The sequence below is a fragment of the Lepus europaeus genome, chromosome 2 (assembly GCF_033115175.1).
Source record: "Lepus europaeus isolate LE1 chromosome 2, mLepTim1.pri, whole genome shotgun sequence".
NCBI lineage: Eukaryota > Metazoa > Chordata > Mammalia > Lagomorpha > Leporidae > Lepus > Lepus europaeus.
This window is the reverse complement of record NC_084828.1, coordinates 176196994-176269082: the sequence shown is the minus strand read 5'-3', so window position 1 is coordinate 176269082 and position 72089 is coordinate 176196994. Positions and strand designations below refer to the sequence as shown.

General features: G+C 43.0%; 1 long non-coding RNA gene across 1 annotated transcript; it reads left to right on the top strand.

Annotated features, from left to right (window-relative positions):
* The first annotated feature begins 41869 nt into the window (after positions 1-41869).
* LOC133750323 (uncharacterized) lies at positions 41870-56255 on the top strand. Its single transcript, XR_009864699.1, has 4 exons — positions 41870-41948; positions 51422-51459; positions 53856-53893; positions 56013-56255. It is a non-coding gene; the product is annotated as an uncharacterized LOC133750323 (long non-coding RNA).
* Positions 56256-72089: the final 15834 nt, after the last annotated feature.

The window sequence follows — 72089 nt, the reverse complement described above, 5'->3', positions numbered from 1 at the left end:
GCATCTGTAGTTGGAGGTCCTTGTCTTAGGAATTGAGATGACAGTTTTATCATGTGTCACTCCTAATGATTGACATCAAACTAGTCTGTGCCCATTGACTAGCTACTCTTTGGTGTTTGCTGTTGAGCAGGGATGCTGATTCTCAGGAGCCTGGCACCTCAAAGGATGCAAGTGCTTCAAATGGACCTGTTCGAAGACTACTGGTGCACGGTCCGATAAAGTTAAGAACGGGTGATAAGAAAACAAAGCGTCAGGCTTTTTTGTACAAGGATGAGCTGAAGATATCTAACGTTCGGTAGGTACATATGATGCATCTATCCTGATCATTGTGAAATATATTGTCTCTAACAAAATTCATTTTCATGCACTCTTTCTCAGCAAGTAGCATGTTTTTACTTTGTTTTTGCCAGTGGTTTCATTCTTCACTTATTAAACAAGCAGTCATGGAAGTTTTATTCTGTATTGTGCCCCTGTAGACAGTGCAATCAAGAATGGGAGAGACGGGGTTCCTCTCTCTCTTTTGTTTTGAACATTTCTTTATTTATTTTAAAGGACGAGTTAGAGATGGGGCAGTGAGAGAAAGAGAAGGGCGGGGGAGAGAGAGAGACAGAGACAGAGACAGAGAAAGAGAAAGTCTTCCATCCACTGGTTCACTCTCCAGATGGCAGCAAATGCCAAAGCTGTGCCAGTTGGAAGCCAGGATCCAGGATCCAGGATCCAGGAGCTTCTTCCAGATCTTCCACATGGGTACAGGTGCCCAAGGACGTGGGCCATCTTCTAATGCTTTCCCAGGCCATACCAGAGAGCTGTATTGGATGTTGAGCAGCCGGGACTTGAACTGGCACCCACATGGCATGCTGGCACTGCAGGCAGTGGCTCTACCTGCTACGCCACAGTGCTGGTCCCAGGATTCTTCTTTCTTGAGACTTGCCTAGAGATGATAAAACTAAGAAAGAGACAGTTGAAGATTGTAATAATATGCATCTGATAGTAGCAAATAAACAGTGCCATGTGGAGAGTGTCAGAGAAGAGTCCCACTAGGGTGCCTATGTGAGATGCAACATTGAAACCATTCCTCTGGTGTGAGAAGCAGCCACCTGTTCTAGACTGGGTGTCCCAATTTGCCTGGCCGAGGGGACTGCAGGCCATCGTGTATGCAGCTTGACCCTTTGGGAGCAGGGCTTTAGCAAGGCTGATGTTTCTGGAGCTCATTGTAATTGATCAGGTCAGAGGTGAGACTGAGTAAGTGCTCAGGGTTCTGGTCACAGAGGATCTTGACAGATCCCAGTAAGGGGTTGAGGAATTCCTTTGAAGGGGTTTCCTTATGGAAATGACCATATCAGGTAAATATTGTAGCGTATCATTGTGGCTGCTGGGAGATAATGGATTGGAGAGCTGGCAACAATATAGGAGGGAGACTATGTCCTGGAGATGATATCCCAGATCACCGATACCAAGGACCCCAACTTGGGAGGGACAGTGAAAGCAAAAGGTACAGGAGGCAGATTTGGTGTGCTGGTTGGAGATAGACACAAGTGGTCACTCCTACTGTCAGCCTTGAACACAAATGCAACCAGTACATAGCCTGGAATAAGGCAACTGCTTAACGCATGTGTGCAGGGAAGGGGTAGGAAGGAATAGACTGATCTGGACATCTGCTTATCTGCTCCATCTGTGTTTTCATAATTTACAAAATATTATATAAGGCAAAGACGAGTTCCACAAACAATCTCACCAGGAAGCTTTGCAGTGAGTAAAGAAAAATAAAAGTTGCCAGTGCTGCCCTCCCCTTGGCTTCCAGTTCTGCCCTGTCCTAGAGCAGAGAAACAAGGATTGGCAGTGCACCGGCCATAGCGGGCATTTCGGGGGTGAACCAACGGAAGGAAGACCTTTCTCTCTGTCTCTCTCCCAGTTTTATAAAATGCAGTCTCATCTTAGTGACAATCATATGAGGTATGTTGGATCAGGGGTGTGTTAAGCGCAGTATGGTGTGTTCCGGATATCTTGTACCTCCTCTTGCCTAATCCTTGCCTTCATTATCTGAGATGGGTCTGCATTCTTGTTTTCCAACAGGCTCTGATGCTGAGAGAGCCCCAGTGGCTGCCTCAAGGTCACCACAGTAGTCGTGGGCCCATGATTTTTTTCCTTAAGATTTATTTTATTTATTTGAAAGTCAGAGTTAGAGATGTGGAGACAGAGAGGTCTTCCCTCCATTGGTTCACTCCCTAGGTGGCCACAACAGCCAGAGCTGTGCCGATCTGAAGCCAGGAGCCAGGAGCTTCTTCTGGGTCTACCGCCTGGGTGCAGGGGCCCAACGACTTGGGCCATCTTCTACTGCTATCCCAGGCCATAGCAGAGAGCTGGATTGGAAGAGTAGCAGCCAGGACTAGAACTGGCGCCCATATGGGATTCCGGTGCTTCAGCAGGCCAGGGCTTTACCCACTGTGCCACAGTGCTGGCCCCGTGAGCCCATGTTTGAAACTAGATCTCTTTATTATAGTACCGGCTCTCACCCAGCTGCCTCAACACTTTGTATTCTTTTGGATCCCATGGCAGATTTGATGACAATTTCATTTCAATAGCTTTAAATCATAGGGAGCCCTGTGGCCAAATCCCTGAACATCCTCCTTAAGGCTTAGAGCTCTTCACATCTACCACTCACCTGAGAGTTAGATTTGTAAAGGAACAAGGCAGCATGCCAGAGGGCGAAAGTGGGTTGGACCAAACCAGTACTGAGCAATATCACTGCTGAAGCCGCGATATCGTCACCTTGTGCTCTCTGCAGAAAAAAATGAGAGGTGATTTCTTCCCTTATGGATAAGACGTTGAGCACTTGGACTAAGGTGCACTTCGTTTTGTGCTTTTATTGTGGCTGCAGTCTGTAGGCCACAGTATTTTTTTAAGCCAGAATCTGTGGGGCAGATGATCTGAACCAAATCTTAAGAAGGGAAATTTGAGCTGGTGTCGTGGCTCACTTGGCTAATCCTCCACCTCTAGTGCCGGCACCCCGGGTTCTAGTCCTGGTTGGGGCACCAGATTCTGTCCCGGTTGCTCCTCTTCCAGGCCAGCTCTCTGCTGTGGCCCGGGAAGGCAGTGGAGGATGGCCCAGGTGCTTGGGCCCTGCACCCGCATGGGAGACCAGGAAGAAGCACCTGGCTCCTGGCTTCAGTTTGGCAGTGCACCAGCCATAGCGGGCATTTCGGGGATGAACCAACGGAAGGAAGACCTTTCTCTCTGTCTCTCTCTCTCACTGTCTAACTCTGCCTGTCAAAAAAAAAGGGGGGGGGGAATTTGAAATAAGCTGTCTTTAGAGAAGGAGTGGAGAGGGTCCCCTCCCCCCGACCCGGCCAGGATCAATTTGAATATTTATAGCATCTTTCACAGGCTGGAGAAAATCATCAACTTAAAAATTTAGCCTGCTAGGGATTTATTGAATTTTGAATCCAGCTTGCAGTTAGTTGCCTTGGCAGTGCCAGCCTCAATGACTTCACAGGCTTTGTACAGCCCAAGGACCAGACATTCACCATCCCAGCTTTCAAGGTGCAAAATTTGTAGAAGAATTAAGATTCAAATGTGTTTGTGATATCTGAAACTAAGGTTATTCCGAGATTATGTATGTATAGTCTGTCTCTGTGAAGAAGAAAATTTTATAAATAATTCATCCATGATTTAATCTTTGTTCAACCCCTCAGACACTCTGTTGAAGTCAATCAGATGTGCATGACCAGAGAATGAGTGATTCTCTTAAAATGTAACACCTTTAAAATATAGAGTATGGCCTCGAGTCCATAGTCAGCATTCAGAAAGAGACCAATCCATCTGTTGCCACTGGCTGCCATTAATCTTGTGTGTGGGGGCCCCTTGTGGTGCCAGCCTTCATTGAGCACATGCTTTTGTCAAGGTCCACCTGACTCTTGCCTGTGCTGTGCACTGAGAGGGAATAGATGGATGTGAGGTGTTCTTGGTTATGGAACATGGAGAATTGGGGTTTGCTCAGGAGAAGATGTGCTCTCATTTAAGACAAAAAAAAAACCATCTTGCTTGATGATCTTTTTAGGTACGGCAAAAATATTTACTACAAACATGTAATCCCTGTCAATGAAATATGGATTTCCAAATGCATTGTTGAGGAAGGTGATACCAGTGCCTCCAGGTGCCTGAATATTGGCTGGCCAATGGTAAACTACAGGGCCAAATTCTTGTAAGTATCACTGCTGAGTCTTGTAATTTTACTTTGATATGGAAGGATATAACCCTTATTGCCTTTTCTAACAAAGATAGAGAAATGCACCTAAATTTTCTTCCAAACTTGTTTTTTTTTGGGGGGGTTTGGGGAGGGAATGATAAGCATTTTAATTTGACCCTGTAATAATCTGCTGCCTCATGCTTTGACTTCCAGCCATGGCACTTGTATGACACATATTTTCCCCAAGAAGTTTTTATGTGCCAATATGTGTGGAGAGAATGAAATGGGAACTGTGGAATGATTTGCTTTGGTCTGGAGCAATGGTTTTCCAAGGGCTCCATGAGCTACTTGGGGAGTGGGTATTTTGGATTAGTAAAAATAGATTTGAGAGAGCAAGGCTCTGGGACCCCTCTCCAATATCCTCCATCCTCTAGGTCTAGGCTTTTGTGTGTTTCAACTAGTAGAGTAGATCAATTCAGCTTGGAAAAATCCTTTTATTCTCCCAAAGTAATGCCCTAAAGAAATAATACTTGATTATACAAGTTAAATTATATCCTGGGTTGCTAGAATTGCTATTTGGTGTCTTCAGTGATACAGCCACCTGAAACAAAGATTTGATTCATGGGATGTGGGTGAGTTTTCCAAGGCCCATTTTGAGGCTGGTATGAGGAAAGGAAACGGGGCTCCATTCCCTAGACATCTTGTGTCTATGTTTTTGTGTACACAGGTACCTTGCAACCCCTGCCTGCTGCTCTGAACATGCACAAACCGTATGTCCTGTGTGTTTTTCACATAGACAGTGCTCTTTTTTGCTCTCCTCTCCTCACTCCCTCCAGGTCTGTCAGGTCGTATTGAAGTTGATACAAAGGAGATATATCCAAACTGTTAATTAACTCAGTTCTGTGATGGAACTGCTTGCAAATATTACTGAGAAGAAAGACATGCTTGTACCACTGTCTGCATGTCTTCTTGGCCGTGACAACTTTGCTCCCTAGGTTCTCAGATCCTATTGCTTAATGTCTTCTTAATTTTGCAGGTGAAAGGAAGCTGCCTATTTGGGCATATGTGGTGCCTTTGATGAGGAGTTCCACTAGACAGTTTTTTGAATGAGGGAGAAGCGTGGGCACGAGGTGGACATAGGCTGTATTGGCTATGAAGCTATGTAAACACATACAACACATTTACAACACCGCCCAGCTCCGAGTACATTTCCTGTTGGCTGTTATCACTCTTATGCAAATTGGCATAAGTAACCAGTGGTGTTCAAGTCCATATGAAGGTGGAAAGCCAAGGAAATGTCCACTTTGCTGTGGAAGCATGTCCTGAGAAGGCATAGAAATGCAGCGTGGAGGAGCTCTTGCTGGTAGAAATAGGAAATGTGGCAGCCCCTGCAGAAAAACGTGTTGCTTCCATGAGTTCAATGTAGGATGACCACAGGACTGAGCAGTTCCACTCTGGAATGTAGGTCCAAGGAAAGTGTAAACATACATACATTCTATGTTTGTTCCTGACTCTGACTTTTGGGCACAAATGTTCCTAGCAGTGGTGTTCATTAGAGCCAGACATTAGCAACAAATCACATGTTCATGACCTGATGAATGGATAGTTATGATGTGTAGGATCTGGGGGTGGTGGAGAATAGGGCGTGGCTGTTTACTAGCGAGCAGGGTTTGCTCTCGGGATAATGCAGATATTCATGAGCAAGGTATTACAGATGCTGCCGGCACAGGACCCAGTCATATAAATGGTCAGTTTTATTTTCCATGTAGTTAATCACTCCCCAGCTGTTTTGGATGCTAGTAAATTATAAGCCTATGTATGTTTGAAACTGCAGATCTTTCTCACTTTGGATTTCAAATACATTAATGATGTAGCAGAAAGGATATAAAACATGAGTCACCAAACACTAGGTGCTTTGACATTCTTCAGCACATCATAGCACTGAAATGATTTTTGAGGTATTTATTTGACATCTGACAATTCTGCAGCCTCTGTGAAGTACAGTGGTATGGATTTCCCCGCTAAAGGGAGCTCAGAGCATTCCATTCACATGCCCAATCTCTTCAGTATGACCTAATCTGATCATAATGCTTTTTCCATTGGAATAGCACTTCAAGCTACAAGAGCACTCTGAGGTTTAATGACCTCCACTTTCCATGGTGGATACTGAGACTCATGTCAGTTCAGTGACTCCTGTGATCACTGAGCTAGCATCCCATCGTTGCAATCCAGGGTTTCGTTTCAAGTCAGCTTCTCCTTCCCTTTAAGAACTCTTTCCCATCACTGTCATGTGGCTGTACAAGAGCGGACTCCACCCAGAGCCCTTGTATGCAAGGGCACTACTTACGCCTGAGTCCCTGTCACCCACAATTGCCTGCTGGTGTGTTTATCTGCAATGGTAGTCTTAATCAGTTGGAATTAGTCTTTTATGTAGCTTACTATTTTCTCTGACTTCTCTGCTTGCAGCTCCAGGACATTCATGGAAAAATGGGAACGCTTGCTGGACAGGTATTTCTCTAGCATACACATTTTGAATCTTCAGTTTGTGATAGGAGGCATAAATCTCTGCGAGCAGTGCCCCTACATGATTCCCACTTAAAAATGCTCTTCCCACTTAAAAATACTCTCAGATGATCTTGCAATCCTTGGTTCCTCTACATGTGCTGTAAGTCATGTTTCCTCATTCACATGAATGTTGTATTCATTGTTGAGGAAGTTCAAGATGTATCTTTCATCTTTCCCTCCGTACAGCCTATGGATCAGAGCTAACAATATTCCCAATATGTATTAAATGTCTATAAATGTAGCTAGTACTGAGCTACTCAGTAGCTGAGTGGATCTACTCAGTGCTCTACTGAGTGAGTCTGAAAGCGCCTGTTGCTTCCTACACTTGAAGCCATGAAGGTGGTCCAGATAGGTAAACTTTGAGGGGTGGATCTGCTGCCCAAACCACACATCAAGACACTCCCTATTATTTTCCAGGCCATGCCGTCTTTCCCAGAATTATTTTCCTACTCATCTGGTTTTGTTGTTCTTGGTTTGGCTTTTTAAAGATTTATTTATTTATCTGTTTGGGAGGTAGAGTTACAGAAAGAAGGAAAGGTGGAGGGTAAGATCTTCCATCCACTGGTTCACTCTCCAAGTGGCCGCAGTGGCTGGAGCTGGGCTGATCTGAAGCTAGGAGCCAGGAGCTTTTTCCTGGTCTACCGCGGAGCTACAGGGGCCCAGGCCTTGGGCCATCTTCTACTGCTTTCCCAGGCCATAGCCAGGAGCTGGATTGGAAGAGGAGCAGCTGGGCCTCGAACCGGTGCCCATATGGGATGCCGGTGCCACAGGCGGTGGGTGATGTTACCTCGTATGCCACAGCGATGCCACTCCTCATCTTTTGACCTTGCTGAGTTCTCAAATCTAAATATAAATAATATAAGTTATTTATAGATAAATATATTTATATCCTGTAAGTATGCTATAGATATCTGTGCACAGAAATACATATGTATGTCTCTGTATCAGTACATGTATTAGCTAGCTCAAACAAGAGTTTCGTGTGTGTATATATATATATATATGTACATATAAATGATGAGAAATATATAGAAAATTTTTGCCACATGAATTGATTTGATGAGAAACATTAGCTAATTCATTAATTTTTGTTTCTTAATGATTTTTATCAGGTGTATAACTGAGTCGAAAGAGAAAGATCAAAAGCAGACCACACTTCTGCAGATAGAATCACTCACCGATAGCAACATTCCTTATGTAAGTGTGTTTCGGACTCCACATTTTAAATTCCAATTTCCTGACTTTGAAAGAGAGGTAGAGACAATGGGGATAGAGGTTTTAGGTAGAGAAACAGGTAGAGATCAAGCAGTATGGGAAGAGGAACAATATAATGGAACAGAGGAGGGGATGAGAAGAAGAGGGAGGAGAGAGTGAGATTGGAGTGACAGAGAGAGATGGGAGAGTGAGAGTATTCAGAAGGGAACATGGAGAAATATATCTTCACCTACACACACAGTTTTTTTGTGTACATAAAAAGTAAATGTTAGGTTATATGAAGCATTGGGAATCCACGATAACGCAATGCTTATGCTTAGAAAGAATATTTCCTGTTAAATATCCACGAAGTTTCATGTTTTCATAAAGTGTTTTTCCCAAGCCAGTATTCTGGGAATTTATAGCATCTTGTCCTATTTTTGTTCCATAATTTATTTTCTCTGTCTCTCTCTTGATATGTGTCTGGATATGCTTCTTTCTGAAGGCAGTTACATATGCTGCATGCCTTTATCTTCGAATACCGGTGTATTCCCAAGATCAAGATATAGTCTTAGATAAACACCATACAGTCCTCACCTGGAAATTGAACATTGGTATAAATAATATTGTCACCTGTTGTTCATGTCATGTTCCAATTGATTGTTCTAGTAATGCTCCCTTTGTGGAACAGAATCCACTCTCGGGGTTAGGTATTGCATTGAGCTGGTTACGTCCCATACCAAAGTCTGTCAGGATTGAATTAAACTTGAAGGGGTGAACCTTTGGAGAGATCGGTGTGTGTCTTCCTCATTTTTGTATGTTGTAGGGAAGAATAGCTTCAGTTGGATCACATTTGATTTCTAAAATTATGACACACTAGCCCAGATCTTCATAACGGTGACCATGATAACACTGATACGCTATTTGACTTTTTCTTTACAGCAGCTTCAGATCACAAAATGTGGTATTTGCAGTAGAAAAAGCCTAGTCCAACACAGCCATTTACCAGCAGTTAACCAGAGCCAGGCATCTTTTATGAGCTGTTTTCCATAACCAGAGGAATTGCTTGAAGAAGTTGAGAATGGAGTTCTCCTGTAGGGAGGAGCACCCTTGTCTCAACCTGCTTTGGTTTTAGTTGTGGCAAATGGTTGCTCATCCTGGAATTTTTCAAAATCAGTTTCATTTATGTATGGTTTTCATAAAATAACCATACCTAATGCTATTCATTCACACTTGAAAATCTGAGTTTTCTCTAATTTTATCTTGATTTTATCTTACAGAAACTTGCCATTTCCTGTAGTAAAGTTCTGGTGCCAACCAATTTTCTAATTTGCTTTCATCCAAAAATGTGTAGATTTCAGCTTCACCTTTTTTTAAAAAAATTTTTTTTTATTTATTTGAAAATCAGACTTACACAGAGAGAGGAGATGCAGAGAGAGAGAGAGAGAGAGAGGTCTTCCATCCGATGGTTCACTCCCCAATTGGCTGCAATGGCCAGAGCTGCATGGATCCGAAGCCAGGAGCCAGGAGCTTTTTCCAGGTCTCCCACACAGGTGCAGAGGCCTAGGGATTTGGGCCATCCCAATGCTTTCCCAGGCCACAGCAGAGAGCTGGACTGGAAGTGGAGCAGCCAGGTCTTGAACCGGCACCCATATGGGATGCCAGCACTTCAGGCCAGGGCGCTCACCCACTGCACCACAGCGCCGGCCCCTCAGCTTCACTCTTGAAAGGTACTTTTGCTGAACCTGGAAAGAATATCATATTTCTCTCTCTACACCTTGCAGATATCCCACTGTGTTCTGATCACGATGCTTTCTGATAGCTTGAGTGATCCATGGTGACTGTCTTATTTGCCTATTTTTGTATCCCTGCTTTCAGGATCTGTGCTCCTTCTCTGACTTACAGTAATATGACCACAATGTGCCAAAACATGGTTTTCTTTGAATCTATTTTGTTTGATATTTTCTGAGTTCCTTTAATTTGTAACTTTTTTAAAAAGATTTATTTATTTACTTGAAAGTCAGAGTTACACAGAGGGAGAAGGAGAGGCACACACAGAGAGAGGTCTTCCATCCACTGGTTCACTCCCCAGATGGCTGCAACTGCTGGAGGCACTCCGATCCGAAGCCAGGAGCTAGGAACTTCCTCCGGGTCTCCCACGTGGGTGCAGGGGCCCAAGGACTTGGGCCATCTTCTACTGCTTTCCCAGGGCACAGCAGAGAGCTGGATGGGAAGTGGAGCAGCAGGGACTTGAACTGGCACCCATATGGGATGCCAGCATACAGGCAGCGACCTTACCCGCCATGCCACAGCACCAGCCGCTAATTTGTAACTTTTTATTTTTGTCAAATTTGGGGAAATTTCACAGTGAGTGCAAACATTTTTTCCTTCTTGTAGGCAGCAAATAGATGGGTTTTGTTTGTTAATCCATTCAGCCAGTCTGTGTCTTTTAACGGGGGATTTGAAGGCATTTACATTCAAGATGACTATTAATAAGTAACTACTTTGCCCTGCCATTTTCCCAAAAATATTCCTGTTTTTTACGTTGAATTTCCTTTGAACTTTTACTGAGGGATTTTCTTCCTTTACCTTCTTTTGTAGTGATGACCATGTTTCTGTGTGCAACACATCCTTAAGCATCTTTTGTAGGGCTGGACGGGTGGTGATAAATTCTTTGAATTTCTGTTTGTTATGGAAGATCTTTATTTCACCTTTGCTCAAAAATGAGATCTTTGCAGGCATAATATTGTTGGATGACTTTTTTTTTCTTTTAAGCCTTGGAGTATATCTGGCCATTCTCTCCTTGCTTGTAGGGTTTCTGATGAGAAGTCTGCTGTGAGTCTAACTGGAGATCCTCTAAAAGTACTGTGGCATTTCTCACATGCACATTTTAGAATCTTCTCTTTCTGTTTTACTGTGGTGAGTTTGATTACAATGTGGCATGATGAGGATATTTTCTGGTTATGTCTATTAGGAGTTTCTTGTGCTTCCTGTACTTGGATGTCCCTTTCTTTCTCCAAATTAGGGAAGTTTTCCGTTATTATTTCATTAAAAAGGCATTCTAATCTTTTCTCTCTTTCCATGCCTTCAGGAACTTCTGGAACCTGTATGTTGGGTCACTTTATAGTAACTTGTAGATTTCCAACAGTGTTTTTTAGGTTTCTAATTTCCTCTTGTCTTTGGTTTCATTGTATACTTTCCTGTGCTTTGTCTTCCAAGTCTTATATTCTTTCTTCTTTTTTTTTTCTATATGCAGAGTGGGCAGTGAGAGACAGAGAGAAAGGTCTTCCTTTGCTGTTGGTTCACCCTCCAATGGCCGCCACGGCCGGTGCGCTGCAGCCGGCGCACCATGCTGATCCGAAAGCTGGAGCCAGGTGCTTCTCCTGGTCTCCCATGCGGGTGCAGGGCCCAAGCACTTGGGCCATCCTCCACTGCCTTCCTGGGCCACAGCAGAGAGCTGGCCTGGAAGAGGGGCAACCGGGACAGAATCTGGTGCCCAGACTGGGACTCAAACCTGGTGTGCCGGCGCCGCAGGCGGAGGATTAGCCTATTGAGCCGCGGCGCTGGCCCATATTCTTTCTTCTTCACCGATTCTGTTGTTAAGGCTCCCCACTTCATTTTTCATTCATTTTATTGAATTCTTCATTTCATTTTGATTTCTCTTTAAGGTCTCAATTTCATGGAGGAAATTTTCTTTCATGTCCTGGTCAGATTTCAGTAGTTTGTGCATTTGCATCTGATAACTTCTGTGTAATCATGATCAACTTTTAAACTTCATTTCTTCTGCCTCAATGTATTCACAATCTAGTATTGAAGGGTTTTACTCTTTTCAGGGTGTCATGTTGTGTTCCTTATTCTTGTTTCTTGAACTGGTGGGTTTGTTGTTTGGCATGTGTGGAGATACTCGTTGGTTTCTTCCTTTTCTTCTTCTTCTTCTTCTTTTTTTTTTTTTTTTTGGTCTAATGGATTTTATCTTTGTACTGTGGCTCTGTAGATAAGTGGAATGTCTACTTTCAGTGACTATCTAGCTTGTAGTGGGTGTGGTCAGGGAGCTCTGTTCAGTTCTCCGGGGTTAAGGGCATGTCTGAGGTGATACACCCAGGTTTGGCACAGTAAATCATCTCTCTCTTTTTTATCAGAAGGGAAATTTTTTCTGCTCAGCTGAGCTCCTCTCCTTAATGGAGACCAGTGCCTTAGCGCTAGCCCCAGTGGCTATAATATTCATCCACTCTGTCCCAAGGAGCACACAAAGGATCTGTACAGTCCTCAGTGTAAGTTCAGATTCCCCAGCGATGTCTCTGTCCAGGTAACCAGGAAGCCCTGAGCATGTGGAGTCTCCCAGTGTGAGTGTCCAGAGTCCCAGCCTCACCGTGGATCCTGCCTCACACCCTCAGTTTTTTTCACAGTCCCAGTAGAGAAGCCTCACACAGTCACAGGCTCCTATCCCCTTGTTAGTTCTCCCACCAGTCAGGGGTCTCCACTTGACTAGTTGCTGGGCATGGACACGAGGTGGCACAGCTGTTACATATGTCCAAAATGGCACCTGCTCTATTGGCTTGTTACAGAATGGCATTGTAAAGTGATTGGGGAGAGAAATTGTGTCCATACTTTTTTTTTTTTTTCTCTTGTAGCTTGGAAGGTACACTTTCCCCATTGGGGCTCAAAGCCAAGTTTTCTCTAGGCTCTCTTTGCAGCTTAATCACCAGTGCCTTGGGCTACTACTACTACTGTATGGTCTCACCTCACTTTCCAATGCCAGTGCGTAGGCTCTGGGCTGCTGAGCTGGCTCTCGGCTATTGGAGTCCCAAGTTGTGGGCATCCATGCCACCCACGGGAGGTCCACCATGTCCCTCTAATTTTGGTAGAGTTTCCTCTGGCATTTTCTCCCCAACTCTTCCCTGAGACTACACTCTCTCCACTTTTTAAAAACTATCTTCCCCTGGACTAGAGCAGTAAGCTCTAATTTTTTCAGTCATACCTTTCTTCCTTCTTCAGACTGGCTGTTTCCAGTTTATGTATTTTCAAATTTGTTGTCTTCCTATTTGCCATCTCACTTGTGCTTTTTAGTCCACCCACTGCATTGTTCTTTCAGATATTTTTCACAGCTAAAGTTCCCATTTTGAAATATCTTCTGTTTTTGTGCTGGGACAGCCTCTACTTTTTTTTTTTTTTCTTTTCATTTTCAGCACATTTGTTTCAATGTCTTGGAGCACATAGCTGCTTTTGTTTCATAATATTCATATGAAACTCTTAGAGATCTGGTCACATTTCCCTAGGCTATTATATATCAAATAACATCTCATATAGAAAAGAAATGAAACTCATTTCCATATTTTCTAATTATTGAATAGTTATTTAAATTACATGCTTATAAGCATCTCCATCTATTGTGTTCATAGAGAGAACAGGATCAGAAAAGAAGGCCCATATCCTTGTACTGCTTATTTTGCATTTAATGATTTCCATATACCATGAAAATTCATTATGTTACAAACCAGATAAATTGGAAAAAGATGAGTAAGCCTTTAAAAGAGTTTTTTTTTTCCTTAAAAAACTCTGTAAAAGTGTTCATATACAGTTTTAAAATTCTGTGGGTATCTCAAAAAAGAACTCAAATGTCTAGAATTTTCAGCCTTGAATTCTGGGTTCATGGTCTCAATACATTTTGACAATGAAAATCTAAAAAGGATGATCTGACTAGGAGAAGGTATTCCCTACATAGTGGTTTACAGAGCAAGAATGCCTGTGAGAGCCAGTTCTTACTCTCATTTGATGAGGACTGAACATATGATATGCAAAGAAATCAATCTAAACATAAAAACACAACTCATCAAGAGAAGGAGAGAGACTAACTCCTTGTTGAACTATTCCCTGCATGATGGAGACTCTTTGGGTGTTGGGCTCTTTCTGAATTGAGGTTCTTTCTCTTTGGGCCTTAGCAGTTATATTTTTAGTACCATAACTCCTCTATTAGAAATATGTTAATTGATTGAAATTCTTTCTTCTGGCTTTGTGTTATGTAAAGTAATAAAAATCAGTTATCATTAAGGTTTGGTGCTTCATATGTATTTTGCTTTGTCATTACTCAAACTTTACTCTGAATCCAAGAGTTTCATAATTATGTAATCATATACTTTAACATTCTCCTGTATCAGCAGTTTTTTCTTCTTTTCCCTTTTACAGTCTGGAATTATAACAGTTACCAATTTAGACACCGTGAATGACGTTATCCATATGGCACTACCAGTGCTAGGATTAAGTGTAAGTAATCTGAAAGATACTTTTAGTTAAATAACAACTTTGGTATTTGAGATGAATATGTGTTCCCCTTGATCCAGATACATGCACACATGCTTACAGTGCATATTTGTAAAATACAGTTCTGGGCAAAGATACCAATCGTAGGCAGCAACATATTTTGTCCCAAAACCATGTGCACATGTGGGAATGGAAAACATCGGAGATATATTTGTCTATGTATGGGTATTGCTCTTCTGTTCTGATTTTAAATTTCATGTGAACTGAAAGCTACAATTTAATGAAATTGGAGTATAATTTCAGATTGCTATTGTCATGTATTTTATTTTTGTGTGTATATATATATATATATTTATACACACACACATACACACACACAAATATCTTACATGCTTCCTAATACGAAGGTTATAAGCTTGTCTGTTGGGTTGCTGTTTCTGTATATTCTGGTTTCTCCAATCCCACACCTATCATCTCAGTGTACACAAACCTAATAGACATGTCTAGTTGAATATTTTTTTTAATTTTTGAGGGTCAGAGAGGACAGAGATAGCAAGAGAGACAGACAAAGACAGACACACAGAGAGGAAGACACAGAAATACATAGAGAGGGTGCTCCCCTCTGTTGGTTCAATCTCTAGATGCCCACAGCACCTAAGGGTGGTCTGAAGCTAAGGTCTGGATCCAGGAGTACAATTCAGGTATCCCACGTGGGTGGCAGGAACCCAGTTACTTGAGAATTCATAGCTGCTTCCCAGAATGCACATTAGCAGGGAGCTGGAATGAGGACCTAGAACTTGGATTGGAACCCAGCTGTTGTGGCGTGAGTCTCAGGCATCTTAAAACCACCATGCTAAAATCTCACTCCTTGTAAATTTTGACATGAAGAACACCTGCATAAAAGCCGTATGCCTTAGATGCTGATTCAGGGAATGATATATCTGGTGCCTCTAATAAATTATTAAAGAGCAAGATAAGAGTTGAATGAAAGCTTGCTATTTGGGGAATGTGTGTGCACACCACATACATGTCTTTTTTAAAAACTTCTTTTATTTGAGAGACATAGACACACAGAAGAGTTTATGTCTATGGTTTCCCTCGACAAGTGCCTACAGCAGCAGTAGAGCTGATGCCTGGAGCTGAGAACTTAATCCAGGTCTCATGTGTAGATGATGGAAAGCCAGCTAAATCCACTAAAACACAGCATTCTTCAAAGAGACTGGAGATAGCTGAGAGTGGAATGATCAGGATTAGACTTCCCTTTACTAGTGAAGTGGCATAAATATGATTCCTTATTCCTTAGGTCACTTGGGGTAATAGCATTGTGATCCTTGTCAAAAGTCATATGGCATGAATCTGGGGTGTAGTCTTGGAGGCTCAGAGAGGGACCGAAGTTATTTCGGTCAGTCCTGTTAACTCGAAGAGCATTGGCACTGGTCCCAATTATTTTCTTCTTTGGAAATGTAGAAATGCTAAAGAAATACATCCTTGATCTGGCTAAAAAGCCCATGAGAGTTTCTCAGGCATGGAAAGCCAAGACACTGTGGCAAAAAAAAAATGACCTAAATGGAAGATCTCTGTGAGTGAGATCCCAGTGGAAAGAACAGGCCATCAAAGAAGGAGGCACCTTTCTCTGAAGGGAGGAGAGAACTTCTACTTTGACTATGGCCTTGTCTAATAAGGCCGGAGTTGGTGAACTCAAGAGGCTTCCATAGCCTTGGCAGCTCATGACAAGAGCCTCTGGTGATTACTGACGTCATCACTAAGAGTGTCATTTGTTAAATCAATAATAGGAGTCACTGTGCACTTGCTTCCCATGTAGGATCTCTGTCCCTAATGTGGTGTACTATGTGAATTATAAGACTTATCTTCAAACAGTACTTTATGCTTTGTGTGTCTGTGTGGGTACAAAGTGTTGAAATCTTTCTTAGCATATACTAAGTTGATCTTCTGTATATATTAAGAGCTATGGGTTATTTAAAGAGAATTAAAAATGAATCTTAATGAAGAGTTGGTTGGGAGAGGGAGTAGGAGATGTGATGGTTTGCAAGTGGGAGGGTGGTTATGGGGGGAAATGCTTTCAAAATTTATATTTATTAAAGTTTTCTAAAAAAAAAAAAAGAAATACATACTTGAAGTATGCCCTGACAAAAACTTGTGATGCTTAGTTCTTTTTGTCTCTTAGGGCTCAGAAACGGACTACCAAATGTGGGTCTATTCAAACCAGAGAAAGAAGTCTTACCCACTCATTGGTAAGTGTCCAGCAAAATAAAAAATGAAATGTATTGCTTCAGAACGGTAACTATTAATTTCCAGACTATGCATTGTTTGTTCTTAAGCTTAAATATCTTTACAAGGGAGAAAACAACCTCATGTAGTCAGTACTCATTTATAAAATTAATTGCCAAGTATGTACTCTACCCCGGGTGCCTGACAACATATCTTCATACAGCAATTTAAGTTGTAGTTGGAGAAGAAACTGAAGTTTTATTCTCTGCTTTTCCATGTGGATAACACAACTGTCTTGGAATAGTCCTTTTTTTTCTTTTTTATAATGAAATGAAAATGGAGTTGAATTTCATTTCTCCAAACATTCGATTGATGCCCATATACTGGTTTGTATTCCCCTTTTCTATTTCTTATCTCATAGGTAACCTCTATTTTTAAGTCTTGCAAAATCTGTCACGTCTGTGTCCAAGTATACCACTCTCCCTCCTCCTTCCTTTCTTATTCTTTCTTTTAAGTTTTATAATAACATACTTTCAGTTTACTTTAAAATTATATGCTTAACCCTCCACTAAGTAAAAATTTTACCAATATTAGTAAGAAAGAACAACAACACTGTTCTGAATAGTAGAGGATCAGATTGTTATTTACAGACAAGGGCTTTAAACAATAATCACATCTCAAAATGTGAATTTTACTCATATACATTAAATTTTTGTACTCTGTTTGGTACCAGAGATCAAGGAAAGCATATGATATTTGTCTTTTGGGGAACTGGCTTATTTAACTAAATATAATGGTTTTCCAATGCATCCATTTTATCGCAAAAGACAGAATGTCGTTCTTTTTTGTGGTTGAATAGTATTCCATAGTATGTATATAGCACATTTTCTTTACCCAGTCATTGGTTGATGGACAGTTGGGCTGATTTTATATCCTAGCTATTGTGCAATTCAGCCACAATAAACATGGGGGTACAGATAACTCTTTCATGCACTGATTTCATTTCCCTTGGTAAATTCCCAGGTGTGGGATGGCTGGGTCACATGATAGGTCTATTTTCCTGTTTTTGAGGAATCTTCGTACTGTGTTCCATAATGGCTGTATTAACCTACATTTCCACAGATGTGTATTAGGGTATCTTTTTCCTACGTCCTCACAAACATTTATTGTTTGTTGATATTTGCATGAATTCCAATTTAATTAAGGTAAGGTAAAACCTCATGGTGGTTTTGTTTGCATGTCTCAGGTAGCTAGTGATCCTTAGGATTTTTCATGTGTCTCTTGGCTACGTGAATGTCCTCTTTTGAAAAATGCCTGTTCAAGTCCTTTGAGCATTTTGTAGCTGGGTTGCTTGTTTTGTTGTTGTTGAGTTTCTTGAGCTCTTTATAGATTCTGGATCTTAATCCTTTATCTGCTGTATAGTTTGCCAGTGTTTTATTCCATTCTGTCATTTGCTGCTTCACTTTTTTGAGTGTTTGCTTTGTAGAAGTTTCTTACTTTGGTGTAATCCCATTTGTGTATTTTTGCTGTGATCTCCTTGCTTCCAGGGTCTTTTTCAAGAGGTGTTTGCCTATGCCAGTGTCTTGCAGAGGTTCTCCAATGTTCTCTAGCAATTTGATGGTATCATGTCATAGCTTTAGATTCTTGATCCATTTCGAGTTGACTTTTGTATAGGGTATATAGCTATATAGGTAGGGTTCTTATCTCATACTTCTGCACATGTATATCCAACTTTCCAGCACCATTTGTTGAAGATACTGACCATTCTCTAGGTATTGATTTTAGTTCATTTGTCCAAAGATCAGTCGGTTGTACATGTTGAATTGGTTTATGAAGATTCTATTCTGTTTCATTGATCTATGTATTTATTCTAGTGTCAGATCCAAGCTGTGTTGATTATCAATGCCTTGTAGTATGATTTTTTAAAAAAAAAAAGATTTATTTATTTATTTATTTGAAAGTCAGAGAGAGGAGAGGCAGAGAAAGAGAGAGATCTTCCATCTGATGGTTCACTCCCCAGTTGGCCGCAATGGCCGGCGCTGTGCCGATCCAAAGCCAGGAGCCAGTAGCTTCTTCCAGGTCTCCTATGTGGATGCAGGGGCCCAAGGACTTGGGCCATCTTCTGCTACTTTTCCAGGCCATAGCAGAGAGCTGGATTGGAAGTGCAGCAGCCGGGTCTTGAACCAGCATCCATATAGGATTCCGGCACACCAGGCCAGGGCGTTAACCCACTGTACCACAGTGCTGGCCCCTGTAGTATGCTTTGAAATCTAGTATTGTGATGCTCCCAGTTTTGTTTATGTTGTTTAGTATTGTTTGAGCTTGTTGGGCTCTCTGCTGTTTCTATATGAATTTTAACATCATATTCTCTAGATCTGAGGAGAATGCCTTTGGTATTTTCATTGGATCACATTGAATCTGTAAATTTCTTTCTGTCATATGGACATTATGATGATAAGTCTTCTGATCCATGAACATGGAAGATTTTTCCATTTTTCTCTGTTTTCTATTTCTTTCTTTAATGTTCAATAATTTTCATTGTAGAGATCTTTCACCTTCTTGGTTCAATTTATTTCAAGGTGTTGACATTTTTGTAGCTATTGTGAATGGGACTGATCTTACAAGTTCTTTGTCAGGCTTGGCATTGTCTGGGTACACAAAGTCTATTACTTTTTTTGCATTGATTTTATATCCTGCAACTTTACCAAGCTCTCTTATGAGTTCCAGTAGTCTGTTAGTGGAGTTTCTGGTTCCCCTGTGTTTGTGAATGTGTGTGTGTGTGTGTGCATGTCATCTGTAAACACATATATATTTATTGTGAAGTTATGCCAAGAAGTTATTTGAGCATGATTAACAATTAAGATAATCACATTCAAACTCCTAAAAGGTTTTTTGATTAACAAACATGTACAGTTCAGCCATTCTTTTTGTTGAATTTTCTAGCACTTGATCTTGAGGTTGTTGATAAAAACATTATACCTCTCCTAAAAGAGTTGTTGAATTAACCTATATAAAGAAGAAACCATTCATGAATCATCATGTGTTTCAGTGTCTCTCATAGAAACAAGCCCCGGAAAGGAAAGGAGGCGAACCATTTGTCATAGACTTTGTAATATAATGCTGGTGATTTCTATGAAAATCATACAATATTACTTACCGGGGCAATCTCCCTATTCTTCTTTCAACAGTCATGTAAAGAAACTAATGTGTAATTTATAATGTTTTCAAGTCACTTACAAAATTTGAAAAACAAAGTTTCTGTTCTTTCCGAATGTACTTTGTCAGTCTCAGAATCCAGGAAATGCTAAATACATCTGAGGACAAAAGCCAACCACCTATTTTATGATGTTTTTCCTTTTTTTTTTTTTAAGGGAAAGGGTTTATTGGAGAATACCCTACAGACCAGAGTGAAGGGGCGGCGAAGGAAAAAGAGGAGACTGTAAGAGAGAGAGACAGAGAGGAGAGAGGAGGGAGGAGAGAGGCGAGAGGAAGAGAAGCCAACAGAGCAGGGAGCAGAGCCAAGAGAGCACGTATTCAGGAACAGGCCCTTTTAAAACTTTGCCTGAGGGCGGGCAGGGAATCCCATTAGGATGGGGGTGGAGCCTGGCTCAGGTAGCTGGGCTGTGCAGCCACCTGGCTAAAACTGCACCAGTTTCCTAACATTCCCCCCTTTTGTTTTTTATAAAGCAGGATTTCTATGGGGTTACATTAGTCCCAAAAGCCCAGGGAGGGTAGAGGGATGATGATCTGTCTTTAGAGCTACTTCCTGCTGGCATGGGGCGATGCCTCAGGCTGCTGTCTCCTGGGTGGGGAGCCGAGTATATTCCTGTAGCAGCATTTGGTTGACTGCCTGGTTGTTGAAGGCCTTTCCTTTGTTCCATTATAACTTGCTGTAAACACTTAGACACTGTAGTATAAAAGACAGGGTTGAGAATAGTAACCAATGATCCTAAGAGTAGCATTAACCATTTCATAGAGGAGAGGAAATTGGGGGGGGGGGTGTCTCTGGATCATTGTGGGGACAGTTTAATGGATGTGGCTTAAAGCTGGTCCCAGCCAAGACTGGGAGAAAAGGCCACTTAGCTTTTGCAGGTAGCTGGGCTTGTCTGTAGAGAAATTCTGAACAATCATACATTAAGTGGGAAGAGGACCATCAGTACACACAGGTTGGGAGTAGAGCCATTGGTGGTAGAGTAGACGCTATAGTTGCAAAAGAATGAGACCCAAGTGGGCCTCTGACGTTTTTCCTTAATTTTGACATCTTTGTAACAAGATAGCAATAGAGATAGTGTGAAAATCAAATACTGTAAATGAATTTATTGAGTAGATGGCATTTGTTTATGTAAAAAGTTTTTTTCTGGAGGATGATTTGGACCTGAACGATAGCATGCATGGTGACTGGCTCTAAGAAATCCTAAGAGTGTATCTGTCATTGGTGACCCCTAGCAGTCATTACGGATGTGTGTTTAATATACTCTCAGTTCCTGATCATCTTTTTCTGTCCTGGTTATGCTGATGGTTTGGTTTTATTAATATTGCAGTGATAGAAGCTTCTTTTACCATGAAAGAGACAAGGTGCTATAATTCTTGCTCTGAACAGAGTATTAATGTCCCATGAAATGGAAAATTTAACTAATATGTCAGAAATTGAAGAAAGGGAGCTTTCACTTTGTTGTTGAAAAGAAAATCCCTTTGACAGCACAGAATCATGAAAACATGTTCAAAGTTTAGTTTTTGAGAGGCAAAAATAGAAACAGAATGTTAAATTGCTAGTTCTATCCTTAAAGGTCCACAAAGATTGGAGGTGTCCTAGAGCAAGGAGCCAGAAGGCAGGTCATCAATCCAGTCTTCCATGTGAGTGGCAGGAACATCAGTATTCAAGACAACAGCTCTGTATCTTAGGGTCTGATCTGCAATTGCAGAGAGCTTCAGTCAGGATCCATGATCAAGGGCCAAACCAGGTGGTTCCGTGTGGGACACAGGTGTCTTCATGGACATCTCAATTGCTAATACCCAGCAGTAGCAGAGGATCTTTGAGAATTTCTTGGGTTGCCAGCAATTTAAAAATGAGAGAGGAAAGCAATGACTGTACATGTACTCTGTGAACATCAGTTGGTAGGATGGCTCTGGGTCTCTAACACTCTGCAGCACTCCCTCAGCTAGTTAGCTGTGAGGGGCTCCCGAGAGGGCCCAAGTAGGAGGGAAGTGTAACAGCAGACCATGGCCCCAGTGCTCTTGAGAATCCCAGGCTATAAAACTGACAGAGAAATGAAGTCTCTTTTCATGATCTAACATCGTGGGTAAGAGATTCTAGATTACAGCAACTCATGACATATATGGCCCAATCATTTAAAAAATGCAGACCACTGATGTTTACTCATATGAGGATGGTAAGTATGGAAAGGGGTGGAATCTGGTTGAAATTGATCACATCTTTTTTTTTTTGTGAGGTGTAAAAATCTAGTTGGAGGCAGATTTTAGGAGGCCTTATACTTTACAACGGAAATAACAAGTCATCAATGTGTAGTGCACTGAGGGATCTTGGTCTTCTAAGCTAGGCAATGTGTTACTACTTCTGTTTGCGTTGGAAAGGTCCTCTGCCTAGGTACCTGCTTTATGCAGTGCCTCCCCAGAGAGAGCACACCTGATGCTCACTCCCAAGACACAGCTCTCTTGCTTGCAGAAGCCCCAGGAGAACTTGAGCTGTCCACGGTGCTGTACCCACACTGACAACAAGGCATGTTTGATCATACCTGTCACCATCAGCCTGATGTATATTGAGATTTTTCTCTGCCTAGGGTATGAATGTCCATATGCTATTCAAGCAAGCTACCATCGAGCTGCTCTTCATAATCATGAACCGGGGAAGTCCACCTCCACCCTGAGCATGGAGGATCCTGTTCTGGACATCTTGTCTGATGGAGGGATCCAGTTTGTTTTGAAGCCCAGGCACATGGCTGAAAGGCAGCGCCGCTGTGGTAAGTCTAATTTCCAGCAGGGTTCTGCTCTCTGCTCATCCATGCATTCCTGAGAAAAAATTCATGACAGAGAGCTGTTCTCCATGAGGGAGGAGGTGTGCATAAGTACAGGGACCCCCACCACGCTGCTCCTCTCAGAAAGGAACCCACTGCAACATTGTTGAGAAATCAACTGTAACAAATACTCACCAAGAACCAGGCTTAGAGAAACTATTGAAAATCAGAACCCATCTCACTTCCGGGAGGATTGTGGTGGTTCTTCTACATTAGAACTTTTGTCTCCTCTGGATACCCTGAGCATTTGCTCCATAAAATAATGCATGCACAAACCTATGTGTCTCCAGAGAGAAGTTTCTTGGGGCCTGGCATCATGGTACAGTGGGTTAAGCTGCATCCTGCAATCCACATCAGAGCATTGGCTTCAGTCCTGGCTCTCCCAGTTCTGATGAAGCTCGCTGGCTTTATCAGAATGTGCCCGGGAAGGAAGCAGAAAATGACCCAAATACCTGGGTCCTTTGTCTCACATGTGGGAGACCCAGTTGGAGTTCTAATCTCCAGCCCTATCCCTGGTTGTTGTGGCCATTTGGGAAGAGAACAGAGTGATGAAAGATGTCTTTCTCTGTGTGTTATTCTGTATTACAAATAAATCTTTACAATGAAGAGCATCAGGTGTGAAGGCCTGGAAATGAAGACTAACCATTCCAGAGGTTACCCCTGAATCTGGAGTGAGAGCAGGAAGTAATCAATTTACTGCATGCCTTAGACTTACCTTATATGGAAGATCTCCAGCTTGGTGAGAAACTGTGGCGTTGAATTTGGATCTCTTCTGGCTTGGGCTGAAGTAGCTAGGGGGTTGCTTCCTGAATTGATCTCTTCATTATGCCCATGGCATGCTGACTTTCTCCAGGCTTCAGATGCATATCTAGACCAGACATGGACTGAACAGTTACGATCAGGGATGTTTCAGCTTTTTGCTTTCCATTCTCTCCCTACTTGTCAGTATTCTTTTGAGAGACCTTTCTCGGAAGAACAGTTTTTAGTAAGGTGGGAAATATTGTGGCAAGAGTATAATAATTTCCACTGTGAATGGTGTTCGTACTTTTCTTGTTGTGAGGATATTCTGTGAGTTCTATAGCTTATAAATGTGTTTTTGGTTGTAACTTGTGAGCATATAGCAATATTCTATAAATGTTGCTCCTATACAAGATTGTAAATCTTAACTTTTTAAACATCTACAACCCCCATTTGGGCAAGAGAATGCCACCACCAGAAGTATCGCCAGGACTGTCAGAAAGGCTCAGTGGTTTTGAAGTGAGCTTGTTGAATTACGCAACGTGTCTCATGGAAAATGGCTGCTGTTTCCATTGGTCACAGAAGCAGCATGCGCTCTCACTAAAGAATGTACCTTATGAAAGCCTCAGCTAAGCACCGAAAGTATTTTTGTTTGAGAAAGATTGTAATGGCACTCATCTCTCTTTGTTCCCATACGTTCTGGATGTATAGATTCATATCAAGGCATGGGGCATGATGCTTAATTGCTTAGCTGTGTGACAACTAAGTAGTGGATTATGTCCCAATAGTTTTTTAAATAATGAAATCAGGTGAGTCTTAGGTGCACCAGGTTGCACACAAGTTAAACCATGTATTCTTGCCTGTTTTAAACAAAAAGTTGGATATGGTAGTATGTATGAGCAGCCTCCTGCATTTGAGATGGCATTTGCTTTTTTCTTGTCTCCTTTTAAAATGGTGGAATTTTGAATGCTTGGTGTTGGATTTCTTTGTGACTGCATGCTCTCTGGAGAGTACTAACTAACCAGAAAGAGAATGGAGATAAAGTTTACTTTAGGGTGAGGAAACTGATGTGTCGGATCCTTTACACTATTAGATTGTAAATGATTATAGAAGAAAGTAATTTTCTTCAGGGTTGTGATAACTTGTGTGCCATGCTGAGTAATACATTATATTAGTGCAGTGAGGTGTAGATAGCATCATTCTTATACAAGTTGAGTCAAAGGGAAGTCCCAAGAATTGACTAACTGGGCTGGCTGATGAAGTGGCACATCTTGGAGCCTATCCTGGCTTCCCCAATGATACAGCACCATGAGGATTGCCCTCCGTTGTTTGATGGTGATGCATTCAGGGGCCCAGAAATGCCAAGAAGATGGCTGATGAAAGATATTTGGGGAGGGGGCCGATGGTGTGGCACAGCGGGTTAAAGCCCTGGCCTGAAGCGCAGTCGTCCCATATGGGCACCAGTTCTCATCCCGGCTGCTCCTCTTCTGATCCAGCTCTGTGCTATGGCCTAGGAAAGCAGTAGAAGATGACCCGAGTCCTTGGGCCCCTGCACCCATGTGGGAGACCCAGAAGAAGCTCCTTGCTCCTGGCTTTGGGTCGGCATAGCTCTATCCATTGTGACCATCTGGGGAGTGAACCAGAGGATGGAAGTCCTTTCTCTGTCTCTACCTCTCTCTGTAATTCTGTCTTTCAAATAAATAAAATGAATCTTAAAAAAACCAGATTGTTTTTGGTAATTTCCCCTATCTGTCTATCACACTGCACCTTGACTCCTCTGGTGCCTTTTATGATATTCAGCATAAATGGGTCATTTAAGAAGAAAAGTTTAGGTGCCTTCTTAAGAAAACGTGCACAGCTGAGCAGTAGATATTCCAAACTCATGTTTTCTTTGGTGATTCTCTTGTCTGTGGAAAATTCTTCTTCAGCATTCACCTGGCAGAGCTTGATGGGTAGCTAAAATATAGTCTGTATAGCTTGGCAGGGTGGCACAAGGAACAAGGCCCCATGGGATCCTGCCACTCGTTTGGGAACCAAGTGAAGAAGGTGGAATCAAGTCACCTGGGGAACAGGTTAAGCTTTGTAACCCTGAAGAGTGAGGGAGGGAGGCAGAAGCTGGTTGAGTGATATCAGGGAGCTTGTGTCATGAAGTGCAGATCTCTTTGATGGGAGTGAGTTGCTGGTGGTTGGGCATTCAGACTACCAAACAGGAAATCTCATAGGGAAAGGTGACTTAGCATGAAGTAGATTATGAAACTCCACTTAGTTTGAATATCAACTGTATTTTTTAGCTTTTCAAATGAGTTATGACACCTGACTCCACTGGGTAAACTTCAGAGGATGTGTACAACTCAATGTGAGGTGTCTCATTATGCAAAAAAAATAAAAAGCAAAAACTGTAGGTAGCACTGCCAGAATTGAACCTGAGCAGCTTCCTCAAGTCTTTATATTTCATTTCTGGTTGATTAATTGATTGTTTGATTTGAGAGACCATCACACACATGCCCAAGAGAAGGAGGGAGGGAGGGAGAGAGAGAGAAGGGAGGAGAAGGGAGGAGAGAGTTGAGATGAGTTTCCTATCCTCTGATTCACTCACTAAATGTCAGCCGTGGCCATGGGCCAGGGACAGAACTGGAATCTGGTATTTATATCATGTCTCCTTTATGACAGGCAGGGCTAGAGCTGGAATTTGGGAACTTATTCCATGTTGTGCTTGTTAGAGGTAGGAACCCAAATTTGTTAGCCATGCATAGTGCCTCAGAGGGCCTGCATTTGCAAGAAGCTGGAATTGAGAGCCAAAGATGGACATCAGGTCCAGATACTCTGATATGAGCCTAGGGCATCTTAACAATTAGGCTAAACACCTGATTCTAACTGCCAGCTTATAGGAAACTGGGAAGAAAAGTTCATGAATGTCACGTGGATGGAACTAGCCAATTTCAGATCGTAAGCTCTTGTGCACCACAAATGGATCAGTTTCTGTCTTTTCTAAGGGTGGAAACAGTCATCTGTCAAATGGAAAGGGTGGAAACAGAATCTGTCATTGATCCTCCACAGCTAATGGTCTCACTTTCTCCTCAGGCTTTCCCACGAACTGGCTGTGTTGCTGGGGCATTACCAGAAGCCATAATGACGTGCCCCAGGACGCCGCTCCTGCTCTTTCAGTGCCAACATTCCTGAGAGTGTCTGGTGTGGAGGACCTGATGCTCATGCTTTGGGTAGGTACCATTTTGATCTTCTGAAGCCTTCCTGAGGAGTGAGCGTTCTGAGGGGTTGGTGTCATCATCCAAAAGTGTTTCCGATGAGGCCATCATTTGTCAGTCCCTGGCTTTGGCTGACATGCCTTCTGAATGTGACCTCAAAGAAGAACAGTCAGATCCGTTATCGTGGTCTTACTTGAAACGCAACAGGAGAAACAACCGTTCCGTTTATTCTGCTGGTTTCAGCGATGTTACCCAGTCACCTGCTCACACACAGCAAAAGGAATGTTTCTGAATCTCTTTGAGTCGACATCCCCCATGTTCCCCTTTTAGCCTCTTCCTTGAAGTGTTCCTTCATTTCCTTTTTGTCTAGATGACTCGAACTTATAACTCAAGGTCCCTCACTGTGGGTGTGGTTTGTATTTCAGATGATTAGATGGATCATCTGCCATTTATTTATCCTTCTATCATAAGAAAAATGTGTCAGAGGAAAGCCACAGAATGTGGCCTGTGTTATTTCCCGGGAGGGCATTTGAGAGTTGGCACATTGATTGTCCAGCACATCTACACGCACTATGCTAGATGTAGGGCATTTTATGCTAGGTGGGGAGGAATGTATCAAGTTAGTTCCATGCTAGATGGTGCCCCAGCCCTTGCAGCATTCACAAGTTGAAGGAGTTGCTAGGATCCTCATCACTGTGACATCATTCATGGATAAAAGGAAAGCTTGAGTAAGGTAATGTACTATGCCCAAGGTCTCATGAAAAGTAAGGGACCTAATAGATGACAAATTCCTGGAGATACCTGACTGTGACACTCCTGTTCCCCTCTTGGCATGAAGATGGGGCAGAAGGACATGGAAGTCAACAAGTGTGGCAATGAGATTTTCCTAGTTGGGCAAGGTCATCAGTACTAGGAAATAATGAGAACAGCGTGGTGAAACAGGAGAGTGATTCACTGAAAGCTTGAAGCAGAGAAGTTTGGTTTAAAAGTTCCATTCCTTGAGAATGAAAATAGGTTAAAGCCAGCATTCAAAACAATTTAGTGGGTGGACACAGATCAGAGGGATGGGTCGAACATGTATTTAGAGACACTGAAACAAATTTTCTTCTCTCACTTCAGCTCCTGCTGTATTAGTTCACATACTCTTCTTTACAGGGGCTAGCTTTTGTTCTGGGCTTGTGGATATGAAATGTCCTTTAATTAGCTTTCCTTTTTCTTTCCCACAGGAATTGATCCGCCTTATCAAGCAGAAAGGGCCAAAGAGAATATTTTTCAAAAAGTTGGTGACATAAAGTCATTTATAGCCCTGAAGGAAAGATTCAATACAGGAGATAGAGGCGACTGGGGCAATGAATCGCCACTTGTGTTAGCAACACTATTAAAGGTAGGGGGATTCTGGCATCATCTATGCACAATATGGAAGCTGTGTGATGGGTTTCATTCCTTGTGACATCTCAAGAAGAGTAATAGGCCTAATCAGTTAAGCGCCTGAGAAACTGAAAAACACATCAGAATGTCCAGGTTGTAGGCAGCTACTCCCTTCATTGGACAGACTCTGCTTGTTAGATTGCTTTCCCCAGTCTTCAGACTCCATGCTTGCTGTCCTCATCTGAATGCTCCGTGCAGAATTATGCTAGCATAGTTCCTAATAATTGCCCAAGCATCTTCCAAATAAACCCTGGTTATTCATATAGAATTTTGGCCAGTACAAATCTCCTGCGTTTGCCAGATTTGACAGTGTCTTCCTAATGACATCAGAGTTTCCCAAAGAAACTTTATTTGAAATTTTGAAAACCATTCTAGGTGTTTTCCACAATAAGCAAACATTGCTTTTAAAATGAATTACACATACACATAAATGCCAAGAAAATTCCATTCTTTCCATTGTCATTCTTTCCCCTGTCTCTTATGCCTTTGCTTCACACGTGGTATCAGGACTCTGCTATTTGGAGCTGCCTTCATTTTGACTACTGTTGGCATCTTATGTTCATTTCCATTGTACTTAAGCCAATACTCATAGTTATAGTTACATAGCAACGAGCCCCAGCACAAAGCTCAGCTTGTAAATCTGACTTTGAAAGTGTTGCAGCAGGCAAAGCTACGTTAGACGTTTTAAAATGTTGGGCCTGTGTTGTGGCATAGCAGGGTATGCTGGGGGTTGGAATGCTGGCGTCGTATATCAGAGCACCAATTCGAGTCCTGGCTGCTGTGCTGCTGATCCAGCATCCTGTCAATGCATCTGGGAAGGCAGTGGAAGATGGCCAAGGTACTGAGGTTCTTGCCTCCCATGTGAGAGGCAAGGATGATGCTCTTGGCTTCAACCAGGGTCTGAACTGGATTTTGAAGCCATTCCTTTATGTAGGATCTCCCTCTGTCTCTCTTCCTCATTCATGAACAGTGTGTGTGTATGTGCATGTGTGTCTCGCTCTCTGTGCCTCTGCCCATTGAGCACAGAATATTCTTTTTTTATTTATTTGAAAGTCAGAATTACAGAGAGAGGAGAAGCAGAGAGAGAGAGAGAGAGAAAGAGAGAGAGAGAGAGAGAGGTCCTCCATGTGATGGTTCACTCCCCAATTGGCTGCAATGGCCAGAGCTGCACCAATCTGAAGCCAGGAGCCAGGAGCCTCCTCTGGTTCTCCCACGTGGGTGCAGGGGCCAAAGGACTTGGGCCACCTTCCACTGCTTTCCTAGGCCATAGCAGAGAACCTGGCTGGAAAAGGAGCAGCCGGGCCTCGAACCCGTGCCCATACCATATGGGATTCTGGCACTTCAGGCCAAGGCGTTAACCTGCTGCAAAACAGTGCCAGCCCCGAGCAAAGAATTCTAAAAACCAAGGTGGTGCAAAATACACATGTATTTCAAAGTTATATGGTAAAATCACAAGTATCCAGGTTCATTTCTATGAGGGAAAATTGAATTGTTGGTATTTTCAACAGCTGTGAAACAAAAATGTGGTAATGCCGTAATCACTACAAAAAGTATCCTTACATTCTTCGAAACACTCATTACACTTGCTCTTTCCTTACCCTCCATCAATGCTTGGCCACATGTTAAATGGTTACACTTCTGTAATGACTTACAGGCCCACACGTACATCACTCAATCATACCCTTCCAAAACTTCTCAGACTCTGAGAAGTCAGAAGAAAGTCAGAAGAAATTGAAGCACCTGTTTCTGCATGTACACAATGGTGGGAATGAGAGGCCAAACTCTATGGAGGTCACAGTTTGAACGTCTAGAGAAAAAGCGGAGATTAAATGAAATATTGCAATTAAATGTTTTCTTTGTAACTTCTCCAGTCTATACTTGCCAACAAATTGATATAACTTCTTTTTTAATCTCTATAAGGATTGCCTTCGAGCTTTTCCTAGCACACTGTTTTCAGCTGACCTCTATGATCAGTGGCTGAATGTTCTTGATGAAGGCAATGACGAGGAGGCCAGAGACATCCAGAGGTGATTCTATATAATTGGTACTGTACTCCAGACATGCCTCAGAAAGCAACCGACATAGTCTGAGAAAAAGATTCTCTTCTGCTCTCGAGCATGAAGCACTAAAAGAGTGCACATTGTGAAGAGGGTTCTTGTAGTCCCACACACCACAGCCAGAATCAGAAGACATGTAGACTCTACCATTGTCATTGAGTTCTTATTTCTCCCCAAATAGTGTTGTTATCGAGTTGTTGATATTGTACACATTCTGAATGTATGACATTGGTGGGGAGGAAGCCTGCTGGTGTCAGAGACATGGTACAAGAACAGTTGACCACGGGTCTGACCGTCATATTGTCAGGAGCAACTAAGTGGAGGTCTCTGTGTGTGCTTATGGAATTGAAGTCAGTCAAGCACTTTTGTATACATTCATGCCTGGGATGTGTTTGTTCCATCACTACTCTAGACTCTTGGCTTGAGGCAGCATTCTTGCACTATTACCTTTCAAAGAAGGGCAATGCTTTCAATTAATTGCTGTTGAATTTCCTCAGTAAGCTCTCACCTGAGAACATTCTGTAACACAACATCTGTTTTTAATATACCTGTGTTCAATTAGATATTGACAGAGTTATCCCAAGTGAAAACACAGCAAAAAATCATAGGAATTTTTTTAAGACTTACAGCTTCTTTTGTCTGTATTTTCATTGGATTATGTGACTTGTTATAAGACTCCATTTTTTTTGTGTTTAGGCTTTTAGCCCATCTGCCCAGAGCTAACGCAGCTGTCCTAAGACACTTGTTTTCATCATTATATGCAATCTCATGTAATGCATCATACAATCAAATGACTACATCAAAGTTAGCTTTGTGCATCACCCCGAGCCTTCTGTGTGTCTGGCGATCTACTTCAACAAGCCCAGCCCTCGAAGGCGAATTGAGGAGAAAGGTAATGAGGTACCCTGTTTGTATGTGTTGAGGAGCACAGTCCCATTGGGAAAGTGAAAGTCCGGATTTGCATTCTGATGAGCCTTTTTTTTTTTTTTTTTTTTTTTTTTAACCGTGAACACTTCCATTTTACCCCTCTACAGTGTCAGGTCACTTATTCTGTATTGGGAATTGTGGAAGGGTGGGGTGTTATGCAGAAAATTGATAGCAGTGAGTTACTTCTTTCCTATGTAGGAAACAGAAGAGTGATATGACTTAAACATGGAGAGAGAAGAAGCTCATGTAACATGATAGAAGGAAACCAAGTTTTGGTAGTTGGGCAATCTAAGGTGCAATTCTGTCTCTGTCACTGAGAGCCATGCAGACTTGAACCAAGTTTTCTTCATGGCTTCCTGAGCTGAGTGATGGCAGTGGTGATAATAGTGGTCAGTAGTGGTCAGTAGTGACACTGCCTTGTTTGCTTGGGCAAGATGAGCACACTTATCCTTCCACCAGTGACCTTCATCCACCTGCTGTGGCTCATTCAGAGAAATGTTTGTGTGCAATTTCATCTCTGCTACTGGAATGTGAAGGTGAATCAAGGTTTCCGGAGCATTGTAGTGGGCCCATAACATCTCCAATATAATCACAGCTCTTCTCAAGTTCATGCAGAATGTAATGCTGGGTTGAGGCAGAGCCATGCTGGTGGAGAGACTTTAGCTAACCAAGCAGACAGTTTCTTTGCACTGACTCCTTTCACGTCAAAGGATCCACAAAGAAACTCTGCTTCTCAAGCTTAAGATAATTCACTTGAGAAGCACATTTCACATGTGTTCTTCTCTCGAGTACTTGACATGTTTTAGTGTGGAATGATTACATCTTCACTTCAAACATCCTGCATAGGTTAACTGACAGTTATCCTATTTTTGCCAAAGAAGCAAGTGATATAAAAATATTGGCCATTTAACTAGGCCACAAAATATGTTGGTCTTCTAATGAGAAGTGGTTTTGGACAAGGTACATAGTATTCTTGAAAGTGTAACTGTCATTTAGGAGATAAAATTGGTTCATATGTGTTAATGTCAAGTGCAAATTTTTGTTAGAATCCAGAATTTCACATTTTCGTGATGTTCACGGTTCACATAGGACTTGTGCTCCTAAACAGACCAAGTGGAAAAGAGCACCCCATGTCCACCCTTTTGTGTCACAGATTTCCCTTGTGGAGTTTATGATTGCAAGTTATCCCAGAATATTTGGAGATGACCAGAAGTCTAAGAAGAGCTGTATGAATTCCAAAAGAAACTTTGGAGAGAGTAGCCGGCAAGTCATCGCCACTGCGGGGCAGAGTGCTGCCGGCCTAGGTGAGAGTTCCCTGAGGTGGGATCTTAGGGCCAGCGTGCCAGGTTCTCTGGGAGAATTTCACTGCTTTGCTAAGAACCAGACTGCAAGCCTGCCAGGTGTCACGGGAGAAGCTCGAGCGATGTCCTGTAGCTCAGGGCTAACCCTAAGAATAATGCCACCCCTCCCATGACGCCACCTGCTCTGTCTTCACAAGGGTAGCGCAGATCAGGAGGTTTTATGGTGTCCTGAGACCAAAGGACAGATAAGATGATGTACTTGACTTACCACGCCACTCTTGCAAATAATGTGTGCATCGGAGAGATCATGTGTTGATATAGTCTACGGATCCATTTTCTAACCAAATTTAAGTGTAGCCCTTACAAATGAGTGCCTCTTGTGCTGAGGAAACATGGACTTAAAGTAGTATGTGACTTGGCTGCTAAACATATTCAGATGAATGCACACTTTTTCATAATAGGTATTTATGATACAACTATAAACAGTGTGTGCATAGACAAGTTCATTCTTTGAAATGCATTGCAACATACACTTCCTGAATTACTCTCTCACACATAATCAGTGTGTTCCTGTTGAAGCATCGGCGAGGCTAGCAACACTACCGGTTGTCTTTCTCTCCCCTTGGTACTCTGTGGTAGCTGACACATCCCAAGTCCCAGTGCTCTTTGAAACCCTTTGAAAGGGAACAGTGTTAGGGATGAACAGAAAAGACCTCATGTCCTTCCCAGTGTTCCAAATTTGGTGCCTTCATGTACCAATGTGTCATCTTTGTATGTTGTGTACATAAATAGTACTCAAAGTTAAAAAGAAAAACCTCAGAATAAATATAGGATAGGGATTTGTTTTGCTCAAGAAAGTAGTACATCTATAAAACATTTTTTCATTAATTGTTCTTTCATAAGCTGGTCTTCATGATGTCTCAGAAACTGCAAGATAATCTCCAATATGAGTCAATGATGTTATTCTATCCTTGGCTCCCTGTGGAAAACTGATGGGTACTTTTCCAAAGTACAAGATTCTTCATTTAAATGATTTCAAGAATTAAACCTCAAACTTTTAATTCAAAACAAGAATTGGTTTGATTCACAATGATTATTCAACTTGGGCATCATTTTCTCAGAGACATACTTCGATATACTTAGTTTGATGATGTCTCAGAACTTACAAAACCCACATTGGGAGCAAATGATATTTACATTTCAAACAAATTCTTCTCCTGCAATCAGATACTGGAAAGTGACTGAAAATATACTAACACTACTTTTGTTTTCTCGTCAATGGACAAGATGACACTGTCACCGGAGTCTGAACCCATTAAAGGTATGGTGTCTGGCCAGAACTTGCCAGTGGAGACAGAAGTCAAGCCTGAGCTTGTAAAGGGACCACCTGTGTCTTCTGTCTTCGCAATCTGCGTTACTGAAGAGTACCAAGAGCGTGCTTCCTTTAAATGTCCCTAAATTTCCTTTCACCTAACGCTAAAGGATAGTTTATAAAAGGTTTGCACCTTGTTATCAATGTGCTTGAAATCTTCAGTTTCTTTCCTGGAAGGCTAGAATTCCTTGGTAGAAAATTGCCCATGAGGCACCTACCCTAAGACAAACATTTTTTAATCCAGTTATTCTGTAACTGTCTCGTAGTTGCAAAATTCAATCATTGATTTTCAAGATAGATTTTCAGTATCTCTGTCCTTATCCTTTTTGCACCTCTTAAAGTCATTCCCATGTTTTGTATATAAGTGGAATTTAAATAAAAACAAAACACCTGAAATGAATTTAGAAAGGAATTTTCTTGCTCAAAATATTCAAATGGCCAATAGACAGGTGAACAAAGGCTCAGGATCACTAGTCTGCAGGGAGATGCAAATCAAAGCCACAATGATTTTTCACTCCAGCCCAGTTAGAATGGCTATCATCCAAAAATCTAAAAGCAATAAATGCTGGTGATGATGTGGGGAAAAGGTACCCTAACCCTCTGCTTGTGGGAATGTAAACTAGTAGAACCATTATGGAAGACAGTATGGAGATTCCTCCGAAATCTGAAAGTAGATCTACCATATGACTGAGCCATTCCACTCCTGGGAATTAGCCCAAAGAAAATGAAATCAGCGTGTGAAGTGTCATCTGTACCCCCATGTTTATTGCAGCTGAATGCACAACAGCTAAGATGTGGACTCAACCCAGATATTCATCAACTGATAATGGAATTAAGAAAATGTGGTATATACACACTATGGAATACTCCTCAGCCATAAAAAGAAAAGAATGAAATCCTGTCTTTTGCACAGAAATGGGTACAAGTGGGAACCATTAAGCCTAATGATACAAGCCAGTCCCGAAAAGACAAATATATTTATTTTCTCTGCTCTGTGGCAGGTGATGTAGAATACAAAAAAATACTTAGGAATAAAACAGATACTTTGTGATATGATTGTTCTTTTTAGGCCTTGTGTATACTTCTGTGGAACTGTAGTCTTCCTACTTTGTTACTTGTTGACTATATGGTTAGTGATAAATTAAGCCTGTGACTGTAGAGTGGACTGAAAGCTTTTCTTTGTAAAAATTAAAGGAAAAGTAGGGAAGAAAAGAGGGGGTTGAGAGAGTGAGAGGGGGAGGGGGGAATTATGATTCCCTTCTTAGAACTGTAGCTGTGAAATAGATGAAATCTGTTCTCTCTATATTAGTAACAATTCTAAAGATTCAGTTTGTGCAGTGGGTTCTCATCATATCTAGTTTCCTTTTCTTCAGTCTAACACTCTCCCAACTGAGCTATTTTGGCTGCCCCCAGTATATTTTCTTTTTCTTTTCTTCATGAGGTCTCAGAAACCTCAGGAAAATCCCCTTTATGAGTACATGAAGTTGAGATTTCAGAGTTGATTTTACTTGTATCTTACACTGAGATGAGTCTGTTTTCTGAACATATTCTAAGACAGCTTTAGATTTTTCCACAGTGGAATCAGTAAAACCAACATGAGAATCTGACCCAATGTCAAAGAATGTGACTGACCCAAACCCTCCACTTGGCAAAAAGGCTATGCCTTCTGACGGGGTACCCTTATCCCCTGGCCGCCGTCCCTCCTGTGCTGAGTGCGTTGGGTGGTGTGCCCCACCCGTGTGCCCCATCTGCCCCTTCTGCTGGGTGGGGGGGGGAGCATAGGCATGCTGGTCGGTCTGCCAGTCCCCGTGGTGGGGACCAGGCGCTGCTCTTTTGGCCCTACCGCTGCCCGCACCTCCCCCCTCCGTGTCGGGGGAGGATCCCGGTGGGCCGGGCTGTCGGTCCATCGCTCATTTTGGGGGCCTGTGTGCATGCCTTCTGAACCTTGTCTTCTGGGTTACTGAAGAGAACAACCGGCATGGTTCCTAAGCATGCACTTGAATCTTCCTTGCACTGCCTTGAACGTCTGCTACAAACCAACTTGCCAAAATGTATAATTTTCCTAACTGGAATTGAACTCCTCCATTGATAACTCTCTTGCTAGAGAATGACCAGTGTGACCACTAAACTAAGGCAATGGTTTTGACTTCATATTTTTCTTGACTTGGCTTCCATGGGAACACTGACTATGCAGTTTGCCTTTATTTTTCTTGTGCTTCTATTTCTGGAAGGAAAATTAGAGTTCAAAATGATATCCAAGGACAAAAAGGAAACATCTAAGAGAGAATTTAGAATAGGAATCTTTTTTTCTTGAGCAAAAGTAAGTTCACCCAGCATTTTCCCATAATGCATGTTTGCATGTGTCTCCTTTCATGTGCTTGTATCATATTTGGATTCAGAATAACTTCATTACCAGTTATCTGATGTTGAGAAGGGTCTGCTGTTGGAAAATACACTATGATAGGTTTTGTTTTTCCTTCAACATGAAAGTTCACACTTCACTTGGAGTGTGGCACAGTGTAAGATGTGGTGACTGAACAAAATCTTCCACTGGCAAATAATGCTGAGCCGGAGCTGGCCAGGGCCCACATCTGTCTTTTGACCTCTTCATTCTGAACACTGGATGTGTCCAGTTAGCAGAATTACTTAGGATTTCATTTTATGTTCTCTACCCATCTTTTAATGTGACATTAAGAGCTTCTTTTTCACAAATGTTTGAGTGTGTGTTTCCTAACTAGCTTGACGTCTTCAGTTTCTGCCTTGGAAGGGCAGATTCCCTTGAAAGAAAATTGCTGATGAGGCACAAACACTGAGACAACCATTTGCTTCTGCTGGCATTGTGACTGTTTCACAGTCGTACACCAAATCAGCACTTTCCAGTTTGCCAAGATTTTCATTTTCTGTATCCTCACACATTTGCAACCTCAAATCGTAACTCCAGTGTTTTGTAGAGTAGTGCTACTCCAATAAAAATAATATATCTGCAATGAATTTAGAAAATCTTTTGTTTGGCTCCAAAAGAATTCTGTCTTTGCATCTTGTACTCATGATATGTATTTCCCTCTCCTTTTCTTCACGAGGTCTCAGAAACCTCAAGGAAATCTCCATTATGATTGCCTTGACCTCTGATACGGTCTGTTTTCCAAAGCTATCCTAAGACAGCTATAGATTTTTCTTCAATGGATTAAATAAAATCTACCTGGGAATTGGACCGAGTGTCTGGGAGTGTGACTGGCACAAACACTTCCTTCACTGGGCAAGGAGACCAAAACTAAGCATGGAATGAGCCCACCTATGTCATTTGTCCTCTGTCTTCTGAGTTACTGAAAATAACAGTTGCCAGGGTTTTTTAGGATTTTATCCCATCTTTCCTAAAATTCCTTGAAACCTCCACAAGAACTAACTTGCCAAAATGGTTGAGCAATTTTCCTAACTTGGATTGAAGTCGTCTTTTGCTGTGCAGCAGGGATTAAAATGCCTAGATAGTGAGTCACCCTTGTTGTCTCTATGCCAAGACAGTGGGTTAGCAAAGTAGCACTTTTTCCTTGGCTCTCACTGGGATACTGGCCACTTCCCTAATTACAGGATCTTTTCATTTCATCTATGCCTATCCTCTTATTTTTGTGAAAGGGGAAGGGCAATTCTTAGCACAGAAATGACCTGAGGAAGGGCCCATCTGTATAGAGTCATAGGAATTGGTTCCATAATCACTGGAATCATCAAGGCTTGCCAGTAGGACAAGGAGGAGGTCAACTTTGTCTCTCTCAGCACCAAGAACAAGGTCTTGGCTGTCACACTCTCTGGCAAGACTGAAACTGAACTCTCGGTGCACCAGAGATATACAGATAAAGAAACCCATATTCAGCTCAAGCCCAACTTCTATCCTTATGAACTGCAGCATACTATACCACTGGGACACTCATAGACACAGTTACCATTGATGAACATTGATGATCGCTGAGAGACTAGACGCCTAGAGCAGCTTAACTCCAACCAAAGCAAAAATCCAAGTGATAATCCTGCATATGTCTAAACCATGAACTCTTTTCAATAAAAACTTATTCATAAAGAGGAGAAATGAAGAAACATTTCTATGCCCAGACATGCTTTTCTCTGACAACTGAGATACTGAATTAAAGAGATGGCATGGTGATTTTGCATTTTCACCTTTCATCCCTAAATGCTTGGAGCCATCCATCAAATACTGAATTTACCAAATATATGAGGGCAAGGCTAATGACAATTGAGGTTTTCAGTTGCAGCGAAGGAGGGAAAAGATTAATTCAAAGAGACTGTCACCATGATCCCTACTAAGAAAGTGAACTGGGCATCATATTGTGCTTGCTTGGCTCCCTAGCACAACAAATAGACAAATGATAGTTAAAAGAAATTTCATTACATCTGTGGCTTACAGTGTTACCTTCTGAAAAGGGATGCACTAATTGAAACATGGAACGAGTGGGTTCTCCAATCCTGCCTGAGACACTCTTGTATTTGTTTTCAATGGAGTTTGAAACCCAACATGACAATCTTTTTTTTTTTTTTTTTTTTTTTTGCCTCGGCTGGTCTCAGAACGCCGGGAAACGTGTCCACAACGCATGGCTGTTGCCTGAAGTGAAGTCATGGATTTGATCTCTGCTGCTGGAATGAGAGTGTTCTTAAAGCATGCCTAAACACTTTGAGATTTGTCTGAGGTGGAGTACTTGAACCCAACATGAGACTCAAAGAGTGCCAGGAATGGGACAGGCCCCAATCCTCCAGTAGGGAAAAAGGCCGGACCCAAACAGCTGTGCGGCCACGCTTGCCTTCTGCCCTGTGAGTGAGCAGAGAGGAGATTGTGCAGCTGCCTAAGAATTTCCCCCATTTCTCCCACATGCCGGGAGCGTCAGCGAGGGAGGGACATGACTAAGCATGTGCTGAACACGGCTCATGAGAACTGGGGCTGGCAGTAGTGTCCTGCAGGGACCAGAGAGTTCCTAGAGGTGTACTCACCTGGCCCCTCAGAGGAGACTGTGGTCTGGGTGAAATAAGGTTCTATCTTTGCTCCCACTGGAACACCAAGGTGGCACTTGAAAGTTCCTGTATCCTTTCACTTCACATGCCCTTTAACTTTCCCGTTTGTTGCAAAGTGATTCCTTCTGAAGAAATAAGTGCCTCTGCTATCAAGCTGTGATGGAACCGTGGATATGTGCCGAGGAAGGATGTGTCTCCTGGTTAAAGACTGCCAGAAAGCTAGTCAGGTTAACCGAGACTGCAAATTGTACTTCCCATTACATCTAGAGCTTACATGCACCACTACTTACATGAGGGTCTCCACTTGGCTTGAGCACGTTAGATCATTAACGTGCAAAACACACTGGAGAGTGGGATGAAACTAAAGCATAAGTGGCCCTACGCAGGGGGACTACTCGACACCGGCCATGGCACCTCCGCACCATGGCCCTGGTGCCACCAGTTTCCATTCGCAGGGATACATTGTGGCCTAGGCACACACCAGTGCTGTCTCCACACTGACCTACGAACCCATATTAGGCATGCGGAAGAGTGGTGCTGGGAGAACTTTTCTCTGCCTGGTCCTTTAGGCAGAAACGGGTATGTTGCTGAAAAGACCCTCACTCAGACCAAGTGTGCTATGTCTCTTCTTCTTCCGCAGATGCCGAGCCTGACAACCGGGAACCACTGCCAGACGTGCCACAGCCAGGCGTGACTACGAACGCTGAAACCAAGCCCGACCACGGTAGGGGCCCGGGTGTCTTGTGTCCTCTGCCCCTGGGTGCCCGCGGGGTTGCCGGAGCTCCTGGAGCGAGAAGGGGGCTTTCCTATTCCCTCCGGGACCGGGAAGCGGTCGCCCAGCGACTCCTGGTCCCGAACCCCTGGCCTGTGCTCTGGAGCTGCGGTGGCATCCTCGGCTCTCTGCCAGGAAGGATGTGCCTTCCTGGCAGAGAGAGGGGCCGCGGTGCGAGTCGGGTGCTCCGACACGGGGCCGTGTGTGCTCCCGGGTTCTCAGCTTGGCTGCACGCTGCCTGGGCCTGTGTGCAAGGCGTCCGTTTCTTCCCGCTGGGGTCTCCTAACCCGTCCGGGAGGGGGCTATGCTTCCTGTTCCCCACGTCTGCTCCTGCCGTGGCCCCGTCTGGTGCAGCAGTCCCACCAGCATGTCTTGAGTTGCCACGCAGGCTGCGAGTGCAGAAGGCTCCCGGGACCTGGCGTGGAGTGCCCCACTGCCCCTGGTGGCCCAGTGTGCGCAGGGGACTTAGGCGCGGGCACGCCGCGCTCCGCAAGGATGGTCCTCTGGGCCTCTGCTTCTCCTGAGATGTCCTTGCCCCGGCCCCTCCCCGGCCCGGCCCTGGTGCCTGCCTTCAGTTTCCCTTCGGTGGGATTTTTTGTTGCGTAGGCACACGCCCGTGCTTCTCCTTACTGACCTAGGTACCCGCGTTAGGCGAGGGGAGATGTGGGGCTGGGAGAACCTTTTCTGCCTGATCTTCTAGGCGGAGGCAGGTGTGCTGTCTGAAAAGACCCTCACTCAGGCCAAGTATGCTATGTCTCCTCTTCTTCCGCAGACACGGAGCCCGGCACCCGGGAACCTCTTCCGGACGTGCCGCCTTCGCGCACGGACGTGACCGGCGTTTTAACCGAGCCCGACCACGGTAGGGGCCCGGGTGTCTTGTGTCCTCTGCCCCTGGGTGCCCGCGGGGTTGCCGGAGCTCCTGGAGCGAGAAGGGGGCTTTCCTATTCCCTCCGGGACCGGGAAGCGGTCGCCCAGCGACTCCTGGTCCCGAACCCCTGGCCTGTGCTCTGGAGCTGCGGTGGCATCCTCGGCTCTCTGCCAGGAAGGATGTGCCTTCCTGGCAGAGAGAGGGGCCGCGGTGCGAGTCGGGTGCTCCGACACGGGGCCGTGTGTGCTCCCGGGTTCTCAGCTTGGCTGCACGCTGCCTGGGCCTGTGTGCAAGGCGTCCGTTTCTTCCCGCTGGGGTCTCCTAACCCGTCCGGGAGGGGGCTATGCTTCCTGTTCCCCACGTCTGCTCCTGCCGTGGCCCCGTCTGGTGCAGCAGTCCCACCAGCATGTCTTGAGTTGCCACGCAGGCTGCGAGTGCAGAAGGCTCCCGGGACCTGGCGTGGAGTGCCCCACTGCCCCTGGTGGCCCAGTGTGCGCAGGGGACTTAGGCGCGGGCACGCCGCGCTCCGCAAGGATGGTCCTCTGGGCCTCTGCTTCTCCTGAGATGTCCTTGCCCCGGCCCCTCCCCGGCCCGGCCCTGGTGCCTGCCTTCAGTTTCCCTTCGGTGGGATTTTTTGTTGCGTAGGCACACGCCCGTGCTTCTCCTTACTGACCTAGGTACCCGCGTTAGGCGAGGGGAGATGTGGGGCTGGGAGAACCTTTTCTGCCTGATCTTCTAGGCGGAGGCAGGTGTGCTGTCTGAAAAGACCCTCACTCAGGCCAAGTATGCTATGTCTCCTCTTCTTCCGCAGACACGGAGCCCGGCACCCGGGAACCTCTTCCGGACGTGCCGCCTTCGCGCACGGACGTGACCGGCGTTTTAACCGAGCCCGACCACGGTAGGGGCCCGGGTGTCTTGTGTCCTCTGCCCCTGGGTGCCCGCGGGGTTGCCGGAGCTCCTGGAGCGAGAAGGGGGCTTTCCTATTCCCTCCGGGACCGGGAAGCGGTCGCCCAGCGACTCCTGGTCCCGAACCCCTGGCCTGTGCTCTGGAGCTGCGGTGGCATCCTCGGCTCTCTGCCAGGAAGGATGTGCCTTCCTGGCAGAGAGAGGGGCCGCGGTGCGAGTCGGGTGCTCCGACACGGGGCCGTGTGTGCTCCCGGGTTCTCAGCTTGGCTGCACGCTGCCTGGGCCTGTGTGCAAGGCGTCCGTTTCTTCCCGCTGGGGTCTCCTAACCCGTCCGGGAGGGGGCTATGCTTCCTGTTCCCCACGTCTGCTCCTGCCGTGGCCCCGTCTGGTGCAGCAGTCCCACCAGCATGTCTTGAGTTGCCACGCAGGCTGCGAGTGCAGAAGGCTCCCGGGACCTGGCGTGGAGTGCCCCACTGCCCCTGGTGGCCCAGTGTGCGCAGGGGACTTAGGCGCGGGCACGCCGCGCTCCGCAAGGATGGTCCTCTGGGCCTCTGCTTCTCCTGAGATGTCCTTGCCCCGGCCCCTCCCCGGCCCGGCCCTGGTGCCTGCCTTCAGTTTCCCTTCGGTGGGATTTTTTGTTGCGTAGGCACACGCCCGTGCTTCTCCTTACTGACCTAGGTACCCGCGTTAGGCGAGGGGAGATGTGGGGCTGGGAGAACCTTTTCTGCCTGATCTTCTAGGCGGAGGCAGGTGTGCTGTCTGAAAAGACCCTCACTCAGGCCAAGTATGCTATGTCTCCTCTTCTTCCGCAGACACGGAGCCCGGCACCCGGGAACCTCTTCCGGACGTGCCGCCTTCGCGCACGGACGTGACCGGCGTTTTAACCGAGCCCGACCACGGTAGGGGCCCGGGTGTCTTGTGTCCTCTGCCCCTGGGTGCCCGCGGGGTTGCCGGAGCTCCTGGAGCGAGAAGGGGGCTTTCCTATTCCCTCTTGGTCGGGAAGCTGTCTCCATGTGATTATTTTTTCCTAGAAGTTGTCCTGTGTCCTAAGATTCCCTTGTCTTTTGCTTTCATGTATGTTTCATTTTGTCTATCAGTGTTTGAACTTGTTTAAAAGTGCTTTTTGAATATCTTTTGCTTCGCTTTTCCTAACCTTCCTTAAATTATTTCTTTTTTTTTTTCTGTCCCTTAGTGGCACAGTCTCTCTCCGTGACCATTTTGTCTTTGCACTCTAATATGTATTTTGTTTCCCGTAATTTGCCATGATTCAGGAGATTTTTCTCAGTGTCCTCTTTCTGTGAATCCAAGATTTTCTGTTTTTTTCTGTTTCTTTGTAGGTGCTGTGGTCTCTCTAATCTTGTTACACAAGGTTGTCCCCAAACTTGTAGCGCCCTCAGTTGAACTTATGAGCAATCTCTTTGGCTCATGTGTGGTTTGTGCTTTAGAGTTACTGGTTTTGTTCCTTTTGATGTGACATTTTTGTGGTGGAATGTTATTGCTAAGTGTCTAATTATTCTGACAACGTGTCTGTGTTTTCAACCTGTTTTGGAATCTTCATACTTTTGCTCAATATAGATGCGTTTCTTCAGTGTAGAGGTGCTCGTGTGCAAGTCGTGTCCTCCCTGACTGCCATTTGTCCTCATGAATCCTATCATTGGCTGAACACTGCTGCATAATGACTCGGCATTTTTGAATGTTCTCCGAGCTTTTTAGTTTTTCTTCCTTACTGTTTAGTTAGGAAATTATTTTTTGTTATTCTATACTAATGCTGAATGGAATCTGTCTTCTCAGTCACTCAATGCAGTATGCCTGGATCCTTCCATGGATGATATTATAGCAGAACCCTAATCAAGTGTCAAGTTTTTTCGCTGAACCTAATGCTGCAGTGTGCAGTGGAGCCAACCTGCACCTACATTTGCATGTCGTTCCATTCCTGTTTTCCCCATTCAAACATTTGTAAATATAGTAGAAATTTTTTCAGATATCGTCTGAGATGATGCCAAACTAAAAAACACTTTTGGACTACCTGTGACTTTACTTGTCTCCCAAGTAGACACCATTTGTCCCATTTGTACGTTACCAGATCTCTCATTACATCTTTCTCTATCCTTTGGATGTCTGGAATTGTCTTTGCAATTAGGAGTATCAAGATATGTCCTTGGACAGAAAGAAAACCTTTAAGAATGAGTGGAGCACAGGAAATGATTTTACTCCAGCTGTTTGAAATCCATGAGCCATTTCCCATAATGCATGTTTCCCTGTACGGGATCATGAGTCAGAATTGTCAGGAATATCCATTGTGAGTGTGTTCATCTCTGTGTTTCAGAGATATTGATTTTATTCCTCTCTGATGTGGAAATGGGTATACTGTCTGAAAAATCACCGAGGACTTATTTTCTTTCCCTTGCCCAAAGACCTGATGATTACATGGGAATCTGACATTTAGGATGGTATGATAACTGATCAAACTCAAACTGTGTCCAATGCTGCTAGCACCAGTCTCCCTTTGGGTACACTTCTGTTCTAACCTCTGTTCTCTTGAGCACTTGATGTGCTCACATATCAGAATGCCTTACAAGTTCCTTTGATATTCTCTGCTGATCCTTTCTCTGAACACTAGGGGTTACTTTTTCAATTTTTCCTTTGTGTTTCTTAGGTTGCTGGAAACCTTTGATTTTCTGTCCTGGAAGGATAGAGTTCCTAGGTACAACATTGCTCTTGGGGCACATTTACTGAGATAGCCAGTTTGCTTCCTGTGGCTCTACACTGGCCTCACAGGTGCACACTCAATATGCACTTTCCAAGATTACAAAGATATTCAGTTTCTCTCTCCTTATGCTTTTGCAGCTGTTTATGGTCACTGCAATGCTTGGTACACAAGTTCTATACCACCACGTGCCATACACTTTTTTCCTTGTAGTATTCTATCTTTGCATTTGGTACTTCTGATATGTAGTTGATTGTTAGTTTATGATGTCTCAGAAACCTCCAGAAAGTGTTGATTTTGAGTACCATTTGCTCGGATGTCAAATCATTGATTTGCTTGTAATAGCAGGTCGAGTGCGTTTTCTCAACCTATCCTAAGACAATTTTAGGTATATCTGCATCAGAATCAATCTAACCAACAGGGAAATCCTAACCATTTCCACACATATACCTGGCCCAAATCTTCCATGCAAAGAGAAGGGCATGCCTGAGCTTGGCATTTGTCAGACATGTCATTTGTACTCTGTCTATTGCTTTACTGAAGAGTTGGCATGGTTGCTTAGTAGCTTGTCGCATCGTATCTACATTTCTGGAGCCCTCCATGAAGGATAAACTTGCCTAAATATTTGCATGACTTTGTCATGTGAATTTAAGTCTTCAGTTGCTGTCCAGGAGGGACCAGATTCCTTGATGGAGTTATCCATGTGGCTCCTGTACTAGGGACAGTGGGTTGTGCATCATATTATTCTTTTTTTTGAATTTTTTATTTAATAAATGTGAATTTACAAAGAGAAACTTTTGTAGTGTTGTGGCTTCCCCCCCAACCTCCCTCCCTCCCACGGCCCTCCCCTCTCCCACTCCCTCTCCCATCCCGCCCTTCATTGAGTTTCATTTTCAATTACCTTCATATACTGAAGATCAACTTAGTATATACTAAGCAAGGATTTCAACAGGCTGAACTCACACAACCGCACAAGGTATAGGGTATTGTTCGACTAGTAGTGTTGTTTTTAAGTTTCATAGTAAAACACATTAAGGACAGAGATCCTACGTGGGGAGCATGTACCCAGTGACTCCCGTTGTTGATTTAACAATTGGCACTTATTTATGATGTCAGCAATCACCCGAGACTCTTGCAGTGAGCTGTCTAGGCTATGGAAGCCCCTTGAGTTCACCAACTCTGAACTTGTTTAGTCAAGGCCGTATCACAGTGGAGGTTCCTTCCTCCCTTCAGAGAAAGGCGCCTCTCTCCTTGATGGCCTGCTCCTTCTGCTGGGGTCTTGTTCACCAGGATCTTTCATTTAGATTATTTTTGCCACCACATCATGGCTTTCCATGCCTGTGAGACTCTCATGGACCTTTTAGCCAGATTCGAATGTCCCAAGGGTTGATTCTGAGGCAGGAGTGCTGTTTTGGGCGTTTGCCATTCTATGAGTCTGCTGTGTGTCCTGCTTCCCCCGCAGGATCATTCTTTCCCTTTTAATTCTATCCTTCATTATTTGCTTACACTGGTCTTATTTGTGAGATCTCTTCGACATATACCCTATCTTTTGGATCGGTTGTGTATTTATACTTATCACTTTACCAAGTGCACTGGCATTGGTACCTGCCTCCTTGGTAAGATTGAGTTGAAATCCCCTGGCGCATTTCTAGTTCCACCATTGGAGGTAAGTCCGAGTGAGCATGTGCCAACCTATATATCTCCTCCCTCTCTTATTCCCACTCCTATGTAATAGAGATCACTTTTCTGTTAATTTTAAATGCCTAAGAATGATTGTGTATTGATTACAGAGTTCAACCAGTGGTCGTATGTAGAACAAACAGAGCAACAACAATAACAACAACAAAAATACTAAAAGGAATAAAATAGTAAGTTGTTCCTCAATAGTCTAGGCAAGGGCTGATCATGTCATTGTTTCTCATAGTGTCCATTTCACTTCAATGGGTATCATTTTAGATACTCGTTCAGTTGCCATCGATCAGGGAGAACATATGATATTTGCCCCTTTTGGACTGGCTTATTTCACTCAGCATGATGTTTTCCAGCTTCCTCCATTTTGTTGTGAATGCCCGGATTTCATTGTTTTTTTACTGCTGTATAGTGTTCCATAGAGTACATATCCCATAGTTTCTTTATCCAGTCATCCGTTGATGGACATTTAGGTTGATTCCATGTCTTAGCTATTGTGAATTGAGCTGCAACAAATATTGAGGTGCAAATGGCTCTTTTTTCTCCCCTTTAATTCCATTTGGGTAAATTCCAAGGAATGGGATGGCTGGGTCATGTGTAGTGCTATATTCAGGTTCCTGAGGACTCTCCAAACTGTCTTCCATAGTGGCTTTACCAGTTTGCATTCCCACCAACAGTGGATTAGTGTCCCTTTTTCCCTACATCCTCGCCAGCATCTTTTGTTGGTTGATTTCTGTATGTAAGCCAATCTAACCGGGGTGAGGTGAAACCTCATTGTGGTTTTGATCTGCATTTCCCTGATGGCTAGGGATCCTGAACATTTTTTCATGTGTCTGTTGGCCATTTGGATTTCCTCTTTTGAAAAATGTCTGTTAAGGACCTTGGCCCATTTTTTATTGGGTTGTTTGTTTTGATTTTGTGGTGTTTTTTTGATCATTTTATAGATTCTAGTTGTTAATCCTTTATCTGTTGTGTAGTTTGCAAATAATGTCTCCCATTCTGTCGGTTGCCTCTTCACTTTCTTGACTGTTTCCTTTGCTGTAAAGAAACTCTTCAATTTGAGGTAATCCCATTTGTTTATTTTATCTTTGATTACCCGTGCCTCTGGGGTCTTCTCCAGGAATTCTTTGCCTGTTCCAATATCTTGAAGGGTTTCCCCTATGCTCTCAATTAGTTTTATGGTGTTGTGGCGCATCTCTAGTTCTTTGATCCATGTTGAGTGGATTTTTGTATAAGGTGCAAGGTAGGGGTCTTGCTTCATACTTCGACATGTGGACATCCAGTTTTCCAATCACCATTTGTTGAAGAGGCTGTCCTTGTTCCAGGGGTTGGTTTTAGGTCCTTTGTCAAATATGAGTTGGTAATAGATGTTTGGATTGATCTCCGGTGTTTCTATTCTGTTCCATTGGTCTATCCATCTGTTTGATCTGTCCATTGGTGAGAGTGGGGTGTTGAAGTCCCCTGTTACTATTGTATTTGAATCTATATCTCCCTTTAAATCCTTTAGTAATTCTTTCAGGTAGCCAGGCACCCTGTTATTAGGTGCGTATGCATTTATAATAGTAATGTCTTCCTGTTGGGTAGATCCTTTAATCATTATATAGTGCCCTTCTCTGTCTCTTTTAATAGTTTTTATGTTCAAGTCTATTTTGTCTGATATCAGGATGGCCACTCCAGCTCTTTTTTGATTTCTGTTAGCTTGGAGTATCTTTTTCCATCCTTTCACTTTCAGTCTGCGTGCATCTTTGCTGATAAGGTGTGTCTCCTGAAGGCAGCATATAGATGGATTCTCTTTCTTGATCCAATCAGCTAGTCTATGTCTTTTGGTAGTAGAATTAAGACCATTCACATTCAGTGTGATTACTGTTAAGTACTGTCTTTTCTCATTCATGTTTCCTAAAGGAGCTGTTTATGTATTTTGAACTTTGTTTGTAGGTTACTCTACATTCGCTTTTTTTTGGTAGTGAAGTTCTTGTTTTTGTATTTCTGTGTGCAGCACATCTTTGAGCAAGTGTTGTAGGGCTGGATGCATGGTTACAAATCCTTTCAGTTTCTGTTTGTCTTGGAAGATCTTTATTTCCCCTTCATTCATAAATGATAGCTTTGCAGGGTATAGTATTCTAGGTTGGCATTGTTTGTCTTTTAAAACTTGAAATATATCATGCCATTGTCTCCTTGCCTGTAGTGTTTGCGATGAGAAGTCTGGGGTGAGTCTGATTAACTTACCCCTGAATGTGATCTGTCGTTTTTCTCTGGCACATTTTAGGATTTGTTCTTTGTGTGTCACTGAGCTGAGTGTTGCCACAATGTGTCACGGTGAATTTCTCTTCTGGTCTACCCTGTTTGGAGTCCTGGCTATCTTTGAATTTGCCTGTTGTTATCCAGTTGCCTTTGTTTGAACTTTTCTGATGTTATTTCATTGAAAACACCTTCCAATCCATTCTCTCTTTCCACCCCCTCAGGGACTCCTATTAACTGAACATTACACCGTTTGATTGAATCTTGTAGGTCTCCGACCATATTTTTTAATTTTTTCATTTCTTCTTCCTGCGTTTGAACTGACTGTATTATTTCTGGAAGTTTGTCTTCGAATTCTGATATTCGGTCTTCTATTTCATCTGTTTGATTTCCGGGGGATTCCACGGTGTTTTTATATGGTCAATTGAGTTTTTCATTTCCAGTATTTCATTCTGGCTTCTCTTTAGGATCTCTAATCCTTGGGCTTGTTTTTCATTCCGCTCTCGACACTGTTTCTCATTATTTCTAAGTAATCTTATTATTAATTTTCTGAATTCTTTTTCTGGCATGGTTTAAAATTCTTCTTCTTCAGCCTCTGTTATGGTTGGTTTAGCCTGCTCCATTGGCGAGTTTATATGTTCTTCTATCTTCTTATTGTGGGTTTTTGTTTTGTTTTTTGGCATTCCGTCTGGGTGGTTTTTCAGGTTGATTTCCCTCTGCTGTGGGCTGCTGAGTCTGTACCAATATCCAGTGTAAGCAGGCTGCTCTGCTTCTAGAGTTTGCTTATTTATGTTTTACTTATTTATTTATTTATTTTTTGTAACTTGTGTGGGCTGGTGTCAGGGCTTTCAGGTGCCAATCTCTGCCCCTTGGGGGCCGGTTTCCTTGTTCCTATGTTCGCCCTTATGTGTCTGTGCCTGGGGTTCGTTGGTCAGCCACTCTCACTGCACCTCCTGCGTGAGGAGTGTCAAGTAGCTCCAGACCACCTTTGGACTCTGCCCCTGCTGCTTCCTCCTCTGAAGCAGAGGCCAGCCTCCTTTAAGCCCGAATGTAAACAAACAGGATGGCTGCACTCTGCCTGCTGCAGCTCTGATTGTGGGTTGGGCGGCTCCTAAGGATCCTTGCGTTTTCGATCCTTCAGTTCATCCCCCTGGATCCTGCCCTCTTCCTGTGGGTGCTATTTAATTTTTTTTCTTTCTGGAAACTTGAGTAGACTGGTGTCAGGGCTATGAGCTGCCCTCCCTCGCTGCCTGCCCCTGCGCAAGGAGTGCAGTGTCCCTCCACTCCACCTTTGGGCCCCACCTCCGAAGGTTAGTGTGGAGGCAGAGGCAGTTCTCCTTTAAGCCCACATGTAAACAAACAAGATGGCTGCTTCCCGCCCGCTGCAGCTCCGATTTGGGGGAGGGATCCTGGATCCTGAATCAGGTTGTGCATCATATTGTTCTTTCGTGGCTCCCACTGGGACATGGAGAGAGCACTTTCTGAATTACTGGATGTCGAGGCCACCCGACAAACCACACGGAGACACGCAGCAGTCAGTCAATTCATCACCACGTTTATTGCCTCGTCGCGTTCCAAGCCAAAGTAGGGGGCCCGGCGATGAGGGACTGGAGGCAGTCTCCCTAAGGAAACCCTTCAGTCTCTAGCCACGAGCACCAAGAAACACAAGGGTATATACCCCAGGCCCCATACAGATAACATTCATTGTGTGCAATCATGCATAGCACAGGAACAAAACAAGTTTACAAGGTAGCAAAGATCAGGGTACAAGCTCTGCAGATAGAGCAAAGAACATCATAAACCTTCATCAGAAGTCACATCCTGCCTGCAGGAATGTGGGATGAAAAATCTTGTGCCTACAGAACAAAAGTACAGGAAACAGGATTAGATAAGGGACAGCGTCAGCCTGCTGCATCTCATGTCGGGCCAGGGCCACTAGCCCCGACAACTGGATCCTTTCTTTTCATCTGTGACTGTTGTCTCATTTTCTCCAAGTGGAAGGGAAATTCTTTAAACTCACATGATTGCCAAGGACATAAACAAACCTCTAAGAATGATTTTCAACTTGCCAGTTGTTTTTCTCTCAAAACATGACAACATCTCCCCATTTTCTCCTAATTTGAATTTTTATAGACTTACCCTTATTATGTCTCAGAAAACTTGTGAACATCCACATTATGAGAATGTGTTGTTTGGGTTGGAGATCACTTGTGTTCCTGCTTTCTGACATGGAGTTGGATCTGCATCTGAAAATCTACTTAGGCAACTTTTGTTTTTTCTTCCACAGGAAGTATGATAGTCTCACTGGAGTCAGACCCAGAATCAGGCATGGTGACTGACTAGAGCCTTTCAGTGGCAAATGATACCATGCCTCAGTTCAGTAGGGGTCCATATGTTTTATGTCTTCTGATCTATGAGATGCTGAAAATTTCATGTGGCATAAGTTCTGAGAATTCCTCTTCAATATGGCTACCATGCTTTCAGGCTAATGCTGAGAGCTACTTTTTCCCAGAATGTTAGGCTATGTTTTCTTAATGTTCCTGAAACCTTTAGTTTCTGCCACGGAAGGATGTATTTCCTCGATAGAGATTTGCCCATGTGACACCTGTACAAGACCATCATGTGGAAGCACATCTTCTCTCACTGGCCACAGTTGCACATTCTATGGGCACTTTGCAAGTTACCAGAAACTTTGGGATTTTCTATCTTTACCCTTTGCTATATCCTAAGGTCATCTGATGCTTTGTTCTCAGCTGCTGTTCAAATACAAAAAAAAACATCTTGAAGAAATTTAAAATAAGAATTGTATTTTTCAAAACAACTCTCCTATCTATCTGTTTTGTTCTCATGCGTTTTCCTTTACTTCTCTTTTGGGGGTACCATAAAGTTCATGACAATCATCATTATGAATTAAACATGGTGGGGTGTAAAATAATTTATTTTAAACCATGTGCATATTGATATGGGTCTGTTTTCTGAAAACACCATTAGACAGCTTTAGTTCTTTTCATCAACAGAATAAGTAACACCACAATGGAAATCCAATCAGTGTCAAGGTGTGTGACTGACCATGATCTTCACTGTGTGAATATTCAGCCCAAATCTAGAGTGGAACCACACTTTCCTTTTGCACTTTATCTTCTTAGTTACTGAAAAGCACTTTGGTGTATTTCCTTAGGATTTCTTCTTACTTCCATACAGTTTCTTTAAGTTTACACAAAGAATCCATTTTCAAAATATTCATGTGACCACTAACTTGACTTGGTCTCTTCAGTTGTTATCCAGGAAGGATGGAATTGCTCAGCAGAGATTGTCCTTGAGGGCTCTAATCTAAGGCAAAGCTTTTGTTTCATGTTGTTCTCTGTGTGGCTCCCAGCAGAACACGGAATGGGCACTTTCCAAGTTACCGTATCCTTTCCTTTTGTCTATGCCTGGCTTTTTCTTTATTGAGGGGTGTTTGCAATTGTTAAGTCACAAATATATTTAAGGATAGAAATAAGGAATCTAAGGATATATTTGAAATTGGCATTTTTGTTGCTGAATCATTAAATCTATGAGCCACTTTCTCATTGTACCTATCTTTATAAACCTATGTTTCTCTTGTGTCAGAAAACTCATGAAAATCCACATTATGAGCATATATTTCTATGGGTTCAAATAATGTTTTCCTGTTGTCAGTTGATAAAATGATTGCGTTCTGCAAATATCCTAAGAAAACTTTTGATTTACCTTCCACAGGTGATTTAATGCTACCCTGGAGTGTGCATCAATGTAAGGTATGATGACCGAGTAAAAACATTTTGCAATGGCAGCTGAAGCCTTCTGTCCTCTGCATTCTGAGTTACTAAAGAGCTGAGTTAGCGTCAGTCCTTAGTATTTTTCTTCATTTCTATGCACTTCCTTTAACCTAACACTAGGGGCTACTTTTCAAAAATATCTGTTTGAGTTTTCTCACTTTGCTTGAAAACCTTAGTTTCCTCACAGGAAGGAGTACTTTAGTAGAGAATTGTCATTGAGGTATCTAAACTAAGACTAGTGTTTTGCTTCATGTTTTTCTATCATTTGTTTGCTGGAGTACACTGAGTGGGAATTTTCCAACTTGCCAGTTTCTTTCATTTTTTTCCATCCTTTTCCTTTGGCTTTACCAAGGGGTAGTGTAGCAGTCAGTACACAATGTATTCAAAGACAAAAATTAAACAATGTAAGAAGGAAGTTAGCATGAGGACTTGTTTTGCTCCCCCAAATTGTTAAACCTGTGCATCAAGTTCTCATCCATTGTATTTACATAAACTTACCTCTTAGAAGTCTCATGAAGTCCACATCATGGGTGCATTATGTTTCAGTATATTTTTTCTTTTACTGTTGCTCCATGTTGAAATAAATATGTTGTCTTCAAATATACTAAGACAACCCCTGGTTTTTCTTCAACATAAGAAATTTCCCCCACCACTCCAAACCAGAACAGTGTCATGTATATTCACTGACCAAAATCCTCCAGTGGTAGAAGATGAGAAGTCTGACCTTCTATGGGACCACCCGTGTCTACTGTACTCTGTCTTCTGAGTTACTGGAGAGCACAGTTGACATGATTCCTTAGGATATTTTTTCCCAATAAACTTCATTTCACCTCACAGTATGAACTAAGCTTTCTAGAATGCTTGCACATGTTTTCTAATGTTGTTTGACATCTTCAGTTTCTGTGCATGAAAAATGGACGGAATTCCTGGGTAGAGAATTGCCCAAGAGGCACCTAAAATAAGAAAAGTGTTTTGCATTGTTATTCTATTGTTGTCTCAAAGTTGCACGCTGCATGGACACTTTTCATGTTACCAGATAGTATCAGTATCTCCGTATGCCTTTGCCATAATGCAGGGTAATTTCAGTGCTTTCTACACAAATAGTGTTCAAAGGTAAAAATAAGACACCTAAAAATGAATCCAGAACATATATTTTCCTTAGCTTTTCTACATGAAGTCTCAGAAACCTCATGAAAATCCCCATTGTAAGTGTAGGATGCTGGTATTTAAAGTAGTTTGTTATTACTATCTGATACTGAGATGAGTCTGTCTTATGAAAATATTTTAAGACAGCTTTAGTTTTTTCTGCAATGGAATGAATGACACTCCAGGGGAATCCCACTCGGTATCAAATATGGTGACTGACAAAAATCTTCCACGGGGAGAGGATACCAGGCCTAACCTTGCAGTGGGCCTACTGATGTTTTCTCTCCTCTTTTTCTTACTTATTATGAGTATAGCTGGCCTGATTCCTTAGGGTTTTCTCTATTTCTTTTAAAGATTTTTAAAATTTATTTATTTGAGAGGTAGAATTACAGACAGTGAGAGAGAGACAGAGAAAGGTCTTCCATCTGCTGGTTCACTCCCCAAATGACCACAATAGCCAGAGTTGCACCGGTCCAAAGACAGCAGACAAGAGCTTCTTCCAGGCCTTCCACATGGGTGCAGGGGCTGGAGCACTTGGGCCAACTTCTACTGCTTTCCCAGGCCATGGTGGAGAGCTGGACCAGAAGAGAAGCAACTGCGACTAGAACCGGTACCTATATGAGATGCTGGCACTGCAGGTGGAGGATTAACCTACTGTGCCAAAGCACCAGTATTTTATTTTTCTGGACAAATCTTTTAACTTTACACTAAGAACTATTGTGCAGAAATGTTTGTAGAAGTTTTCTAACTTGGCTTGGACTCTTCAGATCCTGTGCAGGAAGCATGGAGTTCCTTGCCAGGGAATTTCCCGTGGGGCACTTCACCTTATCTACTCCATTTTTATTCCTCCTATTCTATCCTTGACTCCTAGAGAAACACCAAATGGGCACTTTCCAAGTTACCAGACCTTTGATTTTTATCATAAATCTTTTTGTCTTCTGAAAGAGTAGTTGTGATTGTTACGATACAAATAATAGTCAAGGATAAAAGGGGAAAAAAAAACCTAAGAATGAATTTAAACAAGAATTTTGTTCTAAAATTATTAAACTATGGGCTTTTTTCATTATCCATATTTTAAGAAACTGATTTTAATGATGTATCAGAAAACTCATTCAAGTCCACAATAGGAGCCAATTTTCTTGGATTTCAAATTTATTTTGCTGCCATCAGATGTTGAGATGGGTCTGTTGTCTGAAATATCTTGACAACTTTTGTTTGTCATTCTGCAGGTGCTTTAATGCTACCGCTGCTGTTGACACAATACCAGGTAGGGTGAATGGCCAAAATCTCGAAATGGCACAGGATGCCACGCCTGAGCCTAGAGGGGCCCACCTATGTCCTCTGTCCTCTGCATTCCAAGTGGCTGGAAAGCTGAGTTAGGATCTCTTCTCCTTAAGATTTTCTTTTCTTTTCTCTGTATTTTACTTAACGTAAGACTAAGGACTACTATTTCAAAATGTTTGTTTTAAACTTTGCTTGAAATATCTTCAGTTTCTTCCCCTGGTGGGTGAAGTTCCTTGGTAGAGAATTGCCCATGAGGCCCATAAACTAAGACTACATAGTCTTCATGTTTTCCTCACACTTGTTTGAAGCACAACACTGAATTCACATTTTCCAAGCTACAAGTTTGTTTCATTTTTTTCTTATCCTTCATTAAATGTAGTTCTAATGCTGCAACACAATTTGGTATTCAAAGACAAAAACTAAAATGTAAGAATCAAGGTACAACAGGAAGTTGTTTTGGTCCAAAAGAACAATTACTCTAGGTGTCAATTTGCTCATCAATGGTATCTTTTCATAAGCTTATCTCTAAGCTGTCTCAGAAACCTCCTGAACTCCACACCATGAGTGTATCATGCTCTCACCTAACATTATTTTTCCTGCTCCCTGGTGTTTCTTCAGCAGAACAAATTACCCTGCTACTGCAGACCAGACCAGTGTCCAGTATAATGACTGAGCGAATTCTCCAGCAGGAGAGGATGCCAAGCCTGAGCTTGGTATGGGCCCACCCAGTGCACTGTCCTCTGACTTCTGAGTTACAGAAGAGCACAGTTACCATGACTCCTTAGGATTTTTTTCCCCATGCACTTCATTTAACCTCACAGTAAGGACTGCTTGCACAAGTTTTCTATTTTTGCTTGACACATTCAGTTTCTGTCCAAGAATGGATGGAATTCCTGTGTAGAGAATTGCCCAAGAGGCACCTACAACAAGACAACCATTTTGCATCAAGTGGTTCCATGTTTGTTCACAGTTGCACACTGAATGGACACTTTCTTTTTCTTTTTCTTTTTCTTTTTTTTTTTTTTTTTTTTTTGACAGGCAGAGTGGACAGTGAGAGAGAGAGACAGAGAGAAAGGTCTTCCTTTTGCCATTTACCCTCCAATGGCCACCACAGCCGGCGCATTGCACTGATCCGAAGCCAGGAGCCAGGTGCTTCTCCTGGTCTCCCATGCAGGTGCAGGGCCTAAGCACTTGGACCATCCTCCACTGCACTCGCGGGGCATAGCAGAGAGCAGGCCTGGAAGAGGGCAACCGGGCCAGAATCTGGTGCCCCGACAGGGACTAGAACCCGGTGTGCTGGCGCCACAGGGCCGAGGGTTAGCCTATTGAGCCACGGCGCCGGCCAATGGACACTTTCCAAGCTACCAGGTCCTTTCAGTTTACCTGCCCTTATTCTTTTGCATTATCAGGGGTTAATTCCAATGCTTTGTACACAAAGAGCATTCAAAGATTAAGGTGAATCTTCTAAAAATGAAGAGTAGGGATTTGTTGGGTTCAGAAAGTATAATATCTATGGTTTTTCCTAACACATATTTTCCTTAAATTGTTTGCATGAGGTCTCAGAAACCTCATGAAAATACTCCTTTATGAGTGTGTGACACTTGGCTTTAAAGTACTTTTTTTGCCACTCTCTCTCTCATACTGAGTTTACTTTATGAATATGTCCTAAGAAAACTTAGGTTTTATCTTCAGTGAAATAAATAATGCCACTCCTGGAATCTGACCCCATGTCAAGTATGGCAACTGACTGGAATCCTGCATTGGAAGAGGATTCCAGGGCACAGCTGTGTCCTCTGTCCACTCAGTTACTCAAGAGCTCCATTGACATGATTTCTTAGGGCTTCCTCTTAACTTCTCCACAGTAGTACCAGCAAGCACTCTGCAAACCTAGGTTATTATTGGGAAAAGGCAATTTTTTTACAGGGTGAAGTTTGGTTCATAACCTGGAGACATGTATTATCAGTTCCTTCTCGTGTGTGTCTTTTCTTGGTTTAATGATGTTTACCTCATGTCTTAGGTGAAATCTTTAGGGGCAGTTCTTTAATCAGGAATTAGGATATCTCCAGAATCTGAGAATATTATTTCACTTTTTATTTCAACAGAAGTGGAACCATCTCTTCATATCTGGTGCTTTGGAACAACAGTAATCGACCCTATAAAGCAGAGCTGCAAAACTCACATCTAGTAGGGGGCCGCCCAACTCTCTGAAATGTATCATTTTACTTCATTCAATGGTAGCACATTCACAGCTGAACATCACTAATTTTCCTACACTCTAATGTGCAGCTAAGAGTGTTTTTAGAAAAAAAATTGACAGATATTTCTTTCTGTCCAGAAATAAACAAATTGGCTCGTAACTGACTTCAAAGGAGTCATGTTTTCTGACTGTGCGGAAATCATGTTGTACACTTCACACTTCGCAATCTTATTCAAAAAGGAATATATAATGATCTGATTCCAAAATTTCAGCTCAACCCATTTCAGTCTTTAATTTCCAATTCCATTGTTCAAAGGGACATGCAACAGTTACTATAAAATCAGTATTTAAGGATACAGTGAAATATATAAAAACAGAATGAAATATGAGCTGATACTGGCACAAAAAATTTAAACCCACACATAATTTTCTTCATGGTAGCATTTTCATACATTTTTTCATCATGAAGTCACAGAAAGTTCATGAAAGCTCATATTCTAAAATCTCATTAAAATTTGATGAAGATGCATACCATAAAATCCTTTGAATGGATTTAAAATTGTGTCCATACTAAATCACATTTTAATTCTACCTTTATTTTTTTGAGGTTTGTAAAGATTTATTTATTTACTTGAAAGTCAGAGTTACACAAAGAGAGGGGAAGCAGAGAGAGAGTTCTTCCATCTGGTGGTTTGCTCCCCAATTGGCTGCAATGGCCGGAGCTGTGCTGATCTGAAGCCAGGAGCCAGGAGCTTTTCCTGTGTCTCCCATGCAGGTGCAGGGGCCCAAGCACTTGGGCCATCTTCTACTGCTTTCCCAGGCCATAGTGGAGAGCCAGATCAAAAGTGGAGCAGCCAGGTCTTGAACTGGTGCCCATTTGGGATGCTGGCACTTCAGGCCAGGGTGCTAACCCATTGCGTCACAGTGCCAGTCCCTATGTTTTTTTGAGTTTTATGTTCTCATTTTTCATTTTGAGGGGCTTTTGTTCTTTTTTTATCTTTTTATTTTTTGTTTTGTAATTTTAAATTTTTTTTCCTATTTTGACATTTATGTTTTTATACCATTTATGAAATGGTTGATGTCTCCTGGATAAATAACTATTTTCAATATTCTGGATATCCTGAAGATGATGTTCATTATACCATATATTACTTTTATAAGAATCTTCAGAAAATCATACATTAATAATTAAATATTATAACTTGAAGGCATAAAGAAAATAAGTGATTCTCAGTTCCCACTCACTTTTAAAAAAAGAGTAAGCTCAGTTACCTGACTGTAGAATGTCATGATCAAACTCCACTAATTTGTTATGTAGGAAAATTTGGCATTATACTATGTCCAGAGCAAAACGTGAATCATAGCATCTTTCCATATATGTCTTCTGGATTTTAATTCCTATCTTATTTTCATCAATGAGAAGTCACTTAAGAAAAATTCAGTAATACAATCCTTTGAATGATGCCCATAAACCTTCAATATACAAATCACATTCCAGAACTCAAGGGAAATTTTAAGACCATCTGAACTACATCAACAATTTTGTAAGCAAAATCATCTGAAATATTCTTAAATCACCATAAATTCTCTCTCTGATTGATTAGTGCATCCAGCAGCGGGAATGGACCTAGTAAAGGTGGTAAGATGGCTTTGGGGTTGATGCTTTTTAAAATGATTGGCTAAAGTATAGGGCCTGAGCTGCTAGGGTGTATGTGGCAAACTGCAGGGTTTCGGAATGTTATCAAGCACCTTAACTGCCTGAAAAGACACCTGGAACTTTAGGTATTTCCCTGCTATCTGCTGATTGGCTGTTGCTAGGGGAGTTTATTGCAAGGGAAGTTTATTGTCCTCTTTTCAGGAGCTTTTGGCTTAGGGTTCAGGCCTGAGTTACAAGATGGAGGCCTACTCTAAAATAGCTGCACTTTGATCCAGGCTCAGGTCTCTCGTTGTAAATCTCTATTGTTTTAAACATATTCTACTGATGGCCCATATCAGTGAATCTGTAAATCCAGTGAATGATGTGAAATCTTTTTCTCACACGCAGAGCTCATTACTTTGCTTAGTATATAGAAGACATACCCAGTGATCTGTCCACTTCTATCTTTGTTCACCTAAAGAATTACGCCATGACTTCTTGGCTTCGATAGTCATTTGTACATGATTATGGCTTTGAGGGAGGCCCAGCTCAGTTGGGTAGTTCTTCTGGTCTCACTGAGTCACTTGGGGGCCAGAAGACAACTGTGTGTTTCTCAACTTCCTTTGATCACTACATAGCCATATACTGAAGGACCTTTATGGGGGAGAGGGACAAGAAACTAGGCCTGGGCAAATATCAGGGGCTTCTTAAGAGGATAGATGTTCCCCAGAGTCTAGCGGGCAGGACATTCTCTGGGAAGGAAAAGTCAATCCCCTTCAGAGAACCTCTAGGCACGCCCAGAGCAGAGCTGCCCCTCCCCTTCGGAGAGTCTCTAGGCGCACACTTATGATGTCACTGCGACCGGCCAATCCTGTAACACCTCAGCACTCTCCCTCAGCATTCTCCCATATGCTAATTGTCCCTCTGAACCAGCCAATCCCGTGCCACCTCTGCATTTTACACCAGCACTCTCCACCAGCATTCTTCACCAGCATTCTCCCATATGCTAATTCGTTGCCTATATAACCTGTGTGAAACTGCCGCTCAGGGCTCCTCACCGCCTGAGGTGGGGGCCCGTTTGCGCAAACGTTCAATAAAAACCTCGTGCTTTTTGCATCAACTGGTCTGGAGTCTGGATCTTTGGGCGTCCTCTCGAGTAAGTGGGCATCTCTGCAACTGAGAGGTCCAACAATACCGGGGGAGGAGACTGGAAATCTTTTCTTACACAAATTTCATAAAGTTTTCCTATATTGCAGCTCCATCTGATTATTTCCTATTTTAGATAAACACTTGGACCCACTAGGCCTTGGCTCCTATATTTTCTCCACTACCAGGAATTACACTGGTGCTTTCAGTATTCTCTGGAAAATTTTAAATTCTGTGGTAAATGATCATGTTTTGTGGTAGTTATAGTCTGCTTAATGCCCACTAAAATGTACAGGCAGCTCTTCATATCCTGTGGTTTCAGCCAAATCCAGAAAGAAAATATAAGATGCAAAGTTTCTCATTATCATTATTCTCTGAAGTATAAGTTCCATTCCTTACAGAACATTTAATTTGTAGGAGGTAGTGTAGGAGATGTAGAGGTCACTTAAAAGGATATTTGAGGGTGGCATAAATTATATGCAAATACAGTTCTACTTGATATTGGGGTAGGGGCATCTATGGATTTTGTTATCTTTTGGGATCATGGAATCAATTCCCCACAGATGCTGAGCGAGAACTATCTATGGGGGAATGAAGATGTGCATATTTCTTGGAATAAAAGGATTTCATATGTGTTGGTAATATCTTTACATTTGAAAATTGGAGAGATAAAAGAGCACATATGGGATTTCAGAGGGTAGCAGTAAGACATCCTCTTGATGCATGATGTTTTAGATTAATTGCAGCATTATTTTGAAGTTCTGAAATACATGAAGCATTTCCATTCATGATGCTAAAGTGGAGGATACTAATGGGATCTCTTCTCATTAGAGATGACTGCATGGTTGTGTGAAAAATCTTTGAGACATCAACAATTGCTGTATAAAAGGGACAAAAATATATGCCTTCACAATGCATCTAGGTTTTGAATCAGGAAAGAAATACCCTAAAGTCAATCCTTCCAGTTGCAAAAGAAGGGACACAAAAGGAGGTAAAGAAAATCTGAGATTCAAGGAATTTGTCAATTGCAACTCATGGGCACGATTCTTGCTATAGGGAAATAGTTAATAGTTTTCTCTCAGCGCTCACACAATAGAGACTTGAGGAAAGTAACTTACATCTTCAGTTTGGAGAAAGATCATAGGGCCTGAACAACTGTAAAAGGGCACAACTCTTGAACTGACTTACAATGACTAGAAGGCAATGAGTTTTTCAGTTTATCATCTTTACGGTAGCTGTGAGAAAAATAGTATAATCAGCAGTCTATGCTTAGTGATGTGATAAGATTAAACATTTCCATCAACAAAATAAAGGCCCTTGGGATGAATTATGTTATTCCGGAAAGAAAACATACCCATGCTACCAGTATACATGTGTACATGAATCCATGTATACAAGGTTTACTCATGAGCATATATCTTTAAAAAAAAAAAAAACTGTGCATGGATTTCAAAATTATTTGCCCCAAGGAATTCATTTCCATGAGCTTTTTGAAGTACCCTTGTATTTACACATTCATTCACTTCATATCCACAAAAGCAATGTGTTAGAATTTGTGGAATGGATGATATATTAGTGAAAATACAACGTCTTTACAAAGCAGTGGGCAATGTCTTGGATATTTTTCTTCAGCTCCTTCCATGCTTGGCAAATGAGCCAGTATTCTGAAGATCTGTAGTAGATAGTGACCCTCTTTTCTATTTTGTGTTTTGTGTTTTACTTGTCTGCAGCCCGGGTGATGGTAGGAAGAAATGATTTTGCTTTAGCTTTAGGCCACAGTGTCAATTCTTAGTTTGGTTGGCTGAGGCCTTTGAAAGAATGAAAGCATTCCTTGTACAATTCAGTTAAATAAAAATGCTACTAGAAAACTGTAAGATTTTTAATTTTCAACATGGAAAATGAGATTATGAATATCTTACATGAATGGTAAAGATATAAAACTAGTTGAGAAAAAATAGCAATGACTTTGGAAAATGGTTGCTTCTGTGGAGGGAAGAAAGAGAACGAAGTACAGTAATATGAGACCTCAGGCATATGACCACTATTTAAAAGGAAGATTTAAAAATATTAACACTGTGCTATATGCTTCAGTTTATTTTTATCAAATAAAATGTTATAGGTAATAAATACAAAATTCTTTTGCATGTATATGTGACCTGGAGCTAATGCATGTATTTATGTACAAAATTGTGTGTACAAAAATGCATGGGAGGGCCCAGCATTGTGCTGCAGCAGGTTAGGCTGTCATCGGTGAGGCTGACATCCCTAACGGGCACAGATTCCTATCCCAGCTGCTCCACTTCTGATCCAGCTCCCTGCTGCTACACCTGGGAAAGCAGCAGTGGATGACCAAACTACTTGGCCCCTGCCACATGGGTGAGAGACCCCAATGAAGCTCCTGGCTTTGTCCTGGCCCAGCCCTGGCTGTTGCTGTCATTTGGGGTGTGAATCAGAAGATGGAAGATCTCTCTGACTCTCCCTCTCTCTAACTCTGCCTTTCAGACAAAGAGAGACATTTTTTGAACATGCATGGAAAATGGAATTAAAAGAAGAGTTTGTTAGGTCCAGTGTTGCGGCTCAGTGGGTTAAGCTGCCGCTTGAGGTGCCAGCATACAATATGGCAGCACACCTTTGAATCCCAGATGCTCTGCTTCTGGTCCAGCTACCTCCTTGTACACCTGGAAAACAGAAGATGACCCAAGTATTCGGGACCTTGTAATCTATTGTGGGGGAACTGGAAGGAGTTTCAGGGTCTTGGCTTTGGCCTTATCCAGCTCCAACCATGGTGGCCATTTAAGGAGTGATACAGCAGGTTGAAGATCTCTTTTGTTGTCTCTTCCTCCATCACTCTGCTTTTCAAGCAAATAAAATAAATCTTGTAAAATTATGTTTAGTTTGGTAGATATTTTTGAAAACATTCAGGTCTCTCATCATACATGATTCCCATGTGCTGATGGAAGACTTCCTGAATCAATGTATAAAAAGTTATTCATTACTTACTAAACAAGTGAATAGAGGAATTTCTATCATTCAGCAGTGCTGGCCTTTTCTATGACATATATGTATGTGAGTTCTCCATATTGACATGTGATCTTGGTGAACTCAGCGGTTTTGATGTATAGTAGTGTTCCATGCTACGAGTAGTGCATTCTTCTCACACCTACCTATCCATCTGAGCCCAAATTCCTAGGGGTTTTAGGTTTCAAAGGAACAGTTTATTAGCTTCCAAGGGAATGAACTTTTCAAAATCAACTCCATTCCTTTTTTTGTATGGGTTATTTGCATTCCGCTTTTGTAGTTTTTTGCTTTAATGTTTTAATGTCCATTGAGTTCAGCTTCCTGTACTAAGTGGTTAACACATCAACATTTTTTAAAGATTTATTTATTTACTTGAAAGAGCGTCAGGGGTGGGGTAGGGGGGAGATATTTTCCCTCCACCGTTCTCTCCCCAGATGGCTGCAATAGCCAGGGTTTGGCCAGGCAGGAGCCAAGAGCCAGAAACTTCACCTGGGTCTCCCATGTGGGCAACAGGGACCTAAACACTTGGGCCATCTTCTGCTTTCCCAGGCCACTCACTAGTAGGGAGCTGGGTCAAAAGTGGAGCACCCAAATGGAAAACCAGCTTTGCAGACAGTGGCTTTACCCAGTATGCCATACCACCAGCCTCATTTATGTTTGATGTATGTATTTAGAATGATTGATAAACTTCAGGTACTTTCACTGCATCTCACATGTTTCAGCATATTTTAAGTATTTTGACCGTCACTTACCTATTACATGTGATTAGTATTCTGTCATTCCAGGCTCTTCTGCAGAGGGAACTTTTACAAAGTCTCTCTGGATTTCGCCTTTAGCTTTCATGGTTTTCAGCTGCTTTGACTTAGTGTCTCAGTCCACCACAATAAAGCAGTGAGTTCAGAAAGGTAGGAAAGAGTTTCATTCTGCATGAAGAATGAGATACCACAATGTCATTGACAGCACTTCAAGGCCAAGGTCCACAGCCCCAGCCACCATTTTAACCTCAGGCATTCCCCCTTCAGGTCACTGTCTCCCTTGCTAATCGCCCCAGAGAAAGGTGACTAGTCACTGAGGACAGGCCCTGTGCCCAGTGGGTCTGCTGCAGTTACACTTCCCAATCCTACCCAAGTTTCCCCACTCATTCTCCCTCCAGGCTGTTCCTGGACCTCAGTGATTTGCCTGCATCCTCCTTCCAAGGGTTTATGAATCTAACACACTTCTTCCTGACAGTCACTTCCCAGTCTGCCTGAGCAAAAGAAACCCCAGGCAGCCTTCGAATGGCGTCATACTATTGGCATGACAGCAAAATGTAGGGACTTAACAGCAGTGGAAAGGTGTCTGTTTACTTGCTTCACTTCAGTCCCTTAATGTCATCGTAGTTAAAATAGTTGGTTTTTTGAGAAGAGGTGATTTTTGTGTTGTTAGGAACCCAGTGGTGGGAGTCAACATCAGATTATTGCTTGGTTAATGAAATTACATTAACCATGCCTGGTTTAAACATGACATCCATAGACGTTATCACAAGGGACTTTTCTGATTACAGGAAGAAAAGGGGAGGGTTGGGCATGTAGCTGAGCCATGCAAATACTCGATCCCACATTGGGGTACCTAGATGTGATCCTTCTTCCCCTGACTCCAGCTTCCCACCAGTGTACACCAAGGAGGCACGGGGGTGGCTGTGATCGTTGGATTCCTGCCACTCATGTGGGAGACCTGTTTTGTTCATGCTTCCCAGCCATGGGTCAAGCCATGGAAATTGCTGGCACTTGTGCTATGAGCCAGTAGGTGAGCTCTCTCTGTCCCCTCCTCCCCTCCCTCCCTCTCAAATAGGGAAATTCCAAAAAATAAGATTTTTAAACAGAAAAGAAACTGCTCTTTCCCTCTCTCCTTCCTGTGTCAATCCACACTTGCTCATTTTATGTGTAACCATGAATGCCGAATGAGTCAAGGACAGCTCTAAAGCTGAGTGGACAAAGATGATCAACACCAGCATGCATCCTGCCAACAACAGTGCTTCGCAGTTCATCCAAATCTATCTCAGTGCCTCACATGCTGGGCTCATCATTGGGAATAACAAAGAAGAGTAAAAGAAGAGAAAATGCTAGCAGAGGAGTAGCGCAGCAATGTAAAGAACAGATCTAGGTAAGTGCTGCCTTGTCTATAAAATAGAAGGCAAAACCCAACTTAAAGCCCTCAAATCCACAGTCTCATTAACTAAATGCTATTTCATTTTCTGAGAAAGGCATGTTTTTGAACGTCAGTGATAACATCCAGATGAGAGATTTTCTGTGAAGAGGACTGATTTGTATGTATCAACCTTATAATCCGTTACAGGAGAGGAGGTCTCTGAGAACATTCAGGTCCTCTTGGGAGAGGCCAGACTACACTCTTCTATGCGGCTCAATGCCAACAGTCTTCTCTTTGGCCTGCCTCTCTCTCCTTGCTTCCCACTCTGCAAGGGACAGAGATGTGGAGGAGTTGGTCTGCCTACCAGACCCCCAGGAAGTGTGAAAGCAGTGGTTGTAGGAGCCATGCAGAGAGGGCAGGAAGCAGGGTCCCAGCAGGGCAGCAAGAGTCCAAAGAGGAGCCTCCCCTGGGTCTTTGAGCACACAGCCTAAGGAAGTGGGAGGACAATCAGGAGGCAAAAGACTGACTGCACTCACATCTCCCACCTGCTGCATCAAGTGCCTGTGATGGTGAGCTCTGTGGGCCCCCACTGGAGTCAGCAAGTGGACCACCCCACATGCATAGTTATCTTTCATTCTCTCCCACAAGCAGAGTCTTGGCTATGCTTTTGTAAAAAAAAAAAAAAAATGATGGGCAAAAGCGTGAATAAAAAATCTTGAATAAAGATTTGAGTATATTAGAAGGACTGTCAAGATGTGATGTGGTACCAGACTTTAAGTTTCTATAATGGAAAATGCTATTAATACAAATGTTTGAGGATTAAAAAGTCTAATGATCTTGTGTTACTAGACATGATAGTTATCTTAATGAGAAAGCCCCAGAGGCCTAAAGGGTTAAATACTTGTAAAATCCTACAGGTGCTTTCAAAAATACTGTGAAGTAAGCAAGTGCCTCTTGTTGGTTGATGAGTTTATAATTTTAAACATGGCGACTTAAAGTCTTTTGTCATCCACAGTTATATATGATGTGCTGCTCATAAAACTAAAGCATTGTTGGTTCTGTGTTTAGCTGTCCTCCTATAGGTTCCTATGGACTTTTTCCAGCCACTTTTATTGTATTCAGTACTTTGGGATGGCTCTGTAAACAGATGAAGCCAATAATGTATTAACAGCACCAACTGAGAGAAAAAAAAAAAAAGATTTGACAAATACATTCCTTGGTTCCTAACTATGACTACTTTTACCCACTTCTTTCTGAGGCAAAATCAGATCTTTGATTAGGGTTGGGGAAGAAACCAGTATGGTGAGTCAAAAACATTTTAAAAAGTTGGATGATTTCATTATATTCTTAAGTTCTATCCCTTGTTTGAACTACATGTGTTATGAGGTATTCCTTCTGACAAAAGGCTTTCCCACATTTATTACAAGATTTCCACTATGTAATAAATGCTCGATGTTATATTGTGTGATATTGGCATAGTTTTCCAACACTCATTCCATTCATATGGTTTCTCCCCCATGTGAATTCTGATGTTTTATGGGGTGTTACTTATGGATAAAGGCTTTTCCATATGCATTATATACAAAGTGTTTTCCCACATATGAATTAGATGATGTGCAATGAGGGCTGAACTATGGGAAAAAGCTTTCCAAGTCATTATGTCCAAAAGGTTTCTTTTCATGTGAATTTTCTGACGCATTCTGAGATGTGACTTATTGCCAAGGGCTTTTCTACAGTCATTGCATTCATGAAGTTTCTCTCTGATGTGAATTCTCTGGTGTGATATGAGCTATGATTTACAACATATGATTTATAAAGGCTTTTCCACACTCATTAGATTTATACGGTTTCTGCCCTGTGTGAATTCTGTTTTGATATAACTTATAGAAAAAGGCTTTTACACAGAACTTAAGAATATAATGAATGTGAAGGACTTTTTCCAAAATCAACATAACCATGTGACAGAGCCATTTGCTGGAAATTACATCCCATACAATAGGTACTCCCATAAGGAAGAAAGGTTGGGACCAGCGCTGTGGCACAGTAGGTTAAAGCCCTGGCCTGAAATGCTGGCATACCATGTGGGCACTGGTTGCTCCTCTTCTGATCCAGCTCTCTGCTATAGCCTGGAAAAGCAGTAGAAGATGGCCCTGCACCCATGTGGGAGATGCAGAAGAAGCTCCTGACTCCTGGCTTTGGATTGTGGCAGCTCCAGCCATTGCATCCATCCAGGGAGTGAACTAGTGGATGGAAGACCTCTTTCAGCTTCTCTGTCTCTCTATACCTCTTTCAAATAAATAAAGTAAATCATTAAAAAATGAAGAAGTTCGGAAATATTATTAGTGTGACAAAAAGCCATTTGTCAGAAATCGATCATTATACATCACAGAATTCACACAAGGGGTTTCTTAGGAGTGTAATGAATGCGGAAGTATATTTTCATGGAATTCAGGCTTGCATAAATATGCAACTCAAAAAAGGTCATATCCTTCAAGTGCAATAGACCTCAAAAAACCATAGCCAGAAATTAAACATCAGGCTGGTGCCATGGAGCAGTAGGTTAATCCTCCACCTGCTATGCTGGCATCCCATATGGGTGCCAGTTCTAGTCCCAGCTGCCCCTCTTCAATCCAGCTCTCTACTTTGGCCTGGAAAAGCAGTAGAAGACAGCCCACGTGCTTGGGCCTCTGCACCCACATGGAAGACCAGGAAGAATCACCTGGCTCCTGGCTTCAGATCAGTGCAGCTCTGGCCATTGTGGCCATTTGGGGAGTGAACCAACAGAAGGAAGACCTTTGTCTCTGTCTCTCTCACTGTCTGTAACTCTACCTGTCAAATAAATAAAAATCTTAAAAAACAAGAAATTAAACATCAAGTAACACCAGGTAATTCATAAAGTAAAATGTCAATTTAATGAATGTGAAAAAATTCTGCCATTAATCAATTCACATGAAGAGACTCAGAAATAAGAAAACATATGCATAGAAAAGTCATGTACCATACGTCACCTCTCAATGGTTACCTGACAACTCACAGAAAGAAAAAAATCCTATGACTCTATTATAATGGGAAATACCTTCTACAAAACATAGCAAGATTACAGAGAGAAGTCTCTGAAAGATAATGTGCTTGGAAGAATTCTTTGGTGGAATCACACCTTAATGGGTATTGGGCAGTTTTCATGATAAATTGTGACAGAGAATGGTTAACCATTCTTCAGAAATTTTTCTCTTATACAACCTGAACTTTTGGTTTCTCATTATTGTAAGTGGGATCAAGTATATGAACTGAACTCTGCTCTCTTGTGTAAATAAATATTTAAAAGTTGAAAAAAAAAAGTTGGATGATTTCAAGCTGTGAGTGGGGAATTCACTTAACAATAAACATTTGTGTTCAAGATCTCCTCAGGGCACAGTATACTGTGGGCAGGGTTCCTCCTGAGTCATGCCAGAAAGTGAAACAGTAACTTCTTTGTGGGTTTCCTTCTCATTGTTTCAATTAGTGGCATAGTGAGGCACAATGGAATGGGGTGAATTCAAAAGCATCAGTTCCACTGACTTCCAGTTTATCCTATATCAACATGGGGGGTGGGTAGGAAAGATGCAGGAGGCTGTTGCAAGGGTCCTACCACAGCTAGGGCCGAATCAATGAAGTTGCAGACAGGCGGGCAGAGCTGACTACTTTGTGGAGGCAAACACGTTTCTCTCAAATCCTTTCCCCTGCAGAAGTGGGCAGGTGTCAGAGGATTGGGCTATTGGGTTGGGATGGAGGCTGGAGAGGTGCAGCCTTATCTGGTTAGAGGAAATGTGGTATCAAGAGGGTGTCACTGCGCCGGCTGCAGCGTGGCGGCCATTGGAGGGTGAACCAACGGCAAAGGACGACCTTTCTCTCTGTCTCTCTCACTGTCCACTCTGCCTGTCAAAAAATAAAAAATAAAAAGAGGGTGTCACTGAATCCCAGTAGTAACCAACAGCTGGTGCTGTCCAGGATGCTGGGTGGAAAGTGGGAGGCAGGAAGCAGCCTCACCTTCCTTTCCATGAGCTGGTTCAGGAAGTTAAATGCAGCCAATGTTGATTTGGGCGGAGTGTTAAGCCTGGGATTTCCAGCTGCATGCACGTGCGAATCAACGTGGCCTTGTCCTTCCAGTGCTCACAGCTGAGTAAAATGGCTTTCCTCGTCTTCGTGGGCTCTTCCTTTCGTCCTGGCAGTTAGCAGAGACTGAAATAGGTAATCCTTTCATGAGTCTTGAAGAGTGCAACACAGAAAAAAAGGCATGGGTTGTGATGCAGGAGGGATGACACGGGACCTGTGAAGACGTGGGAGTAGCCAGACCTCGGGCAGTAGTGGTGCTGCCTGTGGGCAAGATGTTGGGAGCCACTGTGCTGGGTTCCCTGTGTAGGCCTTTGTTTAGACTAACCTTCAACTGTGTTCCTGTAAGGAGTCACTAGAAAATTCCATGTGTACAGCTCACTGATATGGTTAGCGCCTGGCCATCTGGCTTCAGTGCTCTCTTTCTTGTACCTTGATAAGCATGTCTGCTAGCTGTGAGACCTCGCTGTAACTCCCTTTCTCAAATTGATACTGATTCCTGTGAAATTATTCCTTTGAACTATGTTGTGAGATGACACCTGCTTGCCCTCGACTGTTACAATCCTTGCCTTGTATTATATAAGCTGCTTCCTTCTCCAATAAAGTGAGACCTTGATCAGAATACTGTCTTGGTCTCCCTTCTCGTGTCTGGTTTGTCTCTCCATTCAGATCTGCCCTCCTCATGTCCTAGTTGATTACCCCGCGGGCCGGGGCACAAGAGGCTGCCAAGCCAGGCCCCTGCACTGGCACCATAGGGATTGCTCTTGCATCCAGAGCCAGGGCAGTCCCAGAAGCTGGCCATGCCTTACAGGGGGGAGGTTGGGAGCCAGGAGCCTTGCAGGGACAGAGCCCAGGTCCCATTAGGGCACCCACCTGGCACCCACAACCAGAGGGCAGAGTTGCAATGCCATGCCCCAGGTTGGGCCAACGCTTTGGCCTGGGCCGCACACTCTTTTGGGTCCACTCTGCGACCTGGGTCTTGGCCGAACAGGGTTGGAATGACCTGGCCACCCGGGCAAGCAGGGCGGAGGCGCAGTGAGGCAGGGAGAGCTGTGCATGCCAGTTGAGCACCAGTTGAGGCTGCAGTCCAGAATCCACCACCCCCCTTCTCCCGAGCACAAGGGTCTATGGAGCACGGATGAAACCTTGCAGCGCTGGCACCTGGACAATAGCCTGGACAATAGGTTTTAGTGCTCTTCCCGGGGGTGACCAGCTTTGGTCCTCAGGTATCCCCTCCACTGCTGCCACTGCCATCAGCCCTCTCTGGAGCCACAGGATCAATATTGTCTTCTTGACCTGCAGCAGCAACAGAGGGCGCCTCTGCCACCCCCGGTCGACCCTTCCCTCATGATGGTGGGTGCTCCCTCCTGTCCCGTGCCCACATGTCCCCCCCTGGCTGGCCACACATCTTGGCCACGTCCCAGGGTCTGCCCTGTCATCCCCAGGGTTCAACTTGATGGGCATCTGCACCCCATGTCTGCTGAACAGAGAGAACACCTTGCCTAGAGTGGTCACGCCCCTGGCACTGGGAGGACACTGCCACAATTTTTAATGGAGCCTGGACTGTGGGAGCAGCCCCTGTTTTCTCCATAGGGATGCTCCTGCAATGTTGACCAAGGCTACTGAGACTGCTGACAAGGTGAGGGCCTCCGGTCAGCGGTGGCGGCAGGTTGGGGCTGCCGGGAAGCCAGCCTGTCATGGGTGGGTGTGAGGGTGTCTTGGAGAGGGACAGATGAGGGGCTCGGATTTGCCCTGAGGGGTGTGATGGGGCTGCCAGAGAGTTATTAGTAAACTGTATGGGTACTGTGATTTCAAGTTAGCACAGCTGCTTGATTGTGGAGTTGTCAGAGGTGACAGTTTCTATGCAAGGTGCTGGGCTCTGGATTCCAGGATATGGTTTTTCTTCTGGTCACTAAGAGTGTATGGAGTGTATGCAGTGGAGGGTGGCCCAAATGCTTGGGCTCCTGCACCCGCATGGAAGACCAGGAGGAAGCACCTGGCTCCTGGCTTCGGATCGGCATAGCACCAGCCACAGTGGCCATTGCGGGAGTGAACCAATAGAAGGAAGACCTTTCTCTCTGTCTCTCTCTGTCTGTAACACTATCTGTCAAGTAAATTAAAAAAAAAAAAAAAGAACAATGATTTAGTGTCTACTGACTCCCACCATTTTGAGCATCTTTATGCCTTGTGCCATAGGTTTCCATAGGCCCATCAGCAGGGAGCAGGGTTGGAAGTGGAACAGCTGGGACTCAAGCTGGTGCCCATATGGGATGCCAGCATCACAGGTGGCAGCTTTATCCATGTGTCACAATGCCAGTCCTAATTACTGATGTTATCAATGTATGTTTTTTAAAAGAGTTATTATTTATTTGAAAGGCAGAGTTACAGAGAGGCAGAGGCAGAGAGAGAGAGAGACAGACTGACAGACAGACAGAGGTATAGAGAGATCTTCCATCCTCTGGTTCACTCCCCAGATGGCCACAATGGCCAGAGCTGCACCAATCTGAAACCAGGAACCAGGAGCTTCTTCTGGGTCTCCCATGCTGGTGCAGGAGACCAAGGACTTGGGCCATCTTCTACTGCTTTCCTAGGCCAAAGCGGAGCCAGATCAGAAGTGGAGCAGCCAGGACTTGAACCGGCACCCATATGGGATGCCAGCACTGCAGGTGGAGGCTTTAGCTGCTGCACCACAGCACTGGCCCCATCAATGCTTAATTGACTTTAGTCATTAGCAGGTGGGCAGATCATAAAGAATGCTGATTTGATGGTTTTCCTTTGAGGAATAGGAGGTGTAAAATCTTTGGATGTGGTGAAAGTGTCTCCCTTTACATCTATACCTACCTGTACTTAGTATATACCAAGTTGATCTCCTGTATATAAAGATAATGGAAAATGAATCTTGATGAAGAATGGGATGAGAGAGGGAGTGGGAGATGGGGTGGTTGTGGGTGGGAGGGAGGTTGTGAGGGGAGGGTCCACTATAATCTAAAAGTTGTTCTTTCAAAATTTGTAGTTATTAAATAAAAGTTTAAAAAATAAAAAATAACACTTGCTATGATACATAAAGAGAGCAAGAATACTCAAGTAGACCTATGAACTACAGTGTGTTTGCTAATCTTTTGATTGAGGAGGGAATGTGAACTACTCTTCTGTAGATGAAAATCAGATAAGTCAGTGATATTGCTTATATCATCTCTCAATAGTCCATTAAAATATTACACAGTAAAGCAGAGCAATGCAGCTTTATTGTGTAAGGACTTCATATTTTAGATATATTCCAGCTGTTTATTATTTGCTTGATGGTAGCTGTAGCCGTGGAGACAACAGTAGAGATTACCATGCTAATCAGATGAGTGCTTAATCTTTTTAAAATTCACTATCAGTTTGCATACATCAAAGCTTATCTCTAAAATTATGACCTTAGATGAGCTAAAAGCAGAGCCCATCTGCAGGCGATTTTACTAATTGGTTTCCGGGTCTTGTTAGCAAATACTATATTTAAGAATTTTAAATGAGCTGGCTATTTTGACATTGCACACAAATCGGAAAACTAATAATATTGAATATGCTAGTCCAGAAAATTGGCATTGGGAAGAATCTTTAAGTATCTAAACTTCTTGGTTCCCACATTAGAAGGCAGAAACTTTCAGAGACTTGTAGCTCAGAGAGACTTCTAGCTGAGTCCAAATCAGAATCTCAGGTTTGCTGGGCCTCATAACATTTTGTTGCACAAGTCCACACAGACGCACTTTTATGTCTGTGGTACGTGCCCATTTTCTTGTAAATCAGTGACAACTTTTAAAGGTATGTGAGGGATAAAATGATTGCCACAAGTGAACTCGAGTTCTGAACCGATGTTTGATTTTCTTGAAACTCAGGTGGTCCTCCGTGCTGCTTTTTCACATTCATCTTTATTGATTTCATCTTTCAAGGTGCAATTGTTTTGATATGAAACTTTGCCTAATA